General features: G+C 40.9%; 1 protein-coding gene across 1 annotated transcript; it reads left to right on the top strand.

The window, feature by feature from the left end:
- Nucleotides 1–6,462: 6,462 nt before the first annotated feature.
- On the top strand, nucleotides 6,463–43,781 carry LOC112965692 (protein hinderin-like; the record flags this gene model as incomplete). Its single annotated transcript, XM_026064942.1, has 3 exons — nucleotides 6,463–6,647; nucleotides 14,450–14,558; nucleotides 40,349–43,781. Coding segments are annotated over 3 exons (508 nt in total), but the record flags the coding sequence as incomplete, so codon positions are not given.
- Nucleotides 43,782–66,200: the final 22,419 nt, after the last annotated feature.

Below are 66,200 nucleotides of genomic sequence, written 5' to 3'. Positions count from 1 at the left end.
CCAAGATGAGAGAGAAGTGAAAGAAATGCAGCAGATCCAAGAGAGACAGTTCAACAGAAAGAAACAACAGAGTGAACATATCAGGTCAGAGAAACCTGATACAGCCATATGTGTTACTGAATTAGGGGATGGTGAGCCTGAAGAAGATTGTAAGAGCTGAAAGCTCTACATCACTCCCCAGCAATATATTGTGTGCACATTGACAAGTAGATTGTAGGCAATCACTGTCTACATATGATTTTCTGTAAGGAAAAAAATCCCTTCATTACAAGCAGGTTTGATAATATTTTTATTTCAGTTATAAAAGTCTCATTGTCTACTGAGATGTTCCCCATCTGTCCCTGCCCTCCTACCTTTTACCTAGAAAAATACATGAGAAAGGAGATGAGCTCTGTCCTGAAGATCTCAAAACTATAGATGAACATGCTCTCTAGAAAGGAAAGCAGCTGTCTCTTATTAACATGCACTGGATTCCACCAGTGTCATTAACATGCTGATGCATCTAACATAAGCCTCAAAATGCCAGGTTTCATAATTGGGCCACGAAATCTCACTCTAGGCTTGAATATGGCCTTCAAGGTCTGTATTAGAATAGGATGTTTTTCCTGCTTTTTAAAGGAGGGAAAAAATATTAAGCTTAGTTTTCTTCTTTTTTTCAAGCACTCTTTGTTTCTATATTAAAAAGGCTTTCAATTTTTAATAGTGTGTTTTGAAGGCTGTTAATCTGCTGACACGAACAAATTGCTTTTGTCGTGAGGAATGCAAGGGTGATTGTGTTCGGTGATGGGAGATGGCCCTGAACTTCATTCCATGCATTTCTTTTTCACCTGCAACACTCTACCTCTGTTACAGCAGGATGGCTGAGTAGAGCTGGGTTGTGCACCCCCATAACAGGCCTACAAAAGCAGCAGTGAGTGGACCAGTTTCCCTCCTCTTCCATGCATTGCTCTGGCTTTTATATCGATGTGTTTCTCCCCGCTCTTCTTGAAAGAAGGGGCAGGATGTGTTGCCTCAGAGGAGGATTCCAGGTTGTGGGTGAAGATGCACTAAGGAGGGCCTTCTACTGTACCTCTGTTGTCAAGGTTTTCCTCACAATTAGCTTTAAGCAGATCCAGTGTGGAGTATGCACTACATTTAGGTGTCTCCTTTTGTTGGTGAGTTGAGCGGTTGGAAGCTGTTATGGTTCTCTTCCACGTTTGTTCACCTGCTGTCCCAGGGCCCAGGTTCTTTACTGGATCATCTTCTCATCTTCTCTTTGCTTCTGTTCCCAGGTTTGGATGAGGGTATTCACATTTCCCTACCTGATGAGTTCTCAGAAAAAAACACTTGAAAACTCTGAGGCATTTAGATATTTTGGAAGTAGAGGATTACATGGATTAGAGTTACACCTGATAGGGCGTACACCTGAGAAGGCCTGAGGAGAGGAGTGTTTGCACAGGAGACCAATGAAGTTGCTTCCTACAGCCACTCATCCAAACTCTACAGATCTTCTTTTCTCCCTGTGTGTACTTTTTTAATTGCTCCACCAGAACTGTGGACATTAGTCAACTGCACAGACAGTCCCACTTTGGAACTGGTAGTGTTCAAAGGTGTGGTTTGGTAACTTGGTTTAAACTAACCTAAACTTGGACCCCTATTGAAAGGGAAGATCCTATTATGTATCTATACTTCCTCCTTTGTTCCAGCACTTGTGATACTGCTGCTTTACACTGAGCTGGGTCTGAAAACTGATCTGGCTTAAAACTCTCCCAGCCAAAAAGAGGAGGAAAAAAAAAAAAAAAGTAGTTTTCAGCCATCTTGTCAAACCGCACCTGAAATGGCAATAGGGGTTCCAGCTACAAAAACATATTGCTTAGGTTGCCTACTTATCACCAGTTTTGCATCATTGAATGTTATGCATTCTTGGCCTGATATAATTGCAGCAGATTGCACACATGAACTGTTAATTATTTTATTTTTAAAACAGAAATTGCAAAACAGGAAAATAGCATTCCAACATGTTTGCTTTTGGAGCTAACCTCTCAAGGCAATCTGTTAGTTTGATAATGGTAAAACTCTCAAGCCCTTGTCTCAACAGGGTGCAGTAGGGTACCATTAAGACAGCCATCTGTTGAACATATATACTGAAGGCATGAATTGCCTCGCATTTTAGGTTTCTGACTAGTTGTAATGTAGTCGTGTTCTCTGGATACCACTGATCTGCACTGAAAAATGCATGGAAAGATCAGAGTTCAGTGAAAGGTGAGGATCCGAGTTTAGAATCAATGACTGGGAGCACTAGGTATGGAGTAGGAAAGAGATTAAACCTTTTAGGTATACGCATGTTGATAGTAAACACTGCTGTGTGGCAAGAGTTTTAACTGCTTGAGTAGCTTAGCACATCAATAGATCTGTAAAACTCCATTTGCAGACCAAGGCTACCATTATGTTGGATTGATTCATCATGATGAGCAGATAAAGCAAGTTAAATTCTATCAGAGCTTTCCTGCATTAATTTAAAAATGAGTTTAGTTGGCTCTAAATGGACATTTGTTTTAGTATCTTGAAGAACTGACTTTCCTCTCTTAAAGCAGAATAATGTATCTATATGGTGCCCTAACTTGAACAGTACATAAAGATTAGTAAATAAGACCCCATTAAAAATACTTATAATGTAAGTAACATGGGTCCCAATAGCCTTTCTAATGTCCATTAATGCTTATTCTGAGGATCAGAGCTCATTTTACTGAGCCATTTAGTCAAACCGTGTGATTATTTAGAAAGTTAATTCATGCATACTAAAATCTAGCTTAAGTAATGCAGAGGGTAGGAGGTAAAACTCTATGGAGACGATAGTCCTTTTTGTTATTTAATGATCAGCCATAATTAACTTGCAAATTTGAAATAATTAGAACAAATTAAAGGTATTTAACTTTGCCTCCCTAAAGAAAAATTCAAATTGCACCAAATGCAGCTTTAAATTATTCAAGTCTCAGAGGTCTGTGCTGGGTTTTTTTACAATGCCTTTTCTATGATGAGAATACCAATCTGCTTTTTGTCAGAAAGCATCCTATCAAGTAATTGTTCTTTGTGTCTAATAAATGACAGCTATTCTTCTCTGTAAAAGTATTTCAGTCTCTGAAGACTACACCAGCATTTCCATGGCATTTTAATTCAATAAAACAAAAGGTTAATGTTTTTCTACTTTTTAAGGAATGCAAATACTAGCAGTATTCTGTGGGTTCTGAATGACATTTAAAATTTGCCATTCAAGCTCAGCAGGGATATCGCGATATGAGGCATAGACAAAATGGCAAAATGTTCAAGGTGTGTTTTCCTTTGTTGCTGAAATATTTCAATATTCATAAGGAGGCAGTGATGCTGAGGCTTGCTTCTTTTCTGATGATACTACCTTGCCACTCCTGCCTTAGTGTGTAGATTAGGTAGGTTTTTAAGGTCTTTATTTAGCCTGTCTTCTCTGTTATGTAGTTCCAGGGAATATTATGAAAATTCATCGGATAACATAATGTCCTGCAGGACGTCCTATTAACCAAGCTATGTTTGAGTGATATGATGGATGGCTGAATTTGAAAATAGAGAAGGACCTGTCTGATCTCTTAGTCTCTCTACCTGATCCCTTTGGACCGTATGTTAGTTTTAAATTTCCCAGACTGCAATAGTCACGTCTTTGGTTTTACTCATTATTCCATAGATGAATAAGTTTGTTCTGAAATAGCTTTTTCCTCATGTTTTCTTTGCTTAATTTTGGCACATTGATAATTATTGACTTTCTTCCCTTTTTTTTTGTAAATCTCTACATTATCCTTTTTCCTCTGTTTTGTACACATCTCAGATTAAGTGTTTGTCATTTTTCAGTTTGATTCTTTATCCTTACTTGCGCAAAACTTTACAGTGAGCTTTCCTTGATTAAATACTGAAGAACCAGGCTCTAATTCATTGTTTAGTGAGCTATAAATGCCACATACACTTGCTTGTGTTATTTCCTCATAAATTAGCTCCTCTAACTTCCTCTTCATGTCTGTTTCTCTTTGAATTCCCTCTGGCATAGCGTTATCTAAACCACAACTCAGTATTCTGGAGGTAACCTCACCATCTAAAAGGTATCATAGTGAACCAGTGGAGTAAACGCTGCCTCCTCCTCCTCTACAAGACAAAGGTCACTGTCTTCACAGAAGATCCGTAGGTTGTAATTAAATGTACTTTAAAGACTCAGAAAGCATCTAAATAATGACTACCTCAAAATCTTTACATGCTGTTAATCATCCAGAAACAGAAGAATAAAATATCGAGTCCTGCATTATCATAGAAATCTGGTCAACTGGTATATCTTTAAGCCTCTTTAATCGGTTGTTAGTGTTCAAACCCACCTCTTGCTATTCTCTGGGTTTCAGGAATTAGTAGGTTAATTTCATATAATTCAAATAAGTTACTAATTTTGTCCACCATAAATTTTAATAGCACTTTGCAGTATTATTAGCAGCCATGCAGTCTGAAGCTCTAAAGTAAACGGTGGTTATTCAGAGAAGTTTTATCCAACACTTCAGCCAGTTATTACAGGTCATGAGCCATTATATAAATGTTCTGCATTAATAATACAGGAGTAATACTAATTGTCAAAGAGGCGCAGTGGGCCCTATTAAACAATGACTTATACAGCACATTGATTTGAAACTTTTAATTCAGCTATCATTTTCTGATAGGAAGATCAGATATCTGCTTTTTTCAGATGTACAGTAACTTCAGTAGTGTAATGTTTTATGTAAAAGATATTTACATCTTTATTTTGTGAATCAGTCTCCATAAAACTATATCCCAAATAATGTAAACATGTTAGTGCTCTTTGCATTGCCCATGTAAAATTGGTACTTACACAGAAAAAAAGATTTGCGTACTCTTGCATTAACTTAAGAAAGCTGTGTGTTACTCCCATGCTTGCAAGTAGAGCAGTAAAACTTGATGAAGTGTATTCCTTCCATGTGGATCATCCCAATTATATATATGTATATATGTATGTATATGTGTATATATTKACTGCATAGCAATTATAGGGCTAATGACGCATGCTTGTTGGACATCCTCATTTAAAGCAGCAGTCTTTCCCTGAGAGCAGAATGTGGAAGTAGTAGGTTGTCCTAGCAGTCAAAGTTGTAAGGGAAGTGTATGTTGATAAGGCAACAGAAGTAGTTACATTCTTCCTGTGTGCATCTGTGGGCTGTAGCATCTGTGAGATCCCAACACTTCTGAAGCTTTTGTGTAATTTGTACTGCGGTTTACTGAGAGAAAGATGATCTCTGTAACCTCCTGTCTTCCTAACCTTTTCTGAGATTGCATTGTGTCTGCAGTGACTACAGTCATGCTTGCTCCACATCAACAAATTTGCATCTTGGCTTTATCTGTGCAGGGTGTTTAAGATCATGCCTAGCCTTGCAGGAGCTGTGTTCTAACTGGTCCACATTCTCCATTGCTCTTTTGGTTAACTGTCTCTTTTTTTACTCTTTCCAAACTGTCACACTTGCTGCACTACATACTCTCTCACCAATTTCTTGGCGCATTCTCTGTCCCATTTTCATGTGCCTCTGTTTCTTTATCCTCTTCCCTTTCCCCAGTGCATCTGCTTCCCTTTTGCAAACCATGACTCCAGTTCTCTTCCCACAAATTCTTCTCTGCTTCCCCTCTTTCCTACAAAAGTGAGCATTTCTTTTAAATTACTATTTTTTCCAACCTTGCTTCTCCATGCTGGACAAAGTACTTTCTGTGTCTTGATCCCACTTGCCGTCTCCCAACCACTCAGGAAATCCAGGACCTAATGCTTTAGGCAATACTTCAGCTATCACGAGACTCCAGATATAATTGGCAAAATGTTGCCACTGTCTGCATGGATACGTTTACTGGAGCGAGGGGGGGTTTGGAGCATTGTGACATGGAAACAAGACACTCTTGCCAGGGAGCGGGATCGAGGAAAGCAGTCCTCGCCAATACCTCTTTGCAAGGTGTCCACCTGTCTCCTGTTTCCAGATCCTTGCAACCCTTGTTATTCTCGATTGTTTCTGGAAGCTCTTGCCTATGTGGGTCTTGCTTTTTGAGTGCAAGTGCTCCTTTCACAGACAACGTCAATGGCAGCAATGAGTCAGGCAGCAGAACTGAGACCCTTGTGTGCAAAACACCTCTAAATTTTAGTAATAGGAAACTGAATCATCATTCCTTTCTCTCCTTAGTTAAGCTCCTATTAACTAAGATTTCTTTAGTGTGGCCCACAACATGTATCGCCAGATAACCTGTACACTAACTGTCTTAACTAATCATCAGAGAGGTAAATTCTGCTTCAGTCTCCCTCTATAAACTTACATATGTATGATCCAAAATGTCATTTGATGTACACTTTCAAACGTTTAGCAAAGCTGCAGTGAAAGGGCAACTGTGAAGTGCCTCATGTAATAGTGTGCAACCTTTCTTTCCTCCCAGTTTGCCGGTGTTGAAATGTGAAGATTACTTTCCCAGAACACCACCAGTGAGCAAAGCCTCCAAACCACCAGGGAGCAGTGGCGAGAGCCGTTCGAGGAAGAAAACGGTTGGTTTTAGTGCAAATGTGGAAGATGGGCAAACCCTTCTGATGCAGGCCAAGAGGGAAGCCAGCAGGTCAAGGAAAGGTGAGGTGAAGCATACTGTATTGCAGCTCTGTGAGCATGCTGATGGCATTTAGAAGCTATACATATGTGTTCAGGAGTGGATAAGCAAAATGCATGATTAAAGGAAGAGGACTGCAAGTTACTTAAAACAACCCAAGAGGAGGTAGCTACGTTTAAAGTAATAGCGTAGAAAACCTTGTAAATAACAAGTGATCCTCGTGGTTGGTGTTCCTGATGGAAGGGGAAAAAATAGCCCTTTAATCTCAAAAAGCTACTTCAACAATTTTTTGCTTTCCCAGCAAGCAGAGAATAAGTGCAGTGGGGCTTGTTCTTGAAATGTAATCTTCTTCACATTCTTTTCCTCCCCAAGTAATGGCTCTACCATTACAACCTGATATTTTGCCACATAGGGATATCTGTACAACTAGAATCTATCCTTCCCTTAGCTCCGCACCTCTACTGAAGGAGCAGAGAAAGCAGCCTTTCTTAGGAAGAGAAAGGGTTGGGAACAAAAGCAGCTTGAATGTTTCACTGCCRAGCCTTGAACATAATCCATGGTTCAATTATGAGCTAGCTTGCTTTTTTTTTTTTTTTTAACTTGTCAGCCAGTTTGCTGTATATGTCAGCATAAAAATAAAGAAAATGGCAAAATGAGAAGAAATGTGGTGCACTTCTCAAAGGAACAAATAACTTGTGTTATTGGTTAAGACCGTACCAACATTAAAAAGCAGTCCCTGTGAAGAAACTTTCAAAAGGGTATCATCAGCCTGGACCCAAACAGTGGCTGAGGTTAATCTCTTCCAAGGAACAGCTACAAAAGTTGGAAGCCTGTAAAGGGCTTGTGTCCAAAAAAATCAATTTCTAATTTGAAACAAAATCATTTTTGACTAACAGGGGTTCAGGACCCATTACTTTTGCTGTATAGTCTGCTGACATTTCACACTTTCTGTTGTGCACAATGAATCCTAATAGTCATTTTATAACATTGCTACACCAATCAATTTAAGCAAGAGAAAGCCGTTACAATTCTGCAAAGTTTCAGGGGCAATTTTCACTGATGGTTTTCTTTTATGTTTTTTTCAGCTATCATTATTTTTTTCTTCTCTTTTCCTCTTCCTTCTCCCCCCTCCTTCTCAATACTGTAGTGATGAAATTGAGATTTTTCACAGTTGTTGGATGATGGGTTTTGTTCCTTGGATAGGGATAGTCCCCAAAATAGTAATTTATTTTCCACAGATTTAGAAAAAAAAAAATCAAACCTGGCCTCTCCTTCATTCATTCATTTCATTTCAGTACTTAGAAGAAGTTACAAGCTGCTCCTGGCTATTACACAAAGCAACCAAGCTGCCCCTATGCTGATCAAGTGATTGCAGTGGTCAGCATGATGTCTGAAGAACATGGATATCTTTTACAAATACTTATTGGGATTGCTAACTTTGAAGACATAGAGCTGCATGGCAAAATTTAACTTATAAACATTGGCACTTGCTGTGATACCAGATAAAGTTCAGAGAAATGCCTTCAAGCTGTGGAACAACCTCAGGTCTATTACTGATTTGAATGGCTTGTTTATCACAAGGCAAATTACCTAGCGCTAATCACTGGAGTTGAAGTCTTCTGTATTTAGTACCTTTTTAATTGGTTTCCCTCTGTTGTATGTTTGAACTCCTTTAACAGGTATACACACGTACTTGTAAAGCGTTTTTTCCATCTTTGAGGATCACCAGGGCACAATGTCAAGTTTCTTAATTCTAGTTAGCTCTGGACATTTTTTGTCTCTGTCTTTATTTCTGCTAGATCGTACCGTCTGTTGCTGAACTGGGATTGCTGCTTCAGAATTTATTCTTTTGTTAGGAAGCAATTATGTAGCTTCTAGCAAAAATAAAACCAGGAATACAAACACTGTTTTCTTTGGTGATCCCTATAAAATAGTGGGATTTGCCTTATTGCATCCAAGGACTGGGCCATCAAGCCTAAAAGTCTGTCTCAGACAGTGGTCAGTACCTGTTGTGTCAATAGAAACAGATCTCTGTACTGCAGTGCATTTAACTGAGCTCTAGCTAAGCCATGCAGTGTGGGGAAAGGGAATGAAGTCAACAAGATGACATCTTGGGACATGAAACTTGATGCTACTTAGCTATGTACTTTCACGTGGCCTTTCTGATCACAAAGCGGCAGTGTCTGGCTACGTGTGCATAGAAACATATCCACTGAAAACTTTTTAATGGTCATATTTTATTACTAGTGTTGAAAAAGTTCGTTTTTCTCATGACTTTGGTCTGTCTTGTCTATTTAAATTGTGAATGTATTAGGATGCGGACTATCTCCCAGCACATGTTAGTGCAGTGCCAGTTCTGATGTGGGCCTTTGGCTCTGTCACAATACAGTCTAGTCTCCCTGTGCGACTGGGAACAATGCACGTATCTGGCTACGCTGCAACTCATAGGTGTCTCTCCACAGCAACATATGCAGTTGTATCAGATTTTGATGTTTTCCTATTTTACTACCTTTGTACTCTTAGATTTTGTTTTGATAAAATAAAATGAGTAATCAGTAAACCATGGCCTTGCTGGAATGATGGAAAACTCTAATGCCCCCAGGATGGCTTGTTATACTGAGTACAGTGAATTTAGAAGGGGTAATTTCTTAAGAAACCCACTTTCCCTTCTCCCTGTAAGTGTTTAGTAATGGGGAAAAAACCATCATTTCTTTGGTCCCATCACCTATTGGAGTGAACGGTGCATTTCTGTTCTCTTTTCAGGCTATAAGCTACATGACTGGCCATGCTTCGACAATCAGCTTTTATTCTTTCGCTGATGCTTTTTGTCTCCTGTTTCTGTTTGCTCCTTAATTTTTATTCCTGTACTGTAGTAGGTGTTTGTGTCTTGTAGCCAAACTTTTTTAGTTTTACCAGCAAAACTTTAAGCAGATGAAACAGTCCTCAAGTCTTGGATCTTTTCAGCAGTAAATTGTTTTTATTGGTGTCACCAGCAGCTATGTCAATTTGTACTAAAATCTAACAACTTGTCTAGTTAAAAAGCACTAGAGTACAAAAATGTGTTTCCCTCTTTCTCTCTACCCTGGATAATTTTGCTTTTGGGCTGGGAAACTAAACTACATCCTGTCCATTACATTCTGCCATATTGGGCACTTTGTTTTTCTGTGCTTCTTTTTAGAGTCTTCTGCTTTACCCCCTTCCTAAAGTCTTTGTATTGAAACAAAGAAGGAACTATTTTTCCTTCTTTGGGGAAGCTTTTACATTATATTGTATTAACATTCATAGCTTTCCTTTCCATATGTAAAAGAAAAAACTAGAGAAGAAAGAATTCTTTTAGTTCATAGTATCCATACTTTTCCAGGGGCTGATTTTTCTCTATAGTGTTTGTTTTTCAGTAGGTTTTCTGATGTAGCTTCTTAGCGATTCAGGATCTGGAACTTCTTCCCTTGAGGGAAGACTCTTCCCTACAATCGAATAGAGCAATTAGTTAATATTACTGAAGTGCTTTGAAGATGTGAAGTACTATATAAATGTTAAGTATTATGAATATTAGTATTATCCAATTCATAAAGATTTCTTTCATGATTATCAACCTAGATTTTCCATTGCTTACTTTCATCCCATTATTGCTTCAACCAGCCTCAACAGTTTTTCTTCATTCTCAGTATTTACACTTTCAAAAATGTAGGCTGCTTTATTTCCCCTGCTTTCTTCAAGCTTTAGTTGTCTGTTTGTCAAGCAGAAATATATAGTTATTTGAATTTTCTCAAATGAGTCTTTGAACTAACTTAAATCATTCTTATACCAAGTTAACCAAATTGAAAATAGTATTCTTAACATTACCATTCAGAAGACATCTGTAATTTGGTTTGTGGGTAGCTTGCCCTGCAGGCTTACCTCTAGTTTATTTTTTGCTATTCTTTGCTACCCCAGGTTCTCACTTACAGTTGGTATCAGGGTTTAGAATATTCACACCATGCATGAGTTTTCTTTTTCCAGAGTGAATGTGCCTATTCTTTTCCCATGTTTCTTGCTTCTCTAGATCATCTGTAACTTCTCCAATCTCATACTGTCTTCCAACACCTGCAGATCTGATTAATTTGCTGTCATTTGTATCACCCCAGTTCTCTATGACTTTTCATAAATAATTACCAGTCACTTCATAAATTCATTAGCTAATTCCCTTTAGCCCTGAAATATATATTCTTCAGACTAAAGAATTTGTATCTTTTTTTTCCCTGATAATTTCTTTTCATCAGCTTCGTATAAGCGGGTATTATACATCAAGAAGATCTTCATTACCTCCTAGTTGCCAATATTCCTTTCCCTTATTTTTTCTCTTAGTGTATTTTAAAATTATTAGTAGCTTGGCCATTTTAGGATCATWATTGATTTAATTTTCTTCATTTATTCATAGACCTACTTTCTCTTTGGTGGGTTTTTTTTTCCCTCAATAGACTCATATGCCTTTTTGAGATGTATTTTAAAAGATTTTTTTATTTTATATTCACTAATTCAGGATTTCTTTTTACTCCTGTGTTATCTCTGTGCATCCTAACAGCCTAAGTATTTTCCTACTTAGTTCCTTTTCTTGTTTTCCATTTCTAGCCCTAGTAATGTTTTCAAACTTGGGCCTTTGAACAGTCCCCTTGAGGCTGTGTTGGCCACTTCTGAGTCCATATATTTTCTTTTTCAGAGAAATGTATCTACTTTGCTTTGAATTCAGTATGTTGACAATGTGCCAACCTTTCCTTGTATGAGGAATTGAATATATTCCCCCATGCTCACCAGATTTTTATTACTTCAGTATTAGTTTCTTAAAATCCAGCTGCCTCATTCCACTGTCATGTGAAATGGTTTCTAAATATTTCATATTCGGTCATAAAGCCAAACGTCCAAGCAAGAGACTTCCAGTCTTTATAATGCATACCCACTCATCATGGATTGGCACACTACCAAGTTGCCAGGGACACACAATCAACATATATTCCCATGATATTTCTAAGAATTCCTTCACTGGTAATTAACTATTAGATGAGAGCTTTCACTATGTAATGCTGAAGCACAATACATTAGAGCAGGGCAATAAGAATCCATTATTTTGTTAGCCTTCCTATAACATACATTAAAACACATGGTTTTACTAGATTATATGCWTGTATTTTTATACATCTTAAATCAACACATTATTTTAATTAAGTAATGTTGGTCTCTTGGACATCCATAAACCTGTAGAAATTTTGCACTGATGCTGGAATTCCAACTTTAATATATTGCTCTGTATTTCAGCATGGATGTTAGATAACATTACTGTTCAGAGAACTCAGAAATATTTAGTCATGATGTGGGTAAGAGAAGCAGTAGCCCTTGCAGCCCTGCATTTCAAGAGGGCAGATTTCCGCTTAGAGATCTGCTTAGTAGAATCCTTTGGAGGGCAGAAGGACTCAGGACAGCTAGTTGAAGGATGACCTCCTCAAAGCACAAGAATAGTCCATTCTGTCTAAATGTCAGTAYGGATGAACACGGAACTTTTGACTGAGCTTCGCTGCAAAAAGGAAATATACAGTAGGTGGAAGCAGAGTTGGAATGTGTGGGAGGGAAATGGAGACATTGCTCTAGCATACAGGGTTGGAGTAAGGAAAGCCAAAGCTCAGCTCAAGTTGAAACTGGAGAAAGTTATAAAGGGTAAGAGGAAGGGCTTTTATAGCTATATCAGCAGCAAAAGGAAGGCTAAGAAAGAGGTTGGTCCCCTGCTCAGAGGGATAGGGTATCTAGTAACAAAGCACAAAAAAAGGCTGAGGTCCTCGATGCCTGGTTTTACTGGTAAGGTTTGCCCTCTGGTGAACCTGAGCCTAGTGTCACAGTCTGTGGGAATGATGCATTACCTGCAGTAGAGGAAGACACAATTAGGGAGTGCTTAAGCCTCTTGGACATTTGTAAGTCTATGTATGGGACCAGACAGGATGCATCCGAGGGTGCTTAGAGATCTGGGCAGTATCACTGAGAGGCGCTCTCTCATCTTTGAAAGGTCATTGCAATCCAGGAAAGTTCCTGATTTTTGGAAAAAGGCAAATGTCACATCTATCTTCAGGAAGAGCAAGGAGGTAGATCTAGGGAATTGCTGGACAGTTAGCCTTACCTCCGTCCCTGGGAAGGTTATGAAGCAAATCCTCCTAGAAGCTATTTGCCAACACGTGAAACACAAGATGATGGTTGGAAACAGCCAGTATGACTTTATTAATGGCAAATCATACCTTAACAACCTGATCGCATTCTGTGATGAGATGACTGGTTCTATAGACAAAGGGAGAACGGTGGATGTTGCTTACTTTGATTTTAGCAAAGCCTTTGACTTAACTCCCATATTTTTCTCATAGCCAGATTGGTGAGATATGGACTGGGCAAGCTGATTGTAAGATGGATGAAACCAGGCACCCTCACAGTAATAGAAAGTTTTTCTTATGTTCAGACGGAATGTGCTGTGTTTCAGTTTGTGCCCATTGCTTCCCATCCTGTCACTGGGCACTACTGAAAAGAGTCTGGTCTCATCTTCTTTACACCCTCCCTTCAGATATTTATACACATTGATAAAATCTCCCCTCAGTCTTGTCTTCTCCAGGCTGAACAGCCTCAGCTTTCTCAGCCTTTTCTCATATGAGAGATGCTCCAGTCCCTTCATCATCTTGGTAGCCCTTCACTGGACTTGCTCCAGTAGCTCCATGACTCTCGTGTATTGGGGAGCCCAGAACTGGACACAGTACTCCAGATGTGGCCTCACCAGAGCTGAGCAGAGGGGGAGGATCACCTCCCTTGACCTGCTGGCAATGCTCTTCCTAATGCAACCCAGGATACCATTGGCCTTCCTGGCCACAAGGTCATGTTGCTGGCTCATGGTCAACTTGTTGTCCACCAGGACCCCCAGGTCCTTCTCCGCAGAGCTGCTTTCCAGCAGGTCGTGCCCCAGCCTGTACTGGTGCATGGGGTTATTCCTCCCTAGGTGCAGGACCCTGCACTTCCCTTTGTTGAATTTCATGAAGTTCCTCTCTGCCCAGCTCTCTAGCCTGTCTTCAGCTACCTAAAGAGAGGGTGGTACAGAAGAGGGAACAAAACTTTTCTTGGAGGTTACAGGGCAAGAGGCAATGAGCACAAGTTACAGCTTGGGAAATTCTGATGAGTTTTATGGAAAACTTTTTGCACTGTTAGAGTGGTCAAACATTGGAATAGGTTGCGCAGAGAGATTATTGGATCTCCATCAGTGCAGATATTCGAAACCTGGCTGGACAATCCCTGAGAAACCCGATCTTGTTGGTCTTGCTTTGACTAGAGTGTTACACTAGATGATCTCCAGACTTAATCTTCCAACCTAAATTATTTTTTAATTCCAAGATTATTTGGGGAAAAAGAAGGGGTGAACAAACCTTTCTGTTTTACTGAGAGCAAAATATTGTTATATGGATATTTAAAAACAAACTTGGAAAAACTAACATCTTGTAGAAGGTCACAAGAGCTGCATCTGTAAAACTGGATCCTGGGGACCATTATAAGAAATAACAGTGCAAGTCTGTCAAACTTCAGATGGGAAGGTAAAGGCTGTAGCATATGGCTTATTATATAAATATGATTCTCCATGATCCTGAAAAACATGTTTTGCCCAACAGTGTCAGCTGATAATGACTCTTTTGCCATCTCACTGTATATACAGTACACCAAAGAATGGCACAACTTTTGCTCATGGTGTTCTGTAATAATGTGGAATCATGAATTAGCTGTCCAAAACATATTAGCCTCTAATATCTGCCTTAATTGTCTTCAATTCCTTCCACAGGGACAACTTCAGGGCCTAGAAAGGATGCAGCCACATCTCCTGTGCTGATAGGCAGCAGTAAAGACCTTGTAACCACAGCCACATCGCCAATCCAGCATGACACTTCACGGTAAGCTGCTGGGTAATCTCTGGTTTAAGATTTTGCAAATGCAGCCGTCAATATGCCCTAGATGCAGGAAAGTGGCTGAATTTCTATGATGTTYCATGCTAGCACAAGCTGGTTAATATAAACTAAAAACTGCCATATCCTTTCGACATTTGTAGTAAGCCTTAAATTGCTTGTTAGAATAAAAAAAACAGGAATACACCAAGTTCTAACATTTTAATTTTATTTAGATTTTGAACAGAAAGTATTTTATGTTTGAAGTCCTGATACATTAAATGCATTCGTAAATAATTTGAATGGATGGTGTTAACCCCTGTTAGGTTTTAAATCCACTTGAAGATTTTAATCCCCCTGTATCTTCCCCCATGTTTTATCAAATGGCATTTCTTTTCAAATGTTTTGTACCAGAATTATTTTATGTTTAATGACAAGCAACAAAATCACATTAAGTCAGCAGTTCCTGATTATACTATATATCTGCAGTAAATGCGCTGGAAAAGCAGCATTATCACTTCTGCTCCAATGAAGAAACAGAAAGCAGCATTGTTGTTACACTTATGAGTCTAAAAACAACTTTGCCTTTTTTGGGCAGGATTACAATTCTAGTCATCAGTGCTTAAAAAAGCAACATGCAGTCCTTGCTTTTCTTTATCATCTCCTGCATTTTCTAGTAATAAAATCTTTAGTTAAGCCAACAGAATAAATGCAGATTAAAGTATGAATTTGCTATATTTTACACCATTAGTTAGATGACTTTGTGCAGTGGGATGACTAGAACATATGACAGTTCATGAGAAGAGTTAAATGTTTCTTGGAGAATGAGAGGGCTTGAATCAGATTTAATCTTTTCTTGGCCCAGTGGACTAGGAAAATGTATGCTTGATATCATCCCTGTATTCTTGGCAGCAGCTGGCAGTTTTATTTCTATCTTCTGAGGGAACTTGCGATACATAATAGGTGAAAAACCACTATCAATATTGACAAATTTGTACTTACTTGCTATGGAAACACTTTTCTTTTTTTTTCTTCTGAAGGAAAAGATGATAATTCTGGGAGGATTTAAGAACTGAGATGGATTGGGCTCTATTTCCCACAAGTAACTGTATATTTAAACAAACAGAAACTGCAGGACTGTCTAAGCATTTCTTCTGGAAGCGAGGGTTACCTTTGGAAGTCAGTAATACCAGATAAAGAGTATGAATAAGAGATTGTTTGATACAGTCTAATAGTGATAAGTTGAGATTCCATTCAAGCACTGAGGAGTAGATATAATTATTCACATCATACAACAACTGCTCAGAAAAAGGAATTTTATTCAAGAGGATTGATGGTCCATTCTTTTCCAGAGAGGGGAGTAAAATAATTGTTGAAATATGCTGTTAGAAATCGTATCAGATAAAGTGATCAGTAAAAACAGCCTGATTAGCTGTCATCTTCAAAGGTTTATTTTACCAGTTGATGACAAATTTTGAAAAATCCCGTGTTTCTAGGATGATCTATCCTGTGCTCACTCACTTGCTTTCTGTCTGTTGGTGCTTTAAGTATAATTGACCAGTTTAAGCAGCCATGTTGTGCTTTCCCTTACTCATGGCCTTCTCTAATTGAAAATGGTAAATGGACAAGTATTTCTGTGGAGACCCAAAACTGATCCTATCCTTCATCAAAAAACCTGCTTGAGCAGCAGGTCAGTCTCAATTTATCACTGAATGGTTATAAGCTTAGACTGCAGGTTTAACTAACTAAATTAATCAATATTGAGAATTATTGCTGCTTTTGTGCCACTAAAGTTAAGGGTTTGTCAGCATGTTCGTTATAATCCAGGATTTGGGGGGGGGGGGGTGTTAACAGCTTAACCACAACAGTTGGCATGAGAGTTGCAGCACAAAGCCTTAGCTTAAGAGCAAATTTATTTATTTGGTAGTACATGTAAATATAATTACTTTTGACTATTTAAATTTAGAGGACTAGATTCAACTCATGTTTGTGCCAGCTTTAACTAGCACAAACCCTGGCACTCTGCAAGTAGCAGCAATGGAAAGTCTGCCAGGGAGAAGGTGTTGGGAAGTGACAGAAGCTCCCTGCCAGCGCGAGGCGTTAGGGTGCTCAGCTTCTGGAGGGGGCTGCCCGGATAAGCAGGCATGGCAGGTAAAGATCTGTTGGCTTGATAGCCTTTCTTGGCAGGCCTCGAATGGAGGCTTTGGTGTGTGTTACAGCTGCCTCCYGCTTGAGGAAGAAATGCCGCAGTGCTACTTTCTTCTCTCTCGTTGGATGAATCGCCTCTGGGACAAGAAATAAGTGTCCCTAGAAGGTAAAGATGGGTGTTTTGAGATTTGTAGTGCGAGAACTGCAGAAGGACCAAGCTTGTGGCTCTCAGAATGGTTGTTCACAAGGTAGTTTTAATGATATTTCTAAAGGAAAAGTAGTATTTCATTATCTGGCATACTGAGGTTAGACTAATAGTGAATTTGTTTGCCTATCATGCTTTTATGCATGCTTATCACTGCTTTTCATAATACAGCCAACCATTGCATGTTTGACTGTAGAATGTTATTAAGCCAAGTGYCTACACCTGCATGAGGCCCTTGAAATTATGTTCAGAGCAGATCTGGAAAGCTTTTCTACTCCATGTACTTATTTATCTAAACCAAAGCCAATATATTTGGAAAAAAATCACAGGCAAGGTTGGGACTGGGCAAATTTGGAAGAATAAGTTCTTTCTTCCTAAAGCACAGTTCTCTCTGACAGTCTTAAGCATCACCTTTTTAGTGACCAGGGATGTCTTTTTCGTAACTGCTGTTTGCTTAGAAGCAAGACACTGTTTTTTGCCTGTGAGCTGGAAGGAAGTTTGAAAGGGGAGATAATGGCATTTATATGCTTTCATTTAGTAATAAAGAAGTTTTTACAGAAACTAGATCTTACATCAGGTATAATCAAGCACTGATTTCAGCAAAACAAGTGTTGTGTTGCAAAACAGAAATGAAACTGTTTTAAATCGAAATATTGAGTTGTTCTTTCTTTAAAAAAAAACAAAAAAGTTGTAAATTGTGCCTTTGTGAAAGACCATTTAATTTGATTACAGCCCTAGTGCAATTGTCAGGCTCCCCCCACACAGAAACCATTGTAGTGTCGAGTTTGGCACAGTAAGTCCTATAATGCCGCAGATAATCAAGCACTTACAAGACTTAGGCAAAGGTTGTTCTGCTCACCATGGAAACAAATAATTCTCCTGTAGCATTTTTTTACTTTGGGCATCTAAGAAGTGAATTTAAGAACAGTTAGGTAAATTAAGGGATTGAGTGATTGTCTAATTTCGGCATTAAGTTTGTTTTTTCTTGTCGCGGTTTTAAATCACAGCTTTAATGCTAGCTGAATGTATTGTCTTGAAGAGAAGTTTCTTATAGCCATTAAAATAAGCGATTTAAAAGTTCCTGCAATGTAAGTACTGTATTTTAGCTGTATTATTATCTGTTAGACCACAGTGGCCTGTTGGAGTTTTTATAAACAGATTGTATTGCCTAAATTTGTGTTTAGGGACATTTTAAAAACAGAACTATTTACCCAATTGCCCAGCACATTTCAGGTGAATGTTTATTCAGGGACTTTTAAGCAAATTAATATCTGATATAAAATATAATGTGCAGAACTGTATATTTAATAATGCACATTGGAGTAGCGTAGAGTAGATCTGTTATGCTGAGTATTTAGGAAATATGACAGTGATGAGATTTAAGCTTTTGCCTTAGTTACACAGTAGTTGCCCTTCAGGTGTGTGTGTTGGATGCTTAAATATGGCTCTGCTCTTAAGGTGATGCTATGAAGTTTTTTCTCCTATAGAATCTAAACAAGCACTTGTAAAGAAACAGATTTTTTTTTCCCTTGTATCAAACATGATTCAGTATTCAAAGGAGGAAGAAGAGGAGAAAACTTTCATTCCAGACTTAACTTTTGAACATTTAAAGGAATTAAGTGTTTGCAGGGAGGTGGTGAGTTAGGTGATGAACATGATAGGAGACACAAGTTTTTTCAATTCCCTGAGAGAGCTAGCAGTACAAAAAGTCCAATATAGTTCCATAYGCAAGTGATAAAACAAGACGTTTGCAAATTAATCTCCCTTATTCACAGTGTAGGTTGTTAATTGTTCTCTCTGCTGGCTGTCGATATAATGTGAAATTTTCATTCCCCATTCAAGATGGAAAAAGTTGTGGCTGAAAATGTTAACATTTGCATTTTTATTTGTTGATTTATTTAAAGGACAGCCTCTCTTACAGCAATCCATCACTCAGTGACACCCCAAATATGAATAATGTATTGTAGACTTGCGGTTACAATGTGTAATAAGTGCCAGAGACAGTAGAAGAATGTTAACTATGTTGCAAATGTAATATTTATCGACTCATAGTTTATTGCTTTCGAGGTTCAATAATACTGACCATAGGACATTAATATCACTTATCTTGATTTTAGTTGGGCACCTCTGTATGTAGAAATAACCCATCTATCTCATACTTACAAAATAAATGTGAAATTTACAGCGCTTTATAAGAAGTGCATTATAGGTTTCTTTGCTTAGAGCTCACAATTCTCCTCTTCTGCCTTCTCATTTACTTATATTTAACATTGATCCCACTCCAACTGCCTGACCCAGATGGTGAGCACTTCGACGACACTCTTTATAGAGGCTTTATTTACTGGCTGTATTATGATCTCGATGGTGTTTGGACCAGGTCTCTCTTCCTGTTAAAGACCAGTTCGAGAAGAGACTGTTAGATAGTTTTCTAGTGCTTGTGTCTAAAAAGACAGTGGTTGAGAGGCTGAAACGGAGATAACTTCTCATTTGGAAATACGTAAATGTAAAATCTAAGTCATCTCTCCTTTAGAGAATCATGACTGTCAGAAGTAGAAGTGTTTAGTTAGGTCAATGGTTGTCATTATAGACATGGAGTTTGTTTGCAAAAAATATTTAACCAGCCAATGGAAATACATTAAATCAATTTTGAAAGATTAGGATTTATAATTCAGGTTTTATTCTGAGAACCAAATTTTTTGTGGTACTCTATGTAAGAAATTTTGCGATGAGGATATGTTGTGGTAGCAAACCAATTTGCAGTAATCATTTTCATTTCAAGTCCTTGCTCTGGAATTCTGCTTCAGAAACTGATCCCAAAGGGCAAACGCTTCTCCTTATCTACATTGTTCTGTTACTAGCACTAAAAGCTTTGAAGTCTCTGGGGTGAAGAAGTGTAGATGTGAAACTGGGATTGGGATCAAAACCAAATTTAACAATAGGAGATTTCAAGCTTGTGTTGAAATCAGATTTCACCTGTGCAGACTGGCTCTTGGGAAACCTGGAATTGGGTTCAGCTGTGAAAATGATAAGCCTTGATTATATTTCATGTTGTAGACATCAAATAAATTTTAAAGTGACGTTCTGTATTTACATTTGAGGTTATCAAACTTAACACATCATCACATTCTTTTTCTTTACCGTGTGTAACAGGAACACCTATTTGTGTCAAAGGAACCAATCTAGTAGCTGCTCTATGATAACAGTTTTGGTGTGTCCGTTGCTGACAATGAAAATCACATTGGGAAACTCTGACTTGCAGTGCAAGAGGATTAATGTTAATTAGCAACTGTTGGCTGTAATTGTCACCCTCATTAAAATGCAGAATTATGTATTTCTTAGTTATAAATAACCTTTCTAATTGTACTTGATGTATGCCAGTTTAATCAAAAAGTACACTTGCAAACAGGCAGATATTTGCATTAATCTAGCACTGGATCTTTGAGTCTTTTTTGATCGTCTTTTATTCCAAAGTTGACTAGTTGGGGGAGGTCTATTACAGCTACATATCCTTTACACATTTTTATATTCAGCTATGTGGATCTGACAGGATTTTGTATTAAAATGAGGGGAAATGTCTTCTGGGAATGTTCAGTGCAACAGAAAACGTGTCAGTTTTGAAGTAGTTGGCAAGGTTTCCATCATTCAGTGGTATGACAATAAGTTGATTGTAGTTTGAARGTAATAATAAGCGAAGGAAAATAGAGTACAAATCATATTATGAAGCYGACTTAACCCTTTAAGCCTGCTTTTTACCATCGTTTTCATTGTTAAATCTTGATTACTTTTYTCACTGTTTTTTAACTGTTTTTGCAGGTTCTCAAATACCATATTAAATCTTAAGCGAATGTTGGTTCATTGGATGTGATTCCCATTTGTACTTGTAATCAAGACTCAGTGTTTTCAGGTTCATTCTGTGCTTTGCTCTGCTGCATTGTCAAGAAACCCGTTTTGACTGCTTTTTTTCCTTTGTCCACTGATRCTCTGAGTACTATGCATTGTAGCTTTTAAACATTTTCCTGGAATTACTGTCATGCAAGTTTCTATAGAACTTGACAAATTAGGACCACTCTTGGTTCCTCTCTTCATGATTCTCTGAAGAATTGTGCATGGTTATCTTCATAGCACTTTAGTCACTTCTCTGCTCCTTCTCCATCAGAGAGAAGGAGCATAATAGAATTGCATAATAGCATATACAGAATAATCACATCYCACTTTAAGAAGCCATTTTTGTAAATGCCTTGTTCAGATGCAGCAGTAGCTTTGGCAGGGTATTTAGGTGGCAGGAGAGATTGCAGATCTCGTAACAAATTGTTTTGCTTTGTTCTTGTATCCTGAAATAACTGAAGCTCACATGAGGATAGTAAACCATCCTGAACTCCAGAGCTGAGATGGTAGGTCACTTCTTTTCCCATACGGCCCCGGAGGAAACTGCAGCAGATCAGCAAGAGTGTCCAGGCAGCAGGAGCAGCTGCAGGCCAATACCATCAGCCATTCAGACAGTTTTGTCTGAACATTCACCCCTCTGAGCTCATCAGCTGTTTGCCCCAATCCTGTTTTTTGACCTCACCTCATTGCAGAGCCATTTTCGCTCCACTCTCCTTTTTCTTTGCCCTATTGCTCTTTCTTTGCTCTCCTCTCCCAAAATGTGGCACTGTCATACTTCCACCAGGCTGCTTAATCTGTCTATCTATTCTTCTTTTTCTCTGTCCTTTGCCTGCCTTGACTGTTTAGGCTTTAAACTCTTCAGGACAGGACCCTGGCACGGTGAATCTCCATGCTTGGTTGGTCCATGTAATAAACGTGATTAACTGTGATGCTAGTATAGGTAGGGTGGAATTCATCTTGCTTAACTTAAGACATCTGAGCTACTTACCCTTAGCTCCATTTRTGGCTGATGGCCTATTTTAGGATGAGCTAAATCACCTTTGGGTGATACCTGTCCCCTTGTGGACTGTAAAACGAGCCTAGAGTAACCGTCACTGACATCTTATCCCTCTTGTAGCTGAATATATGGAACTAAAAATAAGTTGTTTGTCTTTCATGTTTTGATTATAGATTGGAGGCAAATGCAGGGTTAACCTATGTGCTGCATGGTCAGTGGGTTGATTATTAATACRATGTTGATATTTGTGTTATAAATCAAAGGGCTTAGGTACTGAATGMTCTGGGAGAGGGAGTGTACAGGTGAGCATACAGCATCTTCCTCAGTGGAACGTGAGCTTTTAACATGATAAGGCATTTAATAAAAATAGCGGTGATGCAAATTTGGAAAGAAGGATAAGAGYTGTCACTACTTTGGGGAATCCTTTTCAAAGGTGACATAAAGTGGTGAAGCCCCATAACTTGAACATAGGTGATCAGGATACAGTAATATTTATGAGGTCTGAGCAGGACCTTGCACCAGTAATTTCCCATCTCTACTGGTCAAACACAGTGTGTATCCAGAGATGGTCTCAGTAGACACAGATGTGTCTTCTCAATTATTTCCCGYTGATGAGTTGCCTACTTACAAAAGAAATTCTTCCYTSTCTATCACTTAAGGACATTAACCAGCACTTTTTACTATTAGATTTGCCWCATTCCAAAGTCCTGGAATTTAGARTTTTAATGTACCTTTTTTCCCTTTGTGGTATCCTAATTCTTCTCTGCCTTAATAAAAACCTCCAGCTCTTGTTTTTACCACTATGAATAACACAGTATCATCAGTGGTGTCACCTCATTWTTTGTCCTTTTTCAAGACTGTTTGTGAATGCATTAAAGAGTTCAGGCCCTAACAGATTTCTGTGAAGCTCCACTAGTGACCTCCCATGCCATTTTAAAGCAGAACAATTTTAATGTTATTTCTTTACTGCCTGTCTTTTAACCAGTTATCTATCCATGAGTGGATTTTCCTTCTTAGTTTGTTACAACTTTGAGTCTTTAGTGACAGATTTGTTGAAAAGCTTTCGGAACACGAGATAGATGATATTAACTTTATTTTCCTTTTTTGGATGCATAATAATGCTACAAATTATAGTAGAGTTCTCTGATTAATTACGACTTTATATTGACTCTTTTCCAATACATCAAGCTTATCTGTGTTATGAATTCTATTCTGTATTATAATTTCTATCAGTCTGCTTGTTCTAAATGTCAGACTTTTTCATTTGTTTCCTGCATCACTCCAGATCCCTTTATAAAAAAACTTATATTTGCCAATTTTCAGTGCCCCAGAACTGAGGCAGTTTTAGGCAATTAGTTACGCACCACAGTTAATAGTTCAGCTATTTCATACCTGAGCTCCTTTAGAACTTAGTGAGTACCATCTGATACCAGCACTTTATTATTGTTCATTCTGTTGATTTGTTCTGTAATGTTTTTATACGACACTTCAACTTGAGACACGTCTTCCACCATGTCCTCTGTGACATCAGAAACTTCGCAGGTTCCTGCGTGGTGAATGTGTGTTCATATAAATCATTGACCTTTTCTGCTGTGGCCTTATCATCCTTAGGTGCTCCTTTCTAACTTTATCTCCTCCTGGCTTTAACAGATGCTCAGACAGGCTTCCTGTTTTTGATGTATTTAAAGCAGGAGTTGTTATTAGACCTTATGCATTCAGCAAGATAACCCATAATTTTCCTCGGCTGGGCTTTATTGTGTGTTGTTTTTTAATCTGTCAGGGTTTATGCTTTGCTATTTTCCTTATTTGGACCTGACTGGACATAATTGTCTCCTTTACTGTTCCACTTAACTAGTCTGGCTGGATTTCATCTTTCTGAAGTCTTTCTTCATAGGTTGTATGTCTTTCTTTAGGCCCCAGTATGATACCATTAAACAAATGCGTACCATTTGCAGACATTTTTACCTTTTTGACTGCCCCCACACACACTTTTTTTTTTTTTAAAACAAAGTTCCTCATATTTATGTCATTTTCACCTCTGAAATGAAAGACTTCTGTAGTGAATTTTTGCTCCACAAGGATGTTAAATCTAACTACTTAATATTTATTGTTACTCTTTGGTTGTAACATCTGAACAGTCTATTGCACTGCTCAGACGTGGAAGAGCTTTTGCAGACTAGGACTCTTCAGTTTGGAAGAGAGAAGACTAAGGTGAGGATACCTTAAAAGTCTGTAAGATCAAAAATGATATGGAGAAAATGAATAGGGAACAATTTTTCACTGTCGTCTACTGGAAAAAAAAACAGTGAGCCTCCAACAGAATTGTGAGATGTCACATTCAAAGTGTACGACATTTAAATAGAGACAGACCAGAAATCCAGTTAGCCCATGTCCTGACTTACTGTGGTTATCGTGTTCTTAACTCCACATACTCCAAGATTCTGCGCTAGGGGTTTTCTCTTCTACATCTTTTTAGCTTCTTTAATTCATCCATAATCTATGGCTTCTAATAAAGATATTTTAATAACTATATGTTCACCTCTTAATATCCTTGTTAAGGCATTTCTGATGTGGAAAAACCCAATATCTGTGATTAAGTCTCAATCTTATAAGGTTGCATATCTGGAATTAGTTCACTGACATAAATGGAATTAGAATAGGATACAATAACTAAAGAGACAGGCCCTGATGCTCCATGGTAGGGTAATGAAATAACTGAAGTATCTTTCCACATTTGGGTAGGGAAATTCATGGCAGTATTTCACGGTAAAGAATACCGAACTGTTTATTACATTTTTGGATGAACATTGAATTGTGTAATATACCTTCTAGTTTCCTGATACAGATTTGAAGGAAACTAAGAATTGATGGGGTAATCCCTAGTTGCCCCCATACTATAGCAAGAGGTTTGCTGTTGTCTACCTACAGTTCCTTGCTTAAGCTGAATGCACCAATTTCTGCTGTAAAGTGACTTTTTTTCTCTTCCTAAATCAGACGTTCCTTTTCAAAGAGTAAGTTTGCCTTTGTGATGGGCTGTGACTGGAGAACTAAAGTTATCTCCTCAGCATTTAGATAATCTTAAAACAATATCTGTTTTTTTCCATTTCAGATACCACACAATTTAATAAATTGTAAATATTATTTTAATTTAGTGCTTAAATTTATCAATGCAACTTACTTCCAGCTCCTAGGTAATTTAGGGTCATGTATAATAGTTTTTATCTATTTGTCATGTTTATGAGGTGGTACTTCATTTATGCCCCTCTGCAAGAACTAAAAATATTTCTTTTAGTCTGAATGTATGGGGGGGGAGTTCTTTTGAAAACATAATGGAAAATTAAGCCATTTACTGAAAGTAATACTATGTCTTTGTTTTCTGCACTATATGAAGTTCTCTCTTCCTGCTTTAATAGTGATACTTTAAATGTTGGTCTTCTCCTTTGGTTCTTTCTATCTGTAAGTTTTAAGCGATTTTATTTCGATATATACATCTGAAGTGGATATATATACATCTGATAGTGGAAAAAAAWTTTTTTTTTAATTCCTTTTCTGTAAAAACAAATAAAGACATTCTGGAGTAATAATATATAATTTATGTATTGAAAATCTTTTAAAGGAGATTCTCAAAGCTTCTAATGCCATTGTACTTTTAACTTTCATTTTTGCTTCATCTGCATTGAATCATCTTTTACTACTTAAAACAGAAATTGGGTTTATTGAAACATTTCAGTTCTGATTATTTTTTAATAAAGATGAAGAAGTCTAACCTAATGAAATCACTGGAATGAAATGAGAAAAATTTAAAAGAATTAATAAGCTGAAGACTTGAAGGTTTTATTAAGTCACATTTGGCTGTATGTTTCTCTGTGTGTATCGTCTTGGATCAGTAGGGTGAGAAACATGCCATGTCAGAAATGACCTTTGTACTGTTAGACTGACTTTTTCTGTTACATTTCTAGAAGTGTGAGTTGCACACAACTTGCATTACCAGTAGTACTTGTGTGTATAACTCCTGTACCTGTGACCATGAAATTGTGCTTTGAGATGCRCAGTAGTACTGAATTCAGATTTTATTTCCCCTGGTTTTGACCTATAAATATATTTTGTAGAATGCATGCACATCTGTCAATTTATCAGAGGGCTGTGAAACGTCATAATATACGAGCAGCTTTATGATTTATGAGCTTGCAGACTTTTTCATACTTTCGGAAAGAAAATGTTTCCTGCTCCATGAAGATCATTTGATAATTCAGTGTTGTACTGTGCACATATATTTGTAGTGGCTGCAGTTTGTAGCTTGCTTTGCAAGTCTCGAGTCTGGTGTGGCAAATGCTCGTAGCTGTGCCCGTGCCCCTGCCCATGGATCTGCTGGGAAATGTTCAAGTACCACTTTTGTTCCAACGACCTTGTCCTTGTTGAGGAACCTACATTGTTCAGTGCTTCTTTCCCCTCTTACTGTARCAGGGGAAGCGATTCCTACAAGCACTTTAACAGTGCTCCAGCTGCTGCTCCTCCCAGCTTTTGTCGATTCCATGTAGTTGCTCCCTGCATCCCTATTCTTATCCATATATCCATATCTCCCTCCCCCTTCCTTGCCAAATTCAAATCCCTTTCAGTTTTATTTTTCCTGTCTCCCAGTAACATCTTAGCTCTTAGATTTCTAGGCATGAGAGAAAAGTGTGCTTTCTTAATGCAGCCTGCAGTGACAGCTAGATACTACTGTGATGAGCTTCTTAAGAAACGTGTAGATCACTAGAATGTATAGGCCTATTGTAATTATCTGTACAATTCTGTTGCTTTCACTCCTGTTTTGTTATGAACTTTTTAGCAGCAGACCATTTCTACCGGTGCACAAACCGTAACATCACATGACATTGACTTTACTCAAACCAGAAGATTTTTGTGCCAAGGTTGTAACATTGTATCATTACTTCATTGTATCTGTGTGAAAATTTTAATTTCACGCCCTGCGGACTTCACTGTCTCCGTGCTCTCTACTCGTGTTGTTGCATAGAAGGGTAAGTCCCTGGGTCACATTCATTTTGTAGTTTTTTTTTCTTTTTTCTTTTTTTTTTTTTTTAGCAAGAGTTCTGTTTCCTTTGAGAGGTCTTGCTGTAAAGTTATTTGGAGATTTCTGCCAGAAAAATATTTGCAAACTTCAAGTGAATATACTAAAAATATTTTTGCTAGGTTTTTTAACATGTAGATATGATCTTCGTATTGAAAAAAAATATATATATATATATGTGGTAGTGTGCTATACTATGATGTATTTTTATGTAGATAGATGCAAGTTATGTGGTGGAAGTATGTGTTAATACATAGGGATGGGAAAGGCTTGTTTAAATATATCATCACATTTCTTGTGTGTCCAGTCTGATTTTACTGAGGTGCAAACCCTTCTGGGCAAAAGTAGCCCTTGGTTAATGTTTTGGATTGGTTTATGGAGCTTCCTGTTTTGCAGACATTGGCAGTTTAAGCTTCAATGGTAGCACCATACGTGCACTGTACGGATAAGTCACAATTCAGTCCTTGCTAGTCAGTCCTTGGCCTTTTGCCATACACTGTCAGTGAGGTTTAGTGCGTTTGTGAAGAGAAATTCCCTACTACAGATGCACAGAATCACAGAATGGTTGAGGTTAGAAGGGACCTCTGGAGATCATCTAGTCCAACCCCCCTGCTTAAAGCAGGGTCAACTAGAGCAGGTTGCCCAGGACCATGTCCAGTCGGAGTATTGAATATCTCCAGGCATGGAGACTCCACCRCCTCTCTGGCCAACCTTTTCGAGTGTTTCACCATCCTTACAGTAAAAAATGTTCAAATAGAATTTCTTGTATTTCAGTTTGTGCCCGCTGCCTCTTGTCCTTTCGCTGGGCAGCACTGAGAAGAGTCTGGCTCCATTGTCTTTATTCTCCCCCATCAGTTATTTATACGCGTTGATAAGATCTGCGTTTCTCCAGCCTGTCCCAGTCCCTCTGAATGGCAACACAATCATCTTGTGTGTCACCACCTCATTTCACATAAGCCGTTGGCCAGCAGCTTGGTTCACTTTCCGGCCTTTCTCAGCCTAGCTTTTATTCAGCAGAATATGGGAACGAGAGACTTAGAGCCAGTCTCCTGAGCCATTAAGTGCCTTGCCTTTTTTTCCTAGTGTATCAATGGCACTGTGTAGTTTCTGACAGAAACGCAGACTGTCTGCAGGTGTATGGTTATCGAAAAGTAATCCTGCAGAGCCCGAGATCATCTTTGCTAGTTACTGCTGGGAATGAACAAACTAAAATTTCACTTCTCTACCCATCTGTTCAGCAACCAAAAGTAGGTAATTTATCTCAGTGGGACACCTACCACCTGTGTAAAGTTTTTGAAAGAGGTTGTTAGCATGCGCTGACTATAGCCAGGGGACACCAGGCCTGAGTGCCTTGTACTCCGTGCTTTACTGCTGACTTTTTCTGTAGGGTGCCTTCTAGCTTAGTGCTTGCACAGTGTCAAGCCTATTCAGTGCCTGTTTCCCTATGAAGCTTACAATGACACTACCTGCGCTGCCACGTGGCATGTTCTTGTGCCGCCTGCRTGCAGCTCCTCGCTAACCGTCGCCCCTCTTTGACATGCTAAACCAGGCACCACCAACACACTGTATTTTTTACACTTACTGTTTTCTCTCAGTGACTTCTCTTGAATTATGTATCCTCATCTTTGATGTATGAAATCTCAGCTGATTTAAAGATTACCCCAGAGAGTTCAGTGCACCTGGAAATGAATGGAACAGCAGTTAGTCCCGACCCTTCCTCAACTGAGTGCAAAGCAGGGAGGTTAACAGTAGTTGGGTAATGGCACACAATTTCTATGGCAGCTTTTGTTTCTTCACATATGGTCTGAGCCTAAGCAATCCATACGTCAGGATGCCAGCTCTTCTAGCTCAGTTGCAATGCTTGCTTTCAGGCAAAATTGAGTAAAGGAGTTCAAGTAAAGAGCTAGTATATAGGAAGGTTCTGGGTTCCTTGTTCTGTTAGGACTGGACACCAAGGATTTCATTAGATAAAGTACCTGAAACTGCTTGTGCCTCTCTCACTGGGATGTGACTGGAACGGAGCAACTGAACACAAAGCTGGCTGAAAAGCAGCTGCTCTCTGATGTGAGGCTTCTGAGTACATAAGGAAGGAAAAAGAAGCCACTGAGCATAAATTACACATATAATGTCAGCCAGATGCAGAATTGCAAGGCATGTAAAACTCGAGCGCTCTATCCTCTACAGCACACTTCAGCTTCTTCAGTGTGAGTTGTGGTCACTCTGCTCCTTGCAGAAATTAGGCTTTTCTAGATGATCTGCAAGATCCTGTGTTCACCTCTCTTATGCCAGTGTAACTGGCATAAAAGATAATGCCAGTTACTATGCCTTCAGCATTAACGAAGTTACACCAATTAAAAGCTGAAAGCAACAAGCATCACTCAAGTTTGTGGTGCGCAGTCTGGCCAGAAATGGGCCTTTTACAAGGCAAAATATGCCAGTTCTCTCTATTTAGACTATTACTATACTCGAAATTTAAATTCCTCTGGATTTCTAGGCAGTTTCAGCCCCATTAGCTCCCTTTCACACCATCCTGTAAAGCTTTCTAACTCTCCTGCTATACACCCAGCTCATGAACAAAGAAGACCAAAGCATTGGTTTTGTAATAAATGTTCTTTTTAAAGTCAAGCCTCCTACTGAGCACTTTCTTCTCACTACTTGGTTACTTCTGCCCTTTCTCTTTTTCTCCCTGTTCCTTGCCAAGGGACTGCTAGCATAAGCACAGGGGCTATCGTCATGGCTTTGCTGTTTCATGGATGAGGAGCTAGAAGATGTTTGCATTTACCTCCGGAGTGTAATTCTGACTGATGGGTCTTATCAGGGTTGCCAAGTCCACCTATCCAATTGTCTATTTCTGTTCTGAAGACCAAGCAACCATAAAGTTGAAAACCATGTTGTATTTTTGGAATCTGAAATTTCAGACAATGTATTTATGAATTATTTATGGGGAATGTGTTTTCAGTATTGTGCGGCATAAAATGGAAAGAATGCGTATCCATACTTGCCCTGAACTCTCCAAAGTGCATGCTAATAAACAGAATGATAACCTACCATCACTTTTGCCCTGTAAGATTTACAGTGCAAGCACTTTTTTGTGTAGTTTAATTCAAATCAGTTTGTCAACTTAAAGCTGTAGTGTTTTGTTTTAAAGTACAACTTGGYGAGTGATTTTCTACTACTTAAAGAAATCTAACTGCTTCCCTCCACCCCCCCCCCCCCATTCTGCCAGAGTTAGTGTCTGTAAATTTTTCTAGTCATGCTGGCATAGAGCCACGCTAAATTATGCTTTAATTCACAATTAGAAGGAAGTGGCAACTGTGCAGAGCAGCAAACCTTTTATTTAAAATGGCCATTATACAAGATCATGATTCTATGGAATGATTAAGATATTGAAGAATAATTAAGATATCTTTAGATTTTCAGCCATTTAGAAGTGCTGGGCTTATTTAATTTTTTTAAGCCTCCCTGAAACAGCTTTTTCTGTAATGACAGTAATACAGGACTTTATATTATCACAACTTGGTGTTTATTGGTATCTGAATTGTCTAATGGTAACTTGTTTTCAGTGCTATAGCTGACAGGGCAGAGATAATTAAGAAACAGAAGAATTTGACTGCTGGATTTTGCTATTAAATACTCCATGCCACAGCAGAAGAAATTAAGCTGATAAGCAGGAGGGGAAGAATAGCACAGATCCACAGGAAGGTGTTTAGGTACAGCAATTGTCTGTATGTAAAATATTTCACCAGGGTAGAAAAAAAAGAAAAGAAAAAGGTAAAATAAATAATTCCTAAGCATTCACTGAGGCATCTCATTTCCAAGTGTCATGGTGTAAAATGGAGAGCTCGCAGTACCTATTCACCCTGACACAATGAATTGCAGAAGAATGGGAACAAGCCCAACCCCACCGAGCTAGTGGCACAGAACTTCCGCTGGTTTCCATGGGGTCAAGATCCACCCGAATATACGCTTAAAATGACTGCAGTCCAATTTTGCTCCTCTGTTCAATGAGGTTTTAAATCTTGCACAGGTAGTAGCATTTCTTGCTGCAATGGTTAGAAAGTCAATGAAAGCTCACAGTTCAGTAACTAAATGACAAGGTAAGAAACTTTGGAATCATAAAATGGTTATAAGTGCTTGACCTAAAACTATGCAGATCTCCCAGTGACTGTACTGTTGAAGCAAAAAGGTGATTTATTATCTGGCAGGTTAAGAATTTGGACTGGGCTTGTGAAGAAAGGCAGACTGCTAATCCATGTAAATCATGATGGACTTTGCAACCTGTATGGTATTTTTTTTTCCCTGAGCCATGCCCCTTTAAATTGTATTTATTTATTTATTTATTTAGTACCCCCAAAGTTCTCGGCAATGTACAGGGGTATAAGCTAGTCCTAACTCTGCAAGAAGCAAATTAGGGAAAAGAGATGAAACATGAAAAAGAAATCAAAACTATGAGACAAGACGGAGAATGGCAGAGAGGAGGTGCAAAATTGCACTGCCACTTATATATGCAACCCTTTGTCAAAGGCTCTAGTACATTATAAAAGAAAAAGCACAATTTAGAAGATGATTCATTGAATTAGAGGTTGCTGTGTGGGGAAAAATGCTTGGGGACAAACTTGTAAGAGCGAAATATTGAGGAAAAAAAGCTGTTAAGGCGGGAGAAGTATGGGGTTGAGGTATGGCAGAAAAGATGATGACAGCTTAGTTTTGGCCCAGAACAATAAAGGCTGAAGATCGTGGTGAAGATACGCTGTGATGACAGAGTGCTTAAGGGGAATAAAAGCTAAGCATGCTCTGAAGTGCAAAGTTATTATGTAATATCACAGCAGAATCAGGGCCTCAGGTGTTGTATATGCACTAAGGTTCATTTTCTGATCTGAAGAGCTTTCAGACTTGATGAGATAGAAAAGGGTGTGTGGGAAGGGAGAGAAGGACAGTACAAACCAAATGATTGCAGAGGTGGTTGTTAAACTCCATGGTTCTGTAATATCTTACTTTTTTACTAAAACTTTGTTCCAAGTTATCATTTTGTCACTGGCAGGTCTGGTTTAAAAGATTTCTCCACTTCCCAATACTCATTTCTCTGTTCACCCTCCCCCTTCCAGAATTAGCACAACCTCAGTTATGCCAGTACAGCTGCCTGCAGCTGTAGCTTAAAAGAAACAATCTGGATTTTGTTGTTGTTTCTTTAACTACTAAAAGCACACACAGACAAAAACAATAAAGAAGTCCTTTCAGTTGTATTTGACAGGTTGGTAACATCACAGCAGTCTGAGTGAAAGTCCAATGTGGAAGTAATAGAAAAGGCTGATTTACCAGGGCAAAGAGGTAAGATTGAGAGCATTGGGAACGGAGTGAGGACAGGTGAGAAATTTAGGTGTTGGTCTCTGCCTACCGGTCAAGTGAAGATGACAGTGGCTTGTTTGTGTCACAGGGAGGAATGCGAATGGCAGTAAGTATTGTTTCAGTAACGACAGCCAGTTGGATGCTATCATAGGTGAAACCAGGGTGAAAACTGAGAAAGAAAAATCTTTTATTAGCTGTTACCTAGGGCAGAAGTTTTCTGAGATGCTGTTGCTGAACTCAGTATCCTTTAGTACACTGGCTCTGCTTGGTATGTAAAACGCCAGAAGGAAACGAGTAGTGTTCAGCCTCTTTCAAGATGAGCCCTCTTTAGCTCTTTACTGCTGTTTATCACTTTGAAGAGGGTATCCCATAACGCTTTCAAGCATGACTCATTTAAGTTAGCAAAGGTGTGATGTTACCAAATTCTGCTGCTTCTCTCCTAATTCCTCCAAGACAAAGGGCTGCAATCTCTGATGACGTTTTCCACAAGATTTAGTGATAACTGCCACTAACCCCACCGAATATGAGGCATTCAGTTTGCTGGTGTTGTAGTCTCACTGCACAGAGCCATGTTAGAGCACAGTGTATCAATACATACAAATTAGAAAGCAATGAAGTAGCAGAGCAATGAAGTATCATCTGAGTCTGCAAAGGCATGCATCGTGTGAGTGTTAGAGGGAGCAGCTCTCCTCTCAGTTTCTGTGTCACCACACCAGGGGAATATGGTGCTCATTTCTGGCTGGCTGCTTACTGGAAAGATACTGTCAAAGATCAGAGGAGAGCAGCAGAATTTGTTGCTACGCTAGAGGTATTGATACATGAGAGAAGATTAAAATATGTGTGGCTTGGATAAATGTTGACCAAGACTGGAGCAGAAGGGAAAAATGTGATATTATTCAAATACTTCAGGTGTATTTGCACCAAAAAAGGAGATGGATTCTGAGTACAATGCAAGATTTTTAGATATAACTAATGGTATGAGGCTGGGAGGAAGAAAAAACCCTTTTTGTCTATCTCCAGCTGATTATCAGAAATATTTTCTTGTTGTGTATTCTTGTTTGTGTCACACGTACCTTTTCCTTCTACCGAACTACAAAGCAAAAATGCATGAAAATTGATGTTTTCCATGCTGTCCTGATCTCCTTAATTGTATGTTATATCCTCCTCCCTGGACTTTGACTTATCTATTTAGACTGACTGCTCTTTTGGACAAGGAATCACTCTTATAAGTGTTTGTTTGAGTGGGTCCCCCTGATCCTGATCAAGGCCCCTCCAGGTTATACTATAGCCCATAAATAAGTAATAATGGTAATGATAGTGTGAGATGTATTTGGCTGTGGAATGGCCTCCCAAGGAGAATAGCAAGAGACTGATTGTTAGCAACAAATATTAAGGAGCACACTGTAGGGAATGGTTCTCCGTCAGCAGGGAGATGGCTGGATGATCTAATAAGTCTTTTCTTTCTCTAGGTTATGATTCTGTGAATACTGCCTTAGAGAGTTCTGTAACAGTCTCTGATACTATAAGCTCTCTATTATGTGGGTGTGGGTTTTACAGCACTCCGGGAGGCTCTTGCTGAGGACACTGTGTAAATATATTCCATTTTACATTGTGTGATGTATTTTAAATAAAAGGCTCAGATCTTTTTTTAATTGCTTTGAAATATTCTGCAGTCTGATCTTTTTCTTTAAGAATTAAAAAACTTTGAGATGCCTTTGGAAAATATAGACCTGTTACAGGCAAGAAATATGGCCCAGCCTGGAGCTGATTTAAATACATACAGCACTGCTGAATTTGTCTCTTCCTGTGTCCCACAGTGAACAGTGTCTACTCAGACTCCCAATCTGCATGAAAGTAAAATAAAATAGGAATCTCATGCTATCTAGCAGAATCCCTTTGTCTCTGATTCTCTGTTTAATCTTACTCATTCTCTTGACGCTTCAGCCTCAAAAATTACACTCCTCTGTTCTTTTTTTGATTGCAGCATCTTGAGAGTCACTACATGGGAATTCTTTGGTCACTGAAGATGCAGTACAAACATGAAAGGCAAGGTCCTCTGTCCTGACTTCTGGCCTTTCAGAGAATAGCTGCAAAGTTAGCCTCGCCTCAGCTTTCCTTTTCTGTCCAACCAGCTAAAAGTCTCCAGCCACCACAAGTCAGAATCCTGGTCTGAGCCAGCAGGATATTTCACGTGTCCTTATGGCACAATCAGAGACAGATGGCGTTGCAGAGGACCCATTAATTTGGGCAAAGTTTTGCCCTCCACCCACATAGCCTGTGTTAACTTGGGGGTGGGTGATCATTCATCACAGCCAGTTTTTCACAGATAACACGCTTGTGATACAACCTGAGGTTATTTTCAGGTTTGGGGTAGTTTTGGCTGCTGAGGCACTTCTCTGCCTCTGTGTTTTATCCCTAGGAAGCTGCTTTTATTTGCCCTGTTTGCTATAATCTAGTAGGAGTTTGATACTTGCTTTAGAATAACAGTAAGCTTGGTTTCCTTTTCTGTAAAATGGGTCTGTTCCTTACCCCTTGAATGTGTTTTTAGCTGTATTAAGTATTTGTAAAGTGCTTGGAGGCAGGCGGTGTTTTACGAATACAAAATAGTGTTAGGCTTTGTACTTAGGCACAATACCATGGCATAATTCAAAGGCAATTCATGYAACATTAGTAAATCACTTTGAACTTTATGTTGAAAATATAAGCAGCAGTATAAAAATAAACCTTTTTATTTCCTTTGGTATATACAGTTAAATAAAGTAAACCTGTACAGCTACTAATCTCCAAAACCGTATTGCCAGTATGCTTTGTTGAAATGCCATCCCCTTGCAGAACAGACTTTCTGTGCGTTTTGTATGCATTTATGGTTGAAGAATAAATTTTCAGAGACTGTAAATGAAAAGATATCTCTGAACATGGTGATCAAATAATATCTGACAGTGCTTGTTTAAGGAAATATACATATATCTGACTGCCAGAGTATGTATGACTCCAATAAGTTTAGTTATTTTGCCTCATGGGGAAATTCCTGCTCCTCCAAATATCAAATGTGTTTGGGATTGTGCTGTTTTTCCAGAAAGGAGCAGATGATATTATTGGTTAAATGACTGCGCAATATGAAAATACAATAGTGTAGTTTAAAAATTGATCAGTGTATAAGAAATATCACATATTTTACCGTGGGAAAGAGACAAATATTAAAAATTCAATGACATATCCTAAAAGTCGAAATAAATAAATAAATAAACAAGCATCACTGTTCAGCCAAATGATGTAAGGATGCTTTGTGGTTACCTTCAAGAATGCTGTTTTCTCTATTATCCTGCACAACGATTAATTCTGTGCATTATTTTTGCATACCCAGACCATTTAGATACTGTACATTATAGGAATGTCTGAACTCTGATTGCCCAGCAGGTTTTATTTGACAGAGAACCAAATGGTTTGAGGTGATTTCTCAGCAACCATCCTGGGAATAAGAGGTTTATGTTTCCCAGAGCAACAGCCACATTTGCGTGTTCGTCATAAAAATGCAGGAGCATTCCTCCCCATTCGGGTTGGAAACGTAATGTAAAGTAAGATGCACCTGTATATGTTCTGAGAGTTGTATTTCTGCTGCACATGCAATGAAAGAGAAATACTGTGGGAGGAAGGATTTGGCACTGTGCAAACCTGTTTTTGTTTTTGTACTGCTTTCCTCTTTAAAATGTGAGCATTTAATGAGCTGTTCTGAATCATAATGCTTTATGATGTTCCCTGTTACCTTAGTGATGGACTACAAAACTCTTTTACGTTGAGAGTGTATAAACTCCACTAGATTCTTCTGTATTTAATTAGGAGCTAATGCTTAAAGTTTATAATAAATTTCCAAAAGCACCTTAGTGGCTGAGGAGCCAAATTTCCAGCAACTGTTAATTGTACGCACAGGACTAAGGGATATATATAGAAGGCTGAGAGGAGATCTTATCAACGTGTACAAGTATCTGAAGGGAGGGTGTCGAGAGGATGGGACTAGACTCTTTTCAGTGGTGCCGAGCGACAGGACGCGAGGCAACGGGCACAAACTGAAACACAGACACTTCCATCTTAACATGAGGAAAAACTTTTTCACTGTGAGGGTGACAGAGCACTGGAACAAGTTGCCCAGAGAGGTTGTGGAGTCTCCTTCTCTGGAGATATTCAAAATGCGCCTGGATGCAATCCTGTGCAATGTGCTCTAGGTGACCCTGCTTGAGCAGGGGGGTTGGACTAGATGATCTCCAGAGGTCCCTTCCAACCTCAGCGATTCTGTGATATCATGTTATCATGGCACTGTGCAGCACCAGACCAGGACAGGTTTAACCAGTCAGGGCACAGTTGTGCACTGACACAGCTGTACTGGTTTGATCTCAGTGGTACTTAACTCTCAGATAGTTTGGGCATCTCCGTACTGCTCTCTGTTGAGTCGTATTTGGAGATTTACCTTTTACATTAAAAACAAAGTTCAGATTTCTTTATTGAAATAAAAGCTTCAAAGCTTACCTGGTCTGTTCTCTCTATTCCTATCTCTACCCTCTAGACCTGGCCCTACCTTCGGCAGGCCCAGGGCACCAATTCTTTGTGTTCCCTGTGCTGATGGAATTTCTGGAGACTATGGAATAAGATTTAGTTTCACCAAACTTTAGCTATCTAAATAGCTGGACCTCTAATCTAAGCTTGTAGAGTAGACTTTACAAATTTTCTTCTCCCAGGATGAAGCATGCATGCAGACTTTCAAGCTGATGAATGTTAGATAAAAAAAATATATATGGGGGAAGTGTCAAAACCAGACTTAGAAAAGAGATTGTTTTCCGGTCTGTTGTGGAGGTGCTCATTGACTTTCTAACATACTGACAAATATAGCAAAAAGGTGAAGACAGACTGAATTATCCTTAAAGGGACAATTGCCCATCTCATTTTCCTTCTGTCAAGAGGACAAAACATCATCTAGTGCTGATAGAACATTTTGGTTGCTTGGTTGAACATCTGTACAGGCAAGTTTCTGTATATAGCTTGTGTGCCCAATACTGGTACCTGGGATTTTTTTCTCCTGGGGAAATGTAAACAATATGAGGGTACTCTTGGCTGTTAATTTACATTAAAAGAGTGTTCAGTATTCACAAGCCAAGTTTGCCAGATCAGTTTTCATGTTTGAAATGTCCTGACTTTTGAGTGCCTGATCCTGCGGCCTTGACTTCGTGTCAGCCATAAAGTGTCATAATAATAATGAAGCCTGTTTTTTACTTATGCATTTATTCAGATCATGCAAGGAATATGTATGCTGTTTTTTAGAGAATGTTGCATTTCAGGATTTGAGCATCCTGACTGCATCTCTTTAAACATTCGGATACAAATAAACTGTGAGAAAATTGTCTTTCTGAGTGTCAAACCATTCTAGGTCTACTGTATTGCCTCCAGCCAGATGCTGTCTGATGTTGCCTAGACAAACTGGGGCAAACCATTATCATGGGATTAAACACTAAATACCTGCAAGGAGCATTCTCTTTATCAGATAGCGTTCTGTTAGCATAGTTCGTTCACTTTATTGCATATATAACTGTGGTGTCAAATAGACTGATTTACAACACCTGGTCTTTTACATAATCTTTGCTATTTGCTGCTCTTGTAATCTGCCAAATCACTTAGCCTTCCTGATAGCAGAAATGCTGTAAAACTTAGATAAACTTGCGGAAGAAATGAACTCCAAGGTACTGCTGAAATCTAGGGCCTGCACATTTGCTGTAAATGCACTGGCTGGTTTGGTTTCCCCCTACCTAATCTGTGATTGAATGTGGCTGCTGGAGAAATTGAAAATTTTATGATAGCACTACAGTCAGAGGAGATAAGCATTTGTATGCTAGACGATTAATCTAAAAAGGAGTTTTAGGTGTGGCTAATGAAACCAGTGTATGTGTTAACTGGTTTTCTTTGGGGTTCAAAGCATCTGTGTATATCTGTATAGAGTCTAGTCCAAAACTTTCTCTACGTGAAAAGTCTGTCTAATATAGTTGTGTGCTAGTTTTCACTAGCAATGTGGCTTTTTCCATCTTAAGTTGGAGATATCTTTAAAAGGCCTTGATTTTTAAAGAGTACTTTCTGAATGCAAACAGCCCCTTTAAATGGTGTTGCTTGGCTACCTGAAAAACATTTGTCCTTTTGAGATTTTTGATTAGGATAACTGTAATGCATCACATTTGAGGGAGGTTAGCCATTTACATAGTCCAGCTGAAGCAAAACTACCTGTGTTTTTGTTGTTGTTGTTGTTGTTGTTTTGAGTCACTCATCTTTGGCTGTATTGAGGCTGATTTGAACGGACAAATAAATCAAAGACACCTAGGCAAGCTAAAAATGTGAACAAGAATTTTGCAGAATGGGTTTCTGATTGGGAGAAATGTAAGCTAGTATATCTGAGGGAAAATAAACCACTCTACAGGTAGTCAAATAGTGGGGAGAGCACTGTAATGCCGTAATGGTGAGTCAGACTGTGCTAGGAATGATGACGGCCATCAGATTGGAAGGAGCAATAAAAATGGTTGAAGGAAATGGAAGGGTTGACTTTCCAGTGCAATCATAGCATAAGAAAGCTCTAATGATTTATCATTAACACCACTATTAACCCATCACTAGCGCAGTTAACTCCTCTGAGCTAAGGAAGTCTTTCAGAGTCTCTGACTCAACTGTGAGTTACTGTGAGTTCCCTGACTAGTTGGGCTGTAACTCTCGCTGCTGGAGCTAATGAAAAAGCTAATGAAACGTATGTAGCATGGCTTTGCTAGTTTAGGCAACGAGTTTGCTTTACCTGCTGCTGCTTTGCATGATGTTAGTGAACAACATAGGTGATGAGCTCAGTGGTAGTCTGCCTCTGGGAAATACATTGGCCTTTGCCAATGTTTCACCTCAATAAAGTGTTGTGAATACTTGTACTTAAGAATTTTTAATTTCACCCAAATTTAGGCACCTACTCCAGCTGGCTAGTTGCTTAGTCTTCCTAGGCTCCCTCTGTCCTGAATGGAAAAACAGAGCCTTTTCCACAGGGCCGTGAAACAGGAGCCTGAGATGTTCCCCTACCGTATGGAGGAGCTACTCTTTCTACCTGCAATAGAGGGAGCTTGTGAAAACCAACCAGCTACACTGAGGTCTAGGGTTGGGTGCTGTGAATAATCTTCTCTATATGCAAGTCATTGAGTGTGAGAATTACTTTGGCATTAGTAAAATTGGACAGGTTGGTACTAACAATGATAAGATGGAACTAAGGGGACTTTGGGGTAAAACTCTTGAGTGATATCACTTAGATCAGAGAACAGCCTCCCTGGGGAAGCAGTGGAATCGGTATTGTTTAAGACATTTAAGATTGGACAGGAGAAAATATATTGTAATGATCAATCCTGTGCTGGTATTTAGATCAGGTCTGGTCTTGTGTGAATATTAATAGGAAGTCTCTGTCTAAAGTAACTGCCATTATTCAGTGTGCATTACTAGCTAACATTGGCTTGCAACCTTCCTCCACATCTGTACTCACACTTAAAGGACAGTTTGAGTAATGTTTAGCATCTTTGCCTTCTCTCTTGGTGCCTGAAGTGCTGATTTTGTATTGCCTTGCTTAGATTGTATTCCTTCAGTGCTTCCACCAGACAGATTCCATATAGTGCATAGAGATTTACAGGAAGCACGTGTAGTTTGTGGCAATAATAATAAAGGCTCCTGCTGTTTTCAAATCCCTGGGAAACTAAATCAAGTGTAGAGTCTCTTCAAAAAAGTGCAGTCTGTGTATAAGTCACTTTACTGTTACCTATGTGGGTCTGTCTTGTACCTGTTCTGTGTATTTAGCTGTCATGTCTCTGAGTTCTGTCCTCAATCTCCAGAGTGCGACTAAGACATTATACACCTCAAATGGAAAATCTGATGAAACAGCTTAAAATAAACTGTGCACCCATGCTTTGCTCAACTCTTTTCACAACTCTATGTTGGTATTCCTCATAGGAACTCATACAGCAAAATTCTGCCTGTTCCTATGGCACCCATCGGGCAAATCTAGGTGTAGTCTGAATTATGAGGGTGGGAAGGTTGGATTCAATTTCTGTGTGATGCCGAGATGCTTAATGGAACTCCATTTTCTTGATATGTTTCTACAGCTATGAAGCCTCTCTTCTTGACCTGGTTGAAGCTATGAGTCCCATATCTGCCCCAGGACACCTCTACAGAGAATCCCATGACAGGAGCAAAATGCACACACCTCGTCATGTGAGCCACAAGCCGTCAGCTTGGTACCAGGCACCTCGGAGTTCCAGAAGCAGAGCAGATGAGCTAGAGGAGAGCCGGCTACTCGAAGAGATTTTCTTCATTTGACAAGTCTTATTGGTCTACAGCCCTTCTGTAGAATTTTTAGAACTTTTTTATTTCTGATTTGTTTGTGTCAAAGTATCATTTTTAAATTATTTGATTGACGATTGTCTTCACTCCTCTAAAACATAGCTAATTAGCATTCTGCTTCATTTTGGATTTAGCAATCATGTTGCAGGAACGTTTTTGGGATAGACTAGTCATTTTTTTGTAAACCTTTCACATGCCAAGTAATCATTCTAAAATAGAATTTTTTTAATGCACAATGTTTTCTAATAGAGTGAAGTCACAGTTTAGCCAGCCTCATATTGAAAGTTTATTTCATTATCGATTTTTAGCTCTGAAGCAGTTTGCAAGAACTGCCAAACACTCAAGAACCACCACATTCCAAGTAGATTATTTTCTAATTAAACAACAGCCTGTTTAAAACCTGGCATATTATAAAGGTACAAGCACTTTACTACTTTTCCCAGTGATTCTATGATCTACTTTTGCCTTCAGCATTCTGATATTTACTGTGCTGGGATTTTAGGGGGTATATCCTAAGCTCAACTATTCAGTGTCTAATAACATTAATAGATGTTGTTGCAGGTTGATGCACTAGGTATCCATTCGAAATATATTCCTCCTTAAATCAGTGCTATTTGACATAGTTTATATGCTGGGAAATCTAACCGTGAAATAGCAGAACACAGTCAGACGTTGTAGTGGTCCAAAACTTAGCTTATGTACTTTTCAAGATGAAATATATAGTAGTTGTAGGATAAGAACAGTCTTCAGACATTTTCCCTAACTTGCACTATTTTGATCCTGTATCCAGGCTCTATTGTAAATAAGACAAATCAGTAATTATTTCCACTAGCGTCTCGCAATGCACATTTCCCTGCCGGCTTTAATTATTCATGCTGTATCTGTTTCAGTTTATTTAAATGCACTTCCATCTACTGCATGCACTTGGTTATTTAAAGAAATGTGCAGAATTGGTAAAAATGACTGCAGATTACAGGATTAATGGTCATTTTCTCCACAATGCAGTGTTCATATTTTATTGTAACAGTAGCCACCGGCATGTGTTCCTAGAAATATGAGGCTAAAATACTCATTTTGCACAGTAAAATTGCAGCGAGAGAAAGGTAGAATTGTGCCAGTATGGGCAAGTTCTAGGCCATTTGCTCCCAAACACCACTTCATGGGCCAGTACAGCTTTTGTGACAGTCTCTTTAGGCAACTCTGCTTATCTTAATGGCAATGAGTCTCTGTACTGATCCTTGGGGTATCGCTGCTGCCTGCCTGCCTCCGACTCATTCGCTCTTGTGCCGTAGCTCTCATGAAGTACTCCCGTGCTTTGCAAGGAGCTAGCAAGACTCGGCAGTGGGACCCACAATGTCTCTCTGATGGGAGCGTGCACGATACAGTTTATAAAACTTATACCCCCAGCAGCACAGTGCTTTTATAGCAATGAAATAAAGGGAGAATGAAGGGGGAGATGAACCTTAAGTTATTCTGAGCTGTTTCATTCAGAACCAGTCTTAATCACAAATTAGGTGATATCCTTTTCTTGCATCCCAGCTGAATTTTAAAAGCTGCCTGAAGGAGTTTGAAGGGGAGAACCAGCATTACTGGCCCAGACGATGACTGCTGTGGAAAGGCCCTGCTTGGTCGTTCTGGCTGTCTGTAAAGTTATAGTTCTTTCTAATATGCCCATCTGCTGCTGAATGTCCCTCTTGTTCTACTCCCTGAGCCTCCCAGGGCACAAGTTTCTGGTTAAAATTCCAAAGACTGTAGGTGCCCTGTCCAAGTACAGTAGTTGGGGAAATAAGTTTTCTCACTCAGTGTGTTTCTGTTGGCTGAGTCTTGGGACTCAAGGTGAACATATTCTCCTTCTTTAAAAGGACAGGGAAAGGGAGAAGGAAGGAAGAGAAAAAATTACAAGGAACAGCAGGAAAACCATGAAAAAATGACCAGCACATAGGTTTCAGAGTTTCTTTTATTCTTTTTTCTGTTTTTAAGGTTTGGCATTTTTTAAAAAAATAGTTCTCCAGTTTCAGTCCAATCACTTTTCTTCTCTTTTCCAGTTTGACTGCAGCTTTAATTGCCTTTTCTAATAAGTACTAACTGACCTTTTGAAACAGCAAAAAATATATATGTTTATCTCTTTAAAAGGTGCCTTTGTGTACACATTCCAGAACACTGCATGGGAGCATTATGTTCTTTTATTCTTTGTGAGTGCCAAAGTTTAACTACTTTAGGATTCTTTATGATCCATTTTGTCCATTAACTATTCTAATTCTGATGGTGRCTTTTGACTTGAATCTATATTTTAGTAGTAACCCTTTTTAAAAGGACACTGTCAAGGTTGTGGGCTCTACGCTCCAGGTGCTGTCCATCAGTCAGAGCTACATGGGAGACATACCTTTATGTTGTAGCCAAGAATTCTAGAATTAAGGTGGTTGAAATATCTGATGGGTGAAGACCTTCATGTTTTAACTATCTCCGAGATGTGAACCAAGAAACAAGAGCTATTAATTTGGTAGACTCTGTGAAAAATCATTTTTTATAATACAGACTCTTGCTCTGGTTATCAGCAGTACATTASGAATAGCGTTTAGCAGTCAGTGCAAGCAAAGATATTTTGCCATGAGGTACTACAAAGTTGAAGTTATTAAAACATTTATAGCCTTAGAAAAAAAATCAATGATTGTCAAATAGGAAAGGACAAAATCAGTAGTTGGAACTGGGAGGGGAATTGTTTTCCATCTGCTAAAACAGTAGAGGAAATGCAAAAATTAAACTACCAAAAGCAATCACTTGACAGTGTCCTTTTAAGTTTAAGCTCCTATATTAGGAAGCTGCCTCTGGGGAGTTAGTCCAGCCGTAGATTGTTTGTCCAGAGTGTTCCCAGTTAATATGCTTCAGCTACACATCAGGCTGTGTTTTACATGAGGCTGTGTGGAGTAACATGACTTCTGCTGAGGCTGCTGCCCGTATCTTCACTTTGTGTCATTCCTGAATGGCTTGTGTCCACACACCTGCCATGTTTGTGTAGTCATCTCTTTTGTGCACCTTGCACGCAGCAGACCTGTAACAATCACACTCTTTCCACTTTTATCCTCTCCACTCCCACTGTTGAATCCCATCTTAAACCCAAACATATATTAATATATGTGTGTGAGGTTTTAATGTAATAAATTATCTGGGAATTTCATTTTATCTTCCAGACCTTCATTTATTTGAATTATTTTGTATTTTTTTTATCCAGCTCAGATGTAGCAATTGCCATTGACAGTATGTTCCAGTTTCCACATCATCATATCATATATATTCTCAATCTTCAGTTTGCTAATATAGATGAGGAGCCAGTTTTAAACCTTCTCTTTCTTTCCAGGATGTGGGTTTTGCTGTGAGAAAGACCAAGACCTCTTTTGGAGCATGATGTGCAGGAGGGGGAGAAGGTCTCAATACAAAAGTTCACTGGAGAGGAGAATGGGGGGAGCCAGCACCATGCATTGGGGCAGAAAGACAGAATTCAAGAGTAAGGAAGAAAGGACGGAGGTGTAGGCAAGACAGGACAAGGATGCAAGGCAGAGAACTGCAGCAAAGGATGACAGAAGTTATAGGCTGAATGCAGCTGGGCCAGCTCTAAAGGTAGAGGAGATGAGTTGTTAAAATATAATAAGCTGATGAGAGAGAACTTTGTGCTTATATCCTGGGGTGAGAAATCCCTTAAAGCAGAGATTCCCAAATGATGTTTATGACTTCCCACCCCTTTTCCAAATCATGTTGCTGAACTTGGGGAGCTGCTGCCCAAAGGATACCTGGTAAATCAGGGAAAGAAAGAAGTAACCCAACTTTAGCTCCTCCCCTCTACAAAAGGTAGATAGGGAAGCCAGAGCACAAGGAGGGTAATAGGATCAAGCCCAAATATAACCAATGTATGGACTAGATTTAATTGATAGCAAGGGAGAGGGTGGTATGGACTTTGATTACAGAAGAATCTGAGAGTGGATATAGCAAGTCTGAATAAAGGCGAAACAAGAAAAACAAAATTTGCAGTGATCCAATGAGCTCTGGAGGCTTGGTGTTAAGGAAGGAGAGGAAAGAGCTTAGCTATGCTTGAGAGAGAGTGAGCTTGAAATATCTAAAAGATATCCCTTGAAAGCACACATGAGCCCAGAGTCAAACTCTAAAAGCTGCAACAGAGCTTTTGTGAAATATGACCTCCAAGTGGTGTTTGAATTTGTACCAGCTGAGGGGGAGAGAGCACAGCCTAGTTAGTTAGAAACCTTCCTTTTTACTGTTACTAAATTTATGAAATTGTGTGCTAATTAGTATATGATTTATAAATTTACATAACTGCATGCTACATAAGACAACACAGAATATTGAATGAGGTGATTTTAAACCAGCAGAAGCAGAGAAATCTGCTCTAACGGGGTGATTCTGCTCTGGAAAATGCCTCTCCCAATTCAGAGTTGCTTCCTGCATCTCTGCAAGTCTTATCCGCTCACTGTGTCAATAAATCTTTTATTGCATCATGGCTGCTCTTAGCTGTAGGAGAATGGTGATCCTTGTGCAAGGTGTTTAGAAGCAGAAGTCAGCTACAAGGAGCAAGAAACCCAACTTGGTCAGTGTTTCACAACTCCCACAGTTGTTCAAAGGGGGTGTCACTGTGTCTCAACTGCAGCAACAGAATGGGGATGTGGGGGACCTGGGTGTGATTCCCAGCTTTGGGAAGGCTGCTTCTTTAGCCTGGCTCCCTGGCTGTTAGAAGCAGTAAAGACATTGCCCCCTTTGCTTTGGGTACTGCTGCTGAAGACTGCTGAGAAGTGTGTATACCACCGCATCTCTGAGGGGCTATGACTAGTATTAGAGCCTGTGGCATAAGGCACTGGATACATTCACCAGCAATTTGTCTCAGAACTGTAAGCTGTTAGAGCAGTTGTTCTCATCTAACAATTAGAAGCTGAGATTCTCTTATATTCAAAGGCTGGAAGAGGCCATTTCAGTCCTTGGGAAACTAAACTGTTTCATGCCCCTGGTTGAGGAGAAACTGAGATGTCACTGGCAGATGAGGCCCTGACATATGTTAGGTGAGAGACGCCCAGATGGTTTCAGCAGACAAACCATTCCACATTCCTCGTTTCCTTAATTCAAGAATCATTTTGAGTATGTGAACAAAACACTTCATTCAGACCTCAAAGAGGATTCAATAACCAGCCTTAGAGCACAAGTTCATTCTTTTTGGTCCTCTGTTTGCAAACAGGAGGAAAGTGAAACATTGGAAAAAATTATCCTTCCTAATTGCTTACTGGCAACTGCCTTAAAACCTTGAAGTGTGGATTTGATTAGAACCACTTTCTCAGCAGAGTGGTAAGTGTCATGAGCATAGATGACAACATAGGAACTCCTCTCCTGCTCTAGACCTGGTAAGGAATGAAATCACTGGAGGTAGAGTCACAGACAAAATCTAGCTCYGTCTCAAGCTAGAGAGGTCTACCAGAAGATGTATTCAGGAGTCTTTTTCAAGAGACTGCTTATCTAATTTTGAAAGCCCCTTCTCAAAATCTTCTAGTGTTGAGTTATCCTTGCTGCTAGGAACTTGCCTTATTTTGAGGCTGAATTTTTTCTAACTTTAATTTCCAGCTGTTGGACCTTGTTGTGCCTCGGGAAGCAAGAATGCAAAGTTCCCTGTTATCAGACAGTAAGTACCCTATACGCAGTGATAAACTCCCTGTTTAGCCTTCTCTTTGATAAGATGATGTTCTTTAAGCCTGTGTCATAAGGTCTGTTTTCCCACCCCTGGATCATTTTTAGGGCTTTTTTTGAACTTTATCCAACATTTATCCACCTTGAAGGGTTGACACTAGAACAGAATTCAGAATTCAAGTTACCACTGCTGTGAAAAGTGACAAAGTAACCTCATACTTCATGATATTACCCGTTTGAAACTTTCAGGAACCTTGTTGAGAGGTTTCAAGATGGGTACCTGGTCTCATGCCACTTAAGACCATAGCTTCATTTCTTGGAAGTGGAAAGTCTGTGAGTGAAACCAGCAGATTCTGCTAACTTTAGAAGAATTGAGGAGGATGAAATAATGGGAAGTAGAAACACCCAGGAGAAAAAAAATCAGGGAATTCAATTTGGGATGGGGGGTGAACTTGGGAGTGTAGCATATGTGAATGCATCTGCACCTTGAAAACAATCTGAAAGACACATGGTTAATGGGAAGGGGGAAACCCAGACAGCAGAAACCCTCAGCAGGGGAAGAGCGGAGAAAGCATGAGGTGCTATCTGATAGCAACAAAAACAGACCAGAAGACTTTTGAGCTGCAGGTGAGGAGGCAATGACATCTCCAAATTACACAGGAAATGGCTTCTTGTCAGTGAATCTGGTGCCCCTGTATTTGCACTAGAGCCTTCAGCATAGGGATCTCATTACCAGAGAGTTTACTGGCAGATTGGAGGGATTTCAGTGAGGAGCAATAAAAATGATCAGGGACTGCTGGAATTGACATAATGAGGAAACAAGATGAGAAGAGTCAGATATTTATAGCTTGGGTGAGAGAGACAATTAAAAGGTGGGGTGGGAGATGGACTGGGTGACCTGAAAGTCTTGTCTGTATCTAATAAGTTCTTGTAGTCTGCTGTACAGAGGACTTGAATTTACCAAGGCTGTCAATCTGACTCTTAACAGCCCTGACTTCCTATGTTGAAAAGCTCAGGTGGGTGTACCCTGGCTGTACTGATACTGTCAGAATATCACTGGTATTGTACTTTGTTTTAAAAAAAAAAAAAAAAAAAAAGTCATCAGCTACATTATGGAAAAAATTGACACTTTGACAGTAAAGAAAAAAAAAGTCATAAAATAAGCCATTGAAGTCCTCGCTGAGAGCAGAGTTGGATGGGAAGAAGTTGGATGGCTGAAGGTAGTTCAGCCAGTGATGCTGAGCCTTCCTGCTGTCTGCACGATGCTCTGTGGAGTAGGAAGGTCCATGCAGAGGGAGGAAGTGTGAACCTGTTTCCATGTAAGGTAGGTACTGGTGATACCAAGCTGTGCAGTCAACTGAGCGAAATGCTGCTTTCCAGTGTGCACAGGTATGTGCAGGGGGTTGTCCCCTGAAAACTGCTGCACTCCGTAGATAGTTCTTGGGCCGAGCTTTGTATCAGCCAAAACCCTGCCAGTTCCACTGCTGACAGTGGCCGAGCACAAGGTTTCACTTCTGCTGACGCTATGCCAGAGGTATCTGTCCTTAGGGGGACTGGCCAGCTTTCACCTTTACGTGATCTGACTCACTAATCTCACATAAGGGAATTCCGGTACCTGGATGGGGAGTAGGTTCGTGCTGGCTGGAGCATTTCCTCCTATATTTTTAAACAAATCCACTAAATATGTATTTTTACACATTTCCTACTAAATATGAGTATTGATTGGGTTCAGCTTTTCCTGACTCCTGAGACCCATGAGAAGAGCAAAGGTGGCATACTGGCCCTACTGAAAAATTACAGAATAGCCTGATGGTTGGGATTATTTAAAAGCTTGACTGAAAACACAGCTGTATTACACATTCCCAGATGCTGTGGAGAGAGAGCCTGCGGTTTGCTCTGGACTTGAGTACAGCAGCAGAGTGGGAGGCAGCCGAGGTGGAGACATCTTGGTTCCTGGGTTTGCAGTCCAATTAAAACACCACTACTGAAAGCAGCAGGGTTGTGTGTGTTAGAGGCACTTCGGGGAAATATCAGAGCAGCGTCTGTTGAGTCTGATGGCGGAGTAGCCGCTCAGTTTTAATGATACCTGTGTGCAAAGGCCACGGCTGCTTTCATCCATTTCACATTAGTCTGACTTTCACAGAACAGACATAGCCTAGGGTGGTGGAAGGGAGAGAAAGGTGGCCAAGAAAAAAAAAAAAAGCCATCCATTTTTTACTACTTTTTCCATGCTTCTGAGCTGTGATACCAGGCTCTAGCTGAGCAACAGTAATCTTATCCAGCATACTGTTGATTTAAGCCTCTTGGATTTATATAACTTTGGAAATGGTAAACTATATTAATTTGCTGTGTTTTCAAGGGAAAGTTATTTATTGAGAGACATTTTTAACTCAAGTGCCAGGAGCCTTAAATCATTATAATAAATTCATGCTATTCAGGGTTTCTTACATTGTAATAAATTTGTTTTAAACATGAATGAGGAGATCCATGATTTCTTTAATATACTGTTATGTATTTCCTTTCAAAATGACACAGCTCACTATATCAAGTGGGAGAATAGTAGTGAGAGATTTACAGTGCTTAAGAATAACATAACCTGGGAATGTGACATGTTAACCAACACTGTACAGGGGGCTGGCAAGTGAGGGGAGCCCAACATTCCCGGTGACACAGGAGAGAGTTAAAAGAGTGAAAACAGGTTGAGATAAAAGTAGGAAACTAATAGCTTAGTGGAAAACTCCCCTACAGGTTGGGAATCACAATGTAGCCTTATAGTCACATCTGTTCTGCTGTGGAATGTATGATTGAGATACCCTAATGATGAGGCAGACCATTAGCCGTGGCCTTACAGTGACTGGGACTGCAGCCGCCGAACCGCGAGCTCCCCGGGGTGACACCTGACCCACGGCTCGGAGATTTGCTTCCCAGCCCGAAATCGCGTCCCCCTTTTGTACCTTCGGGCACCCACCCCAGCTTTTTTATGGGGACCTCGTCCATCCTACCTACAGTGGTGCCCTGGGATCGGATCCCTCAGCGGCCACAAAAGCCTCTGAAGTGTGGTGAGGAGGGGCCAGGTAAGCACGCAGATAAATTTCAGTCTCAGTTGTTAGTCCCTGATCCCTCATTAAACCTCTGCTAACCCCGGTGCTCACCGTTACACATGTGGACTGTTGTGAAGGACGCAAGGCAATAAAACACCCGGCTGACTTTAAATCACTTCCTCCCTGGCTTTGCGTGGGGTCTTTATTGGCGGGTGGCAGAGGAGCTGTGCACAGAGACAGCCTCTGCGACATGAGCGCGCGAGGTCTGAGACAGATCCCCTTCAGCAACATGGTTGTGGCTTTCTTGGAAAGCAGAGCCCTTCTGCACCGTGTAAATGTCTGCTGAGGGCACTTCTGTCTCAGCCCACTCCYTCTTTTAATTAAGGACTTTGGGAACGTGGTCTGATGTTTGCAGTGTGATGATCTGGGCACTGGGTTTGAAGGGGGTAAAGCATCATGGTGCCCTTGGGAATCCATCACCCACTGAATCTCTAAGCCAGAGTGTGTCTCATTACATTCTGGTTTGCCTTTATTTTCCCAAGAGAAATTGGGAGTCACCCTGTTTCCCAGGGCTGCTCAGGCCCGCAGCACTGCCATCCTCAGTGCTGCTGTGGGAGCTGGTGACCAGGGCCTCTGGGGGCTTGTGTAGGTGGTACAGTGCTTGGTGGGGACAGGGTTTGTGGTGCTGAGGGAAGTGTGGTGGAAAGGCTGGCTGGGTGAACTCCTTGCACCTGCGGGTTCGCACTCTGCTGCACCCAGTGCTTCTGCCCATCCCTTCAGTACTGACCCAGCTCTTCAGGTCTGGTGTCTACCTGAATCAACTTAGACCTAAATGCACCTGGGAGACTTGAAATCTGTGAGCAGGGAGCACTGCCAACCTGTGGGAGTGGATGCTGCTGTTCTCTGGCAGCAGGAATCTCTCCATTGGAGTTGACTTTCTTTAGAGGAAAGATATGTTTCTTACCTGAGGAAGGGAGAAGAGGGGTAGGAGGAAAGGTAGATTGACCCAAAACTAAAAATGCCAAATGGTTCCATAGCTTCTCTTGAGAGAGAATTCCCCCTGCAAGATACCTAAAAGCCCTCCAACTTCTCTAATGCACAGCCTTGCTGCTCAAAAAGCAGCTCCCAGTGCAGGGAGAGGAGGCAGAGTAGATGCTGAGGACTGTTTGCTATCTTGGGGCTCGCTGTGGTGTGTGTTTGTTCTGAAATTTGCTGCTAACGCTCCTGAGCTGGCTGGACAGATCATCTATAAAGCCCAAGAAGCTGACAGCTCCCATGTAGGATCACTAAACTGAGTGCAATGACACAATCCTGGCATGCATGTTCTGGCCAGTTGCTACACACCATCCTAGACCTAGCTGCATTTTGGTGCAGGGGGTATTGTAAGACCCTTGGCTGCTATTTGATGGCTGGTTAATAAGGGATTTGGAGTGTGCATTGCTCTCTGTTTTTACTAAAATACTTCTCAAGAAAGACATGTTTTGTTTCAGTCCCTAGTGAATCTGCACTCGCTTGCACCCCTAAGAGCCCAGGGACTGAAGTGAAGAGTTGTGCAGAGCCTGCTGGGGACAGAGGGGACCTGCCAGGGCCCAGCCCCTGCTAAACAGGCTGAGATTCCTGCTACTGGTAAGTCTTGCTTGGTCCAGGTTCCTGGGTGTGCATCACAGCTCCCTCTCAGAGCTGCTAAAAAATCTACCCCCCAAGATCCACATGCTCAGAGCCAAGAGCATTTCCCTGGCTCTAAAGAGTTATCGAGTCTTTTGTGGACATGGCTGCAGCAGGGGTGATTAAATGTAGCCGGTTCTTGAGTGGTGCCACGTGGCACCCCAGGCATATGGCCCCCACGTCTTGGCTGCCTGGGATAGGACTGACGGTGCGTGGAGGATGGCTGTGGACYACCCGCGTTGTGAGGCTGGACGGCCGAGGCTGACTCCTCTGGGAGAGAGGAGGAGGGGAAGGGATAGGGCCCTGCSTGCTCACGGAAGTGATGGCAGGACCTCATCTGTCAGCGCAGAAAAATGTCTGGCCAATAAACTTGCCAAACGTCCCTAATAAAGGGCTGGATGTGTTATCATGTAGAATGGTTTTATAGGGGACKGCCATAAAACGTGCACGTTGCCCTTTAAAATGCCAGGACGAGGATTGATTCCAGCAGGGTGGAGGGAGAGGAGGAGGGGGAATGAGGCTAATCGGAAAAGGGGGATAAATCTAGGGGCTTGTTTCTCCGCCATGGGTCCCCAGGGATTCGGTGGCAGTGACAAGCAGGAGTCACTGCTGGGCTAACCAGGGCTTACKAGTTGTGCTCAGACCTGGACTTCTTTGCTGCACCCTCCACCCTGTGCAATGCTGGCTGCTGTTTCTGTTGATGGCTTGGCCCAGCCCTGCTCTTGCTCCTTGTTCCTGAGTCCAGAGAGAGCTGTGGAGACACCTCCATTGGCGTTTTCACTGTTTTTTCCCCATTTGCCCCTCTCTTTTTCATCCCGGGGGGTGTGATATCTATCATCCCCTCCTTGCCAGCTCCAGTAGCTAAATTCTGCCTGCTCCAAAGCCCCATTGCCCCATTGCCAGCTCATCTCTCACTTTCCTGGCTTGTGACTTGGTCCCTGGCTGTGGGCTGGCCCTGAAGTCCACCACTGCTAGGAGATGAACCACAAAGGTTCGGGCAGCAGTTTGGGGTCCTCTGCTTCTAGGCACGAGGGAGAGCCAGTCCTAGGGATGCAGGCAGTCATGCACACTCTAGGCTGTGCTTGAGTAAATAGGAGAGGGGGAGCTGGAGGAAGGTCCAGGGTATGTTTAGAGGTGATCAATAAATATATTGCACTCCAGCTCATTTTTAATGCTGCAGGGAACAAGCAGCAATTTCACCTAATAAATGTAGACAGTCTTGTGGAGCTACAGTCCCATCTATTCTGCTAGACAATTTCTACACAACAGGATTACACGTGACCCGAGTCCAGTGTTTATGTACAGCTGAGATTCAGAGACTGGCATCGGCAGAGGGGCCTATATGTGATTTTTCATTTTATTTTTTTAATTCCCCTGAACAGAGATGCTGGGCAGCAAAACCCTGGTGAGGTCTGGTGGAGAGAGAAAGCAAGAAAAAAACAAGAGACTCATTAAAGTGGCTGAAGGCTTTGTGGAGTTTGTGGCTGGGCGGGAGGTGGGCAGGTATTGGAGAGATGGGAAAAGAAAGATAGCTGAGAAAAGTCAGATTTTGTTTGGCAAGAATCCATGCAAAAGTGTTTTGCCAGCCTCAGTGTGGATTTGTTGGTATGTGCCAGATCTCATTTGTCCTCCCACTTTGTGCATGTGTGTGTGTGCTGCCGAATTTCAAGGTTGAATTGACCCTGGAAAACCCTGGTGAAGTTGGTGATAGTACCTGCAGGAGGGAGAAGGGTGCAAGCATTGCACCTGGATTTGCAGTGTGTCCCTCAGTTCTGAAAATGCTCTTCCCAGCTGTTACCATCCTTGGTGACCAAATGCAGACAAACTCTGCACTCAAACTGAGCAGACGCCTGTTTGCTTCTATTGGGCATACAGAAAATAACACTTTTCCTGTCAAAATTAAGGATGATTCAGTATATTATGGTATAGACTCATGATAAGCAATATGACTAATGGGTATTGCATATCATGTGAATTGGGGTCAGAGAATAGTTTTCCATATTTACTGTTTCTTCTGGAAAATGGAGAGTTGTTATGAAATGCAGCCAAAGCTGATGAGTCTCATCTGACTTTAACTTGTTGATTTGTCCCACTTTATGTGAAACCAAACCAGGTTTATTCAACAGAAGGCACTTCTGTTGAACAAGGACTGACACAGATTTTGAGTTCTCCAAACTAAGCGGTGCTCAGATCTGGGGTTTTCAGTCTTGTTGCACAGTTGTGAAATTCAGAGCTCAGAGCCTGAGACATATCTTTGAGGTTGGATTTGCTTCTTTGCTACCTTTTGGCTCAGACCCATCTCTACTGTACCTGCCACAGTAGGTACATTTCATTGAATACAGTCTTAGTTCTGGATTTGTAATTAAATTTAAGGGCTGGTAAATTTTGCTATGAACATTTTCCTGGCTCCCTTCCTAAGCGTTTGGTCTGTTCAACCAGTACTTAGCATTTTGCAGATGTTTTTGTATGTAATATTGCTAACCACAAATATGAAAAAAATGAGTGATATAGAAAAATGCTAATACATTTTAGGTTTTTTTTTTTGCTTTAATCACCAAATTTTAAAGCTTTTTTCAATGTTTGTTAGAGCTATAAACTTACAAGGTGGAGGAGAATCTCATTCCTACCACTTGAATCCAAAAGCTGGGGCCTTTCTGCTTTATCATCAAGCTTACAATCAAATCATGAGCCTGACAGTGTTGCCTGTAACTGATCTCTGTGGATTAAAATATTCCCTCCAACATCCAGCAATAAGGAAAATGAAATCCTCAGGTAGAGTTTAGTGGCTCACCTTGAAAGAATTTTATCTTACGCTAAACATTAAGCCATGTACTGATATCTGGGCACTTGTCTGCTTTGAGACCCACAGGAGAATTAATTCAAATTCACTTTTAAGGAGAATTAATTAAACTGCATCAGGACCCTGTTTCAACACTCAGAATTAAGATAAGTTAAAGTAAAACCCCATTAATTTACATTTTAGGGAATGAGCTGAAACATATGTAAGACCTCCTTGACACTAAATGAGGGTGTCCGAGGAGCTGCTGATATGGTTTGACTAATCTGTTTTACATTATACTTTAGCTAATTCAAACTGAGTGTCCTAATGTAGACAAGCCCAAAGGTTTTGAGACTGGGTGTGGTCATACGGGGAATATCTGCTTTCCAGCTTATTTGTGAGGTGGTAGAAAGGTGCGTAAGATGCAGGATGTTCTATAAAATGTGACAGCCAATCATGCTCTGTATGGAGCCACGCTGATGCTRTGGAGCTTTCACAGGCTGTACAGAAACCCAGAAATAGTCTTGAGAAATCAAAATTGCAGATCTTGCAGCAAGGTGGGAAATCTCAAAAGAGAAGGTAAACTTGAAATAATGGCCCCAAAATGTTTACTGTTCTGAGCAAGTTCTGTCCAAAATCATATTGGGTCGAGTCTCTTGTTTGCCAAATTTTTTAAAGTTTAATCAGCTTTTTTGAGCATTGGGAAAAGTGTACTTCTGAGTGAAGACTCAGACTCATTTARCTAATTTAAATACCAAGGTGATGTGTGTATTATCTTTACTGCTGACAAATTCTTATTCTTACCCCTGCTGTAAGTTACTTGACTGTGAAGTCTGATGTCTCAAAATGCCCTTGCCAAGTTTTCCAAATGGAGTTGGTGGTATGAGATTTCTCAGCCTTTTGGTTCCCAATTCAAGGTAAGAGAAGTCGTCTGTTTACTTTTATCCTTTTTTTCCCCCCTTTGTTTACTTCTGAAAATCAGATCCCTTCAAATTTGGGATCTGATTCTTGAGTTGCTTTCAATGTCTTGGAGTCAGTAAGTGTCCACGGATACTTCTTGTTAATAGGAAGACTGAGTAACTCACCCGTTTCGAGTAGTAGGGTTCAGAGAGTGATGAGAGCAGGGGATGTTCATGAGATTGTTCCTTCAAGCCTTGAGCCAATGCATATTTGTATAGGATTTTCCTAATTTCCAAACAAATCTGTTAAGTTCATGAGTTTCAGTGCATGCTGGGCATCTGAGGAACATCCTCTGATTCAAGCTCCAGCTCCACCTGTTATGAACCTGCCAACAGGCCTTCAAGTTCTCAATGTAAAGTCTAGTTGATGAGGGGCAGGTTCCACAAAGCACCATGCTGCCCCAAAACCCACTTGCATGTCTTCTGGTCAGTAGTCCCACGATGACAAGAGTGGGTCTGGGCCAGCGCTCATGGCCCTTTGGGGARCTTGGGCACCTGAGGTGGGCTGCACTAAGGCCAGCAGGGAGCCGTGAAGGACATGGGGGCTGTCAGGGTCTCTGAAAGCCCTGAGTGGGCTGTGCTGCATGAACAGTTCCTGTGAGAGGGACTGGGTGAGTTAAAGACAGAGATCATCCAGTGTGACGTGACAAACGCCATTTAGCAGGYTGAGGTGGAGCTAGGACAAGACTCTTGAGTCATTGCCCATTGTCCCTGTTACTAGATCATGCTGCCTCTCACTCAGTCATTCCTGTGGCTGTTGCTATAATGTTCCATGCTAAATTTCTCTCCCACCTTTGCAGAAAAGTGCTCCTAGTACAGGACTGAGCCTGGGAGTTTGTATTGAAGGACACCTGGAGCTACCCGTGGGGCCGATGAGCTTCAGGAGGAAACCTCCCAGGAACAGCCTGGGAATTTGTGTTTTTGCTGGAAGTGGGCAGGAAGGCTGGGGGCCTTTCCTAGCCCTTCACTAAAGGAACAGCACAGAGGTTTCTGAGCTGGAAAATTAAACTCTTTGCATCAGGCAAATCCAAAGCCAGGAATTGATTTTGGAAGAAGGGTTCCCCATTTTATAAACTCCAGCTGCATCCAAACAGGTTCAGGATAGCTTTGCTAAATTCTTTGCTGAGCTCTGACAGTCTTTGGAAGGAAACCCAGTCCTCCCCCCTAACTCCCCTAGAAGGTGAGCATCAGTGTGGGATATGATTTCTATAACTCCTGCACAAAGCAGCTTAGCAATGGGTTCACTGGCTGGTGCAAAAAACTTCTGGTGCTCTGYTTCATTGCTCTTTTCTGAATGTTGGCCACGCAGGCTTTGCAGAGAATTGTTGTTTGCAATAAGGCAAATGGATCCAAAGAGAACACAGTATAATGCAAGGCTACATTTACTGGGGATTATTGGAGGGACATACCCCCCCCCTTCTAACATTAGCACTGCCCTGTGCAGAGTATGCTCTGAGCCATTTGATTTAGGAGTGGCCTCACAATTTTCTCTCTTCCCCTCCCAGGCCCATCTATCCCTGGATGGATACAATCACTTGGTACATGGAAGTATCCCAAGATGAAACATGCATTCACATTCCTCAGTTCCGGAAAAATGTTCTCAYAAAATAAACAGGAACCAAAGTCTATTGTTTTCACTTTTAAAAGCTAATATTATTTTCTTTTCCTTGCAGAAGCAGTTGATTGACTAACAGCTGCTCAGATGAAGTTTGCTTTGAGAAAAGGATAAAAAAAAGAACAAGCCTGGATAAGGTAAGAAGTTGAGAAGCAAGAAGAAATCGTTTGAGTTTCTGTAGAGTGGTATATGAATTGCCAAAATTTAATGGGACTATGCAAAAAATGGAGTATCTGAGGGCATTTCATTTTTACCCAGAATTTCACAAGGTTCCTCTTGGCCCATTCCTCCAGCTTGTCCAAGTCCCTTCAAATGGCAATCCTGCTCAGAAAATGTGGACTTGTCCCCCCAGTTTGGTGTCATCTGCAAACTCTGTTGCCTCCTCCAGGTCACCGCTAAAGAAGTTAACCAGGACAGATCTAGGATAGGCCCCTGCAGTACTCAGCTTGTCAGTGGCATCCATGTAGCGTATCACCCATTCACTGTGACCCTCTGAGCCCAGCCATTCAACCAGCTTTTTACTGGTCTGTTTGTCCACCCATTCAGACCATAATATCATAGTTTGGATACAAGAATATTGAGGTAAATGACATCCACTACTCTCTGGCTGCTGGAGCTCCGCATTGATAAAGGGAGATAGGTTGAATCTTGAGCTCCTCTGCTTTCCAGACAAGCAGATCTCTGCTTGTTCAGGGCCACCTGCAAGGTCTCCAAAGCAATTCCAGAGAGCTGTTGGAAAAACTTTTTTTTCTCCTCTCCCTGTGCCCTGCAACCTCTCTGAGGACCGTTGCCTCATGATTGTGATGTTGTCCCCTGAGCCCTGATATTTCTATGGCAGATTTTCCAAGCTGGGAACATTTGCTCAGTGCCAGGGACAACAGCCTTTGCACACTCCCACCTAGCTGGGATCTGAATGAAAGGCAGGATGGTGCTTTTCCTCTGCTCAAGAGCCTCTAGTCCAATTCAGACATGTCATGGGCATGGGGACAACCTGGACTATGTGGGCTGGGCTCATCTGTTTAAGAGCTAGAAGATCACTTTTTAATGGGGTAGCATCCCCAAAGAGCCAACTGAAGTTGATGGCTGTTTGCATCAAATATTTCCATCCTTTGTACCCTCCTACCTCCTTCACCAGCAAATAAAGGGAGGACAAATGCTCATAGAAGTGGCAGCTCTGGAAAGGCTGACTGAGCTGTAACTGGGTGAGGCAGTATTTACTGGGTTGAAGGTTACAGAAAACAGGGTGCAGAAATGTTAAGAGGAAATGGCAATTGTTCCTTTTTCTTCTTTAATTTTTTCTTCCCCTTCTGTCACTGTTTTTTCCTCCTAGGTGTTGGGGTCTTTTCAGAGGCAATCGTTGCTGTTAATGATTTTGGCTTGTTGGCTATTATCACATTTCTGCCTGGGGACTGCAGCTGGCTATCTAGGTTCTGGCAGGCCTTGACAGCAATCAGCTCCTTCTTGTTTCACACTAATTTTCTCTAGGGAGCTCAGAAGAAAATACTTTTTCATTCATTCTTTCCTTCCCTCTGTTTCTTCTTCCCCTCTTCTCTGCTTTTGGCTTCTCCACCTCCCATTTCTGTTAGCTCTTCTGCAGGAAGGGGCCTTGTTGGGAAGGTTGAGGAAGGAATTCACAGCAAGGTGTGGGGCACATGAGATGAACTTAGACATAACCAGGAGAGGAAACACCTCCAGAGAAGTAGCATCCTAGCTTTTGTTATTCATGCCATGTTTGGACCCAGGTCTGCTTTGCCACTTATTCTCCAGCTGTTACAGAGAAAAGAAGAGATCATTGTGGTTATTTTATGAAAAGTGTACGTGGATCTTTTTCAGTGGCTGAGGCTGAGCTCAGAGCTTTTACTGTCTTGAGTTTAATATTCTCTTTTTTCCCTCCATCATCATTTTATTTTATTCAAAGCAAATCAGACAGCCTTTGAAGAACAGCTCAAAGACTTTTTTTATATATTTTTTTTTCATTAAGGTGGGAAAGAGTGGGAGCCACCTGGTACATTTTCTTTTCTCAATTCAGTGATTTTATTCATTGGGGAAGAGATCACTTTGCATCTTGTTCTTTAAAGGAGTGTAAAAGGCAGGTAAGATCTGTATTTCTAAAAAACCCCAAAGAGAGGGCTTTTCTGAAAGGGTGACCAGCATCCTTGCACAGAAGCAAAATGGCTGGTGAAAATGGGACTCTTCAAGTGTGGAAGGGCTCTGACCTGGAACCGTTGTTGTACTGAAAGCTACTGATCAAAATCATTGCTCAGAGACACTCCTTTGTCAAGCCACACTARTCTTGCAGGCTGAGAAGGCTCCAAAGACCACTGAATCAAGTGGGGGTGACCATTAGGAAACAGGCTGCATAGCTGTAAGTTGTTTTACAGATGATTTTCTGTAGTGGGTGGTGCTTTGGCAAGGTGAGCTCTTCCATGGCAAAGTGTCTTTCCTGCTGGAAGAGAAGTGGGAAAAGTGTCATAGAAGCACAGATCACAGATTGCAGGTCAAGGAGCCTGCTGGAATTTGCACTTCTGGAACACAGAAGGCTGTGAAGGCTGAAAGGCTGTAGGTTTTACCTAATTCCCCAGTTCTTGGGTAGACATTTGTGTCCTGTCGGTATTCTGTAAATGTAATTTCTATAAATGTGAATTCTATAAATGACGGATTTTAGATACAACCAGAGCTGAAATTGCCCTCCTCACTCACAGATTGTAAGAACCTGCCACCCTCATGCATGGTCAGGAGGACGAGTTCAGTTTTCTTGGCCAACTGTCATGCGGTGCTGCATTGTTCCTCACCTGTTAGAGGTCATAGGAGCACTGTTTGCCTGTGTCAGAGGATGTCCTGATTTTTTTGCTTATCTGCCGCCCTCCTTTTTTAACTAGTCTTGAGGAGCAGAGAGAGAAAGAGTAGCACCATCTCCCAGCTCTGTTCTTCATATCCACTTGCTCTCAGTTAAGAGACCACTGAGACCACTGCTTGRGGTTTTCCCGGGAACCTCTGAGCCAGGCATGATCACTCTTTGTGGTGGTGGGGCAAAAACACCAGCCCATAGGTGCACTGAAAATGGCAAACATGGAGAGATGTAGAGGTGCTTCTGGATATCTCCCCCTGACTTGGGAGTTTCCAAACCTGCCCATCTCTGCTGCTCTCACCATTCTGAGAGAAGAAGCATAAAACAAGTCATCAACACCAAGGTAATGGCCTCTCTGGGCAGATTGCCAGTCATTTCATATCTCCGCTAATSAACTAGAAGTGGAAGTAAACAGCATGTTATGAAATGTGTGGGTGAGGCTAAACTGGGAGGAGCTAGAGGGTCTGGTTTGGACAGAGGAAATAAAACAAAAGGGTTTGGGGAGGTTAGAAAGACAAGCAGGGAATTACAGCTTGACATTTGGCTTGGGAATAATTTGAAGGAATACAAGTGGGCAGGGGAACAGAGATATAAGGCCACCCCAGGGCGTTCAGGTGCCTGTGGGTGGACATGAAAAACAAATTCAACTTCCATTTGTCATACAGTCCAGCAGTAAACTGCTGAAAGTGGGGACTCGGCAGTCTATGTCCACAGGGTGATGGACACAGGAGCATACAGCTGGAATAGTGTGTGATGCCCTGGGCCAGAAAGGTATTGTAAAGGCTGACAGTGAGGTGGAGGAGAAAGTGGAAAGCATTAGTAATGCTGAAGAGTGACACTGCAAAAAAAATCTGTGCCCCACATGTGTCGCTTTTGATGGAAGGCCTTTGGGTGGAAAACACTGCTAAGCATGTTTGAAATTGCAGAGCATCAGGGAGGGATTAGAGTTATTTGAACAGAATAGGGATGTTTAAGGAGAAACAGCTGCACAAAATGAAGAAAGGAGGCATTTAAGTTGAATRCACCATCTCAGATCCTAATGGCAAGATCTGCAGAACCTTGAGTTATTAGGAGAGAGTCATAATACCAGGGGTAGAGAGCATCAAAAGAGTTTGGCTTGCCTAATGTAGCAAACTGAGGGCCAAGAGGGGATTCAGTGGTACCTCATAAGTACCCTTGTGGGCAGAGGGGAGGAGGAAAGGGGTATGGCAATGCTAGAGCAGAAACAAACTGGTGAGAACTGGTCTTTAGTGAAAGCTGGAACCTAAAAGCAGCCCCTTTTATTGGGATGGTTGGAAACAGTTTAAGTCCTAAAAAAGAAGTGAAGAAGGAATACATTCTTAAGATGGCCCTGGATTAGCATTGGAAATGATTATGGTGATAACAGGGGGCTGGATGGGTTAAACAGCAGGTCCCTGCAGGTCCTATTTGGATAGCACTTTTAGTCTAAGTGTACAAAGAGAAGACGAACAACAGCCTAAGGGTTATATGGCAACATTGGGAAGATCATGATCACTTTGAGATGGTCAAAATCATCTGAATTAGAATTTTCCAGTGACTGTTCTGTTGATATTTTTTGCCAAATATTGCGTGATTTTGAATGTGCCAGTTTCCCTTCACCTCCTCCTTCCCTCCAGCTTCCCTGGCCAAAGAATTCATATTTGAAAGAAAAGGGATGAATATTTAATGAAAATTTGCAGCCAGTTCTCTTCTCTATTCACAACAGAAGAGCCGTTGCAGAGCACCAGCTGTCTAGCCCTTGTCTGAGCTTCCTCCTCCCTCTGCAGATTGAGTCTGAAATGAACCCAAATCAATCTAGGTTYCTCAAAAGATTTGCTATGTTCCTGAGCTGAACTTAAACTTTTCTGAATTTCTGCAAAGTTCCTTAGAGGAATTTGCCTGAGGGAGGGCTATGAAAACCTTAGGAATATGAGTAGTGCAGGTGGGTTTCCTTGCAAAGAGTTAAATCCTTGATCCAGATGAGGTTAGATGATGGGCTGGAATTAGTCAATAAGTGGTTGTTGGCTCAGCTCTCAGCTGTAAAGCAGGAGGGATTTGTAATAGAAGGAGTCTGGAAAGACATTCCCCTAAAACTCTGTCCTAGATGCAGACTCATTGACTCCAAAACAAGAGATTTTAAGTGGCTGAAGGGGTGGCAGAGGCTTATTTCAAGTGAAAGATCCACATAAATGTATCAGAACCATGTCCATGAGAGGATGACCTGCTTGGAGGACTTTAAACACAAAGAAGAGCGGGAGATTTACTGATACAGGGAAGCAAGCTGCCTCTCTCATCTCTGCCCRTGGCTCAGGCCTTTCCACGTCCACCCATTTCTGTAGCTTTTGCTGCTATCTCAAAGAGGGAAATAAAACAAGTCATCAACCCAGAGATAGCAGCCTCCTGGGCAAATTGCCAGTTGTTTAATATTGTTGCTAATGATCTACAAGCAGAAGTAAACAGCATGCTAATGAAATGAGTGGAGGAGGCTAAACTGGAGGAAGCTGCAAGAGCTGGTTTAGACAGAGAAAATAAAATACAAAGGTTTGGGGAGGGCAGAAACACAGAAGGGAGAATCAGAACAGAATTGGTTTGGGGATGATTCAAGGGAATATAACTGGGGGGGCTGGAGAGCAGACAAGAAGGAGGAAAATACAACACCAGGTATTTGGACTGCAGGGAGCAGCTGGCAAAGGTCCATTAGTAGGAATGAAGGGGCAGCTCTTGGTAGAGAGATCAGATGTGGAGGTTGGTTGTGAAAACATAGCCCAGCCTTTTGTCTCCTCTCCACTGTGGTGATTGCCCATAAATTTGCTTGACTTGGGGGGAACAGCCTCAGTCTGAGCAGTGCATAGTACAGTCCTATGGCCTGGTGAGGGGGGCCTTTTGTTATGGCTTCTGCAACAGCATAAACCACTGCCCAGAGCTCTTTTAGACAATAGCTGACCAAAAGGAAGTGTACTTGCTCAACATCATAGCCTGAGACTGAATCAGGGACTCTGAGTCTAGCTGTGAAGACAGCAAGCTTTCAGTCATCCTGACAGATCTGGGACTAGTTGGGTTTATGGATCCTGCTTGTCGTGAGCATACATAGTGGGAGATGGCAACTATCACTGTTGTTACTACCCCTGAGCTGGCAGAGACACAAGTTTTTTAGCATCTGGTCCTTGTACAACTTGCAGGGAGGAGGAAGTCATTTTAGATAGATGTTCCCAACAAACATTTCATTTCTCTTGTTTTTCCCCTTGCCTCCMCCTCATTGGAAATTCATTCACTCTAATTGCAGAGGTAGTCAAACTTTGGCTGCATCTGAACTGCAGGTCTTTGAGGGGACTCACACGCTAGACAGTGAGATGAATGATTTATTATTATATTATTATTTATTCATTTAAATTCATGAATGCTTATCCAAATCCAAAATTGCCCAATTTCATCCAGATCTGAATTTATAGATTTTCAGGCCAGATGGGACCATTCTGATCAGCAGTCTGACCTCCTGTATTGCACAGGCCAGAGAACTCCACCCGGCAATTCCCACAGCGGAGGGAAGCTTTACCACTATGTAAATCAACATTATCAAGCCCAATGACTTGTCTGAAAAGGTCTCTAGTGGAATCTGCGAAATTGTCTGGTGGTTTTCAGCTCTGCTTCTTGATGTGGGGAGGTGCTTGCGTCACAGGAAAAACAGCTTCAGCTCTCCTTCTCTATCTGGAAGGCAACTGTATGCAGGGCTACTGCCCATAGGTAACGGCCAAGGAGATCAAACACCCTTCACYACTGCTGTGGGATCCTAGGTTTGTTCTCATGTAGAGGGTTGGGCAGGAAAATACATGAGTCTAATGTAAGCTTCTATAGTGCTGACATGAAAAACATTGCTTTAGCTATAGAAACGGATCCAGGAGCCCATGGGAAGTGAGTCCTCCAGTCCAAGGCGAATCTTGCCAAGTCAAGCTTTCGTGACAGGTTGCTCAGGGGAAGTTTGCATAGACATCTGATTTGAAGACGTATAGCTGCAGGCTTTACTGTTCCCATTTCCTCCATCCCTTCTGGAAAGTCATTTTTTTTCCTGACTTGTTTGTCTGTATTGAAGTCGCTGAACCCCAAGATAGTATTTGGRCAGTGGCACACCACTGAAACCTCAAATGAGAGTTAGCAAATTCAGTGGATTGCCAGGGTTTTGAGAGAGTTTAGGGACTGGTGTGTGTGCGTGGGGGAAATAGTCTTGGAAGTCACACAGAAAACCAGCAAGTAATTAAAGGCAGAAGAACTTAATAGCAAGCAAGCACAGAATGGGATCCAGCCTGCTCTGAAGAGGGGGATAAGAACACTATCTCCCAAAAGCTCATTAAAATGCGTCTGCACATATCTCAAGGAGGGGTTAGAAATCAGGAAATTAGCTCTGGCAGCAAAGACAAGATAAAGGAAGYCCCAGAGAGATTATTTCATTTTGCTGCCAAAGACTGTGCTTTTGGTATAAACCAGCTACCTTGGAAGAATTTCCCCACTCTCCAGCCACTGAAATGTTGACTCCCTTCTCTTTGCAAGAGGGGCTGGGATGAGATCATGTCTGCTCACCTCTAGTGCCACAGGTCCTGCTGTCCTGGACAGCATGTGCAGCCTGTGAAGTAGGGAAATAGGGTTGAAYAGGAAGACCAGTTCTGCATTCAGGCAATGCTCCCATACTGCCAGCAGTCTATTTTTCTTCTGGTTATCAATAGCAGGAAGCTCAAAGCTGGAGAGCTGCATTTGCATACTGAATATGGCACTTGTAAGAAGACCATATTTACCTTCACAAGTCCATTACTTTTCACCATCCATCCACTTTGTGTTCTTGTAAGTCATAAACTGGAAAGGGACCTCTGCTACTATGATGCAGGTTTGTAGTTTATTTTTACATTCCCCATCCTGACTTAACTGCTGGAACATAAAAGCTGGAGGAGCACAATCCATGAGCAAGAGCATACAAAAGAAGGACTTGCATTCAGACAAATGCTGAATGATGGATTGAGAGAGACAAGGGTACAGAAGATGAGCTTACGGTATATCTTAAGTTACCCAGAGAAGACCCCTGGTGAATAGTATTACTAAATTGTTCAGATTTATAGGAAACAGCATGGACTATTAGAGGATTCTGGGTGAAAAATATGCTTTCCATCATGGTTTTCCCATCTGTAAACCAGCACAGTGTGGGGGGCAAAGGTGTGTTATACTGGCTCATTCCTCTAATAAGATCCTAGTTCATTTCTTAGGTCTGCTGCTGGGCTGGGACATGACGTTGATCAACTCACTTTTATCTCCCACTTGGATAAGATTTGTTATCTGAGAAATGACAATAGAGATTCTAATCTTTGTTGGTTTCTAGAGCTCTCCTGCTGCCCAGAGCCAGCTTGGTGGGCTCAGCAAGAAGGGCATGCAGATCTTGCAAAGTGGAAATATTATGTTGAATATTTTAGGGCACATGAAATAGAAACAAGCTAGAAAGAAAAGAAACACAAATGGTTTATGCTGCAATYGTATCCTCAGTGGCCCTCCAAAGAGCCTCAGATACTTTGTACACTCCTTAACTTGCTGAAATTCAAAGATCACCTTATCCAGGATCAAAAGACARCAACAGTTCAATGGTACACAGTGGCAATTAAAAATTAGAAGAATTGTGGCATCATTTTGAATTTCAGGTTGGTGGAACTGAAAGAAGTGGGATGCAGTCATCAGCTGGATGCTGTCCAGGATTCTGAGGCTGCGTCTATACCTGTAAATTAACTGTGGCTAGGTCTGCTCTCTTGTGCAGAGGCCAGCTGGCACAGGATATCCTGCATCTGTAACATTAAATTCTCTCACCCTCCAAAGCAGCAGGGTTGCATCCAAATTGCCCACTGAGAATGGGCACTAGCTTGAGCTAATTCCCCGGCTGCCTCTAGGTAGCATTTGGGAAAATGCTAGTTAGATTGTGCAAAAAAACATGGCAGGTAGTGGTCTAACAACTCAGCAATGTAGAAGATCGATTTCTAGTGTCCAGGAACATTACTGGAAATGTTCATTGTGCAGGTAAAAATGTAGCCTGTGTGCTTATGCTTTAACTGTAGCAAGAATACCTTAAGGTCCTTTGTGACAACTGCTTATTGGTCTCGTGCCCTTACGTCCCATTTGAAGGTTACTGCACTCCTAGGATTTTTCCCATTGCCCATCACTGACTTGCTTCCTCTGTCCTGCTGACTGCAGTCACATAGATGGTTTTGCTGTGGTGTGGGCAGAGGCAAAAAGGTATTCAAGAAATTATCTGCCATTGCAAAATACTTCCCAGTAGCATCCAGGCCACAGGTGTTGCCRTAAATTGGCCCTTCAGGTGTGTGGKGTAGTTCCAGGCTGATTTATGCCTCCATTGAGTGCTGAAAGTATTCCTGGAGAACAGGGGCTGCAGCATGGCTRGCTACACCAAGGATATGAAACAGTATAGACAGAGTTTACACCATAAAGTTGTCTTCTGGACARACTGGGTGTTTGCATCCTTTATGTGCTTTTTCAGAAGTCTGCCATTCAAGAAACCTGTGCCTCCTACTCCATTGCCGTAAGATAAGACAGCACCRTGTGGCATAAGACACAGACTCTGGACTGCTGTGTGCTGTAAGCTGATGACACATGTCCCTGGACCAACGCTGGGGTGAAATGAGGGAAGGGTCACAATTTTGGCTGTGAAGGCTGTGACGGTAGCTGTTAAAGGCTTTTCGGGAAGGAGTGAGGGGTGAACCAACCCCTGGCATCCTCCCTGACATTCCCGCACCCTGCTAATGGCAGCCGAGATGACTTTCTGCTAATGCAAATGTTCACAGCTGTATGCTGGATGTTGCTGAGTGGATAATGGCTGATGAGGTTGCCTGTAGACAGTCACTCCACTACCAGTGTGTAATTAATTGCTATGTAAAGTGCTCTGAGATGTGGTGCTGCTGAAACGCCGGGTGTATAAATGCCATCCCCACACAAAAGGGAACAACATGCAAATTCTCTCAATATATTTTTAAATACAAGCATTTTTCAGC

This window comes from Apteryx rowi, unplaced genomic scaffold, assembly GCF_003343035.1.
Source record: "Apteryx rowi isolate R43461 unplaced genomic scaffold, aptRow1 scaffold_221, whole genome shotgun sequence".
Taxonomy (NCBI): Eukaryota; Metazoa; Chordata; class Aves; order Apterygiformes; family Apterygidae; genus Apteryx; species Apteryx rowi.
Note: the sequence above shows the minus strand (reverse complement) of the source record. Positions and strands in the feature narration are given on the sequence as shown.